This window comes from Oryza sativa, chromosome 8, assembly GCF_034140825.1.
Source record: "Oryza sativa Japonica Group chromosome 8, ASM3414082v1".
Classification (NCBI taxonomy): domain Eukaryota; kingdom Viridiplantae; phylum Streptophyta; class Magnoliopsida; order Poales; family Poaceae; genus Oryza; species Oryza sativa.
Window position 1 is genome coordinate 8,990,643 of NC_089042.1, and position 52,142 is coordinate 9,042,784.

General features: G+C 41.0%; 3 protein-coding genes and 3 long non-coding RNA genes across 22 annotated transcripts; 4 read left to right on the plus strand and 2 right to left on the minus strand.

Annotated features, from left to right (window-relative positions):
• The first annotated feature begins 4,882 nt into the window (after positions 1-4,882).
• On the plus strand, positions 4,883-18,557 carry LOC4345058 (disease resistance protein RGA4-like). Of its 2 annotated transcripts, none has more exons than XM_026020087.2 (4): positions 4,883-5,554; positions 5,693-6,300; positions 9,713-10,372; positions 16,296-18,557. In XM_026020087.2, exons 1-4 carry the CDS (start codon positions 4,987-4,989, stop codon positions 18,204-18,206), a joined length of 3,747 nt encoding a protein of 1,248 aa, XP_025875872.2. In that variant the 5' UTR covers positions 4,883-4,986; the 3' UTR covers positions 18,207-18,557. The 2 variants fall into 2 exon arrangements, with proteins under 2 accessions (XP_025875872.2, XP_015650657.3); XM_015795171.3 differs by having other exon boundaries at positions 5,696-6,300.
• Positions 18,558-20,766: 2,209 nt separating this feature from the next.
• LOC4345059 (cytochrome b-c1 complex subunit 7-1, mitochondrial) lies at positions 20,767-24,967 on the plus strand. Of its 13 annotated transcripts, none has more exons than XR_010734512.1 (7): positions 20,767-21,353; positions 21,436-21,599; positions 22,862-22,895; positions 23,573-23,698; positions 23,785-23,849; positions 23,991-24,117; positions 24,790-24,967. XR_010734512.1 is itself a non-coding variant. In XM_015795174.3 (5 exons), exons 1-4 carry the CDS (start codon positions 21,257-21,259, stop codon positions 23,659-23,661), a joined length of 384 nt encoding a protein of 127 aa, XP_015650660.1. In that variant the 5' UTR covers positions 20,767-21,256; the 3' UTR covers positions 23,662-23,698; positions 23,991-24,967. The 13 variants fall into 13 exon arrangements, 2 of the variants coding, with proteins under 2 accessions (XP_015650660.1, XP_015650659.1); XR_001548379.3 differs by having other exon boundaries at positions 23,994-24,117; XR_010734513.1 differs by lacking the exon at positions 23,785-23,849 and adding an exon at positions 24,564-24,606.
• Positions 24,968-28,214: 3,247 nt separating this feature from the next.
• LOC136351373 (uncharacterized) lies at positions 28,215-28,988 on the minus strand. The gene is made up of 2 exons (XR_010734436.1): positions 28,685-28,988; positions 28,215-28,552 (listed from the first exon to the last, which is right to left on the minus strand). It is a non-coding gene; the product is annotated as an uncharacterized lncRNA (long non-coding RNA).
• A 2,722-nt stretch (positions 28,989-31,710) lies between these two features.
• LOC4345061 (uncharacterized) lies at positions 31,711-36,322 on the plus strand. 4 transcript variants are annotated; one of them, XM_066303412.1, is made up of 9 exons: positions 31,711-32,316; positions 32,385-32,614; positions 32,705-32,881; positions 33,068-33,279; positions 33,359-33,780; positions 34,058-34,672; positions 35,019-35,084; positions 35,161-35,366; positions 35,454-36,322. In XM_066303412.1, exons 6-9 carry the CDS (start codon positions 34,615-34,617, stop codon positions 35,511-35,513), a joined length of 390 nt encoding a protein of 129 aa, XP_066159509.1. In that variant the 5' UTR covers positions 31,711-32,316; positions 32,385-32,614; positions 32,705-32,881; positions 33,068-33,279; positions 33,359-33,780; positions 34,058-34,614; the 3' UTR covers positions 35,514-36,322. The 4 variants fall into 4 exon arrangements, with proteins under 4 accessions (XP_066159509.1, XP_066159511.1, XP_066159510.1 ...); XM_066303414.1 differs by having other exon boundaries at positions 35,170-35,366; XM_066303413.1 differs by having other exon boundaries at positions 35,022-35,084.
• A 4,074-nt stretch (positions 36,323-40,396) lies between these two features.
• Positions 40,397-42,750, plus strand: LOC136351374 (uncharacterized). The gene is made up of 3 exons (XR_010734438.1): positions 40,397-40,529; positions 40,614-40,689; positions 42,174-42,750. It is a non-coding gene; the product is annotated as an uncharacterized lncRNA (long non-coding RNA).
• LOC112939854 (uncharacterized) lies at positions 40,465-42,492 on the minus strand. The gene is made up of 4 exons (XR_010734437.1): positions 42,357-42,492; positions 41,361-41,462; positions 40,588-40,914; positions 40,465-40,511 (listed from the first exon to the last, which is right to left on the minus strand). It is a non-coding gene; the product is annotated as an uncharacterized lncRNA (long non-coding RNA).
• Positions 42,751-52,142: the final 9,392 nt, after the last annotated feature.

The following is a 52,142-nucleotide window of genomic DNA, read 5'->3' on the forward strand; positions in this document are numbered from 1 at the left end:
AAGGATCTCCCTAGAATTCAAATCCTAGCACTAAGTCTGTTTCCCCTCCTTTTGCGCCAATCCCAGCCGGCCCAACCATCTCCCTTCCCATCCCCTTCTGTTGGGCTGAGCCTACTGGGAAAGCTCGTTGTGCCTCCCTTCTTCTCTCTCCCGCGGCCTCTAGCCTTCCCCTCCTCCTTCTCCACCCGGGCCGCAGCCCAGCTGGCCCAGCCAGACTTGGCCTCCCCAAGCTGCACGCCCGCCAACTGCTCGACAGAATATCGCCAAAGGTACCGCACGCCGCCGCCATCATAGATCCACTGGTCCGAACGCCGCAACATCGCCAGTACACGGAGAGCTGCTGGCATCATCCGCCTGCCCGCCCTGTCGCCGTTGCCAACCACCCCACAACTTCTCCCGCTGATGCCGGCCACGCCCTGCCCTGAGTCGCCGTACCGGCGTGCGCAGACAACGACGCTGGTGACGCCACGTTTGTCCCCGCCTACCTCGCCGTCCGTCCTTGCAGCTCCTGTCTCCGAGCCGACGCGCGCCACATGCGACCACCACGTCACGCCATCCTCACCATGCCGCCGTCGACCGCGAACTGGCCACGCTGCGCTACCCGCAACACTACCCCAACGGCCCAACCGCATCACGACGAGACGTGCGGCCTGCGCGACGCGTCTCGACTCGCCGCGTCAGCACCCCGCTTTGCATATCGCCGAGCCACGCCATTAGGCCGCGCAACGCCGCGCGCACACTTCGGACCATAGGATCGAGCACCGCCGCGACGTCCGAAAATCCGCGCGCGTACACGGTACACGGGAGCGGAGACGGACCGCGCCAGGGAGTCGACGTCCTCCCGGCCACCGGCCGCCCACGCGCGGTCGTCCTTCCCGTCCTCGCCGCCCGTCGCCACCAACACTACTCTACCGCCCCAACCAGTCCGTCGCCCATGCTGTCCTTGCCGCGCGCCCCGCCAGCCGCTGACGCCACGGTCGTCCTCGCCGCGTGCTCCTTGCCCCATGTCATCCTCGGACTGCCAAGGGCCAATGGCGGACTGTCACATCCGATGTTTGTATATTAATTTGGAGTAATAAAAATAGACTAACTACAAAACTAATTAAACAGATGAAGGTTAATTTACGAGACGAATCTATTAAGGCTAATTAATATATAATTAGCACATATTTACTGTAACACCACATTGTCAAATAATGGACTAATTAGTTTTAATATATTCGTCTTACAAATTAGCCTCCATTTGTGTAATTAGTTTATGTTTAATACTCTAAATTAGTGTCCAAACAACCGATATGACAGTCACTAAAGAAAGAGAGTTATAGTCCTGTATCCAAACTACCCCTACTTAGGAAAGAGAGTTCTAGTCCTTTTGGTCTAAAGAAAGTTCGGTCTTCTTAAACTGAGAATGCTGTTCAGCGATCGATCGCCCCGGGACGGGGGCAGCGATCGATTGCCCCGAGACGGGGGCAGCGATCGATCCCCTCCCCTCTCCCTCCCTCCACCTGGTTTCTTTTTTTGGCATCGCATTACTTTTCTATTTTAGTAAATTTATACACCTAAAGTTTATACACCTCAAGTTTACACATCTAAAGTTTAGAGACCAAAAGTTTATATATCCGATTCAAATTTGAATTTGAATTCAAATATTTTATTATATATAGTATTTCTATACATCTAAAGTTATACACCTAAAGTTTATAAGTCAAAAGTTTATATACCCGTTTCAAAATTGAATTTGAATTATATCCGATTCAAATTTGAATTTGAATTCAAATATTTTGGATAAACCTTATCACTAGTTAACTTCATAATGTTGTCCTAATTAACTCTACCTTAGCTGTCCTGAATTGGATCAGATCTGAGGAGTGATGTGTGTGTGTGTGTGTGTGTGAATGTGATGCCAGCTAAACCGGTCGATGAATCGATCAAGGCCGGCCGTAGTGACGGCGAACGGATCAAACGGAACAGGTATGTGAAGCCGTCAGATCTTGCCCATGACGTACATGAACACACGTACGAATATAATGGTTGCACGAGGTCTCGTCTTTTAAAGCTATGGCTCTTCTCTGCTCGCTAATTAAGCAATCGAAGCAGGAGTAATCAACTTGGGTTAATTAATTTAAGTTATACAGCTTCGTAACCTGAAGAACTCTTGTAATTATCCTCATCACCAGGCGACACCGTCCCGACATTTAGTTAATAGATCTGGATTTGCTTGATTACACCGACATTAGATCTGGATTAGTGTATGTGCGTCTATTAAAAATTTGATGAACGGATCAGAGAAGTTTTTTTAAATTTACTTGTTGTTAGGACTAATTAATTGATTGATTAATTAATTAATCAGTGGGTGCTAGGCGATGGACGTGCGTGCAATGCAGATGGTGCCAGCGAGGCAGCTGGGCTTGCTTGCTCGATCAGATCGTTGTCTCTAATTTCGAATAGATGGATTCCCTTGCCACACCGTGGTGTGACAGCTAATGGCCATTTTGTTGTCTTCATGATTTGTTAATTGCAAGTTTGTGTGCTTCTTGTTCTTGCTTACTTAACAGCTCAGATGTTGGTATATTAGCTCACGCTTAATTTCAGTTTTGTCGCATGAGCACATATTAGTAATCCTATATGTATACTTTAAATTTTGGTCAAGTTTTGGATAGATCACAGAAACATCACAGAAAGAGACAAGAGCGATTTTTTTCCAAAGTTCGGATCTTGCGATCCTACTCTCCGTTGAGGAGCTCCAAAGAGCTGGGTCTCGATTAACCCCTTGCCTCACTTGTGCAAAAACCCCAAAGAAAATCCACAGCCTTCAACCCAAACACTCCTAGGCAAATTTCTAGAATTGAGTGACCACCAAGATCCAACTCAACCTACTTCTAGAAATCCACCACAAGTGTAGGTTGCTCTACTTGGAAAACCTCTAGAATCTCAGCACAAGAACTTCATTAACTTACCTCATTCCCTTTCGGAGGAGAGGAGATCCTTCACAAACTTACCCGGGACATCCACAATATGCAACGGATTCTCGCGGGCGACACCTAACCGTCTAGGAGATCATCTCCAAGAGTAATAAGCAACGAGATGACAACCCACGAGATATTCCAAGTGCTCACCCAAGATCCGAGTCTTCACACCTCTCCAAATCTTCTTCTCTCCCTCTCAATCTCTCTTTCTCACAAGTATTAGGCTCTAGATTGAGTGGAGAAGGCAACAAACACTTGGGAGAGACTAGCAACAGCTCTAGGTTTGAAAAGTGAAAGTGGAATGGCCAAGGAATGAGCTGGAAACGAGCTGTATATGTATAACGGCTAGGTGGCGTCATCTAGCCGTTACTCACAATTTTGAACTGGAAACTAGACAGGAAGTTCCGGACCTGGAAGACAGGAAGTTCCGGACTTGCACTTTTGGGCAGAAGGAGTATATGCAAAAAAGACTCCTAGGGAAACTTGACACTTGGTTCATACTAAGAGCACTTGACATATCTCAGAGCATCACCTGGAACCCCTCTTAATAGTATGGTTTTTTTCTAAAAACTCGATTTCAAAAGATAAACTATCCTATGCACTTCTCGAGTTCCGGTCCGCTTTGATTTTGTACTTTTGGGGGGGTCTTCAAGCATCCATCTTCCACACATTTGGACTAATGCACCTGAAAGTTACTCAATGAACTCATTAGTCCCTTAACCACATTTGTCATTAATCACCAAAACCCACTAGGGGAATTAATGCACTTTCAAAATGATGAACGGTTGCTCTGTTTTGTATCTCTTATGTATTGGTTCATAGTTAAGTACTCGCTCAAGTTTTAAGTAAGGAAAGCCAAACATTATCCGAGAACCTGAGAGATGTGAGTTGCACACTGCATGTTCTAAGTCTATGATACGATATCAAGCTCACAAAAGACAAGGATTATACTCGTTCAGGCCCCTCGGAAGGTAATAGCCCACCTAATCCAGTTTATATGCGATTATGAACAGAACAATAGATTTCACAATAGAGAACAACAGAAGCAACGAGTTACCGATTAGACTGTTGTCGAGAACGACTCGACGAGATCAATCGCCGACTTGGCTTCGAGTCCTTCGGATTGCTTCTACCATGGTTGGTGGCAATGCTATGATTCGATGATCCCATACCACCTGGGGCCTTGTATTTATACCCCTAAGTGACTTAGCTTCCAAGTAGAACTCGGAGAGTACCTTACGCGTACGAGATGACATAGTCTGCTTCTCATCTGAATAGGACTCTAAAACCTTCTACTCGGGAGTCGGTTTCCTTATACATTGGCCTAATTCCTTAAGACTAAAGTAACCTTTCCATATACTTGAGAGTATACCGCATTCATATACATCGTAACCTCAAGAATAGGAGGTATGCCTTATCCATAACCCTGACAGTCATTGACTCGTAGCGATTAGGTGCTATGTTGATTGGAGAGGAGCACCCATAATCAAAGTCCGGGGATATAGGTTTGGGCTGAACCTCGTTAAGAAATATTGTGTGCTCCTATATCGTAATATGATATCTTGAGTGATCAATGACTAAAACAATCGAAAAGGTCAAGGTTAGTCCTCGTTCCCATGTATCGAATACCAAGCTTTTATAACAAAAATTGATGGCACTGAGGAGATGGCCTATATTTTAATGGGGATGGATTAAATTTTGGCTCATGCTCCAACGTTCTCTTTCGTTTGGTGGACGATCTGCCCAGACTCATTTTTTATTTTTTTTGACCACATGGGTTACTCGAAGTCTTGGTCTACGTCAATTAATTTGTTAGTCCGTACCTACAACGCAGATCTGAGGAAATGTTTCAATATGGTCCCAAATTAGCTGTTGCGCAGCTGACCTTCCCTTCTAAGTAATCTCTTTCACCCGCATGTACCCAGTGTGCAGTGCACAACTCCTGGCGTTTTCAGCAGTTGCTCCCTTCCCCCTTGTACCTCACAACAGACACATTGAGCGAGCGAGCGAGAGAGCAACAATGGCAGACCTTGTGCTTGGGTTGGCCAAAACGACGGTGGAGGGGACGGTAACCATGGCCAGGTCGGCCATGGAGGAAGAGGAGAAGCTGCACAAGACCGTGCAGCGCGATCTGTTGGTTATCTCGGACGAGTTTGAGATGATGCACTCCTTCCTTAATGATGCCAAGGGCCGCGTCACGGACAACGTGACGAGGACCTTGGTGAGGCAGGTCCGCAACACGGCCCTAGACGTGGAGGATTGCATCGAGACCATTGTTTACCTCGACAGCAAGCCGCACTGGTGGCGCCGCATGATTCTGCCTTGGTGCATGCCGTCTGCGGCACCAGGGAAGGACCTGGACGCTGCCGTTGCTAATATAGAGCAGCTCAAGGCTAGGGTCGAGGCCATGGGTCACCGGAACTTGCGTTACAACCGTATTGGTGACTCCGGTCATAAGCCTGAGGAGCAGGCGCATCAACAAGCTGTTGCCAATGCAATGGCACCGACAGATGCAGCAAAGCAGAGCCGTCAAGTGGATCTTGTCATGTTGATCAACAGGAAGGGGGGCCAAGCACGCCATATGCTAGGTGAACTCCTTTTATGTATATGAAATTTCATTATGTAACTCAATAAGACAATGACAAGTGTTAATTTTGTTCCTTACTTAATACTTCATATATTAGCACCTTTCCCTCGTTCCTATTTTATGGCTCCATCCCTAACAGCAGGCGGGGGCGGCGGCGACGAGGACGATGATGATGACGACGACAACAACAACAACGAGGACGATGATGATAATGGTGATTGTTATCATGATTGTTGTGAAGAGCAGTTGAAGGTGGAGAAAGAAGTACTCCAAGTCATCTCAGTGTGGGGAACAGGAAGCGATCTGGAGATGATGTCCATCAAGAAGGCCTACGACGACACAGAAACCATGAAAAGTTTCAACTGCCGAGCCTGGGTGAAAATGGTGCATCCTTTCCATCCCATTGAGTTCATCCGGAGCTTGCTGGCTCAGTTCCACAAAAATGTTTGTCCAGAACAAGACAACACTGTAAAAATCCTGGACTTGATGGTGGCGACAGACGACGTACTCATTGAGGAGTTCAAGCAGCAATTAAGTCAGAAGTTCCTAGTGGTCTTGGAGGACGTTACCACCATGGTTGACTGGGAGGCCGTAAGGGGCTACCTACCTGACAAGAAAAATGGCAGCTGCATCGTCGTGCACACGCGACACCATGGAATTGCATGCTCCTGCGTCGGGCATCCATACCGAGTATCGGAGCTGGAAAAGTTCTCGGCCGATTATTCAGTCCGTGTCGTTTTCAAGGAGGTACGCAGTAAATCATGATAAATTATTTCGGGAAAAGATTTACTCCCTCCTTTATTATCTTTCATTCTTCCCAATTTTTTATAATATAGAACATAGTCTGCAATCCATATTAATATTTATTATTTCAGTTCTACAATGCAACTTTGGCGCAGAATCCTAAGGCCCACGTAGTAGTATTAGGGAAAGTTCTATCGTAGAGGTGATTGTCACATCTAATGTTATTCACATCATCAACCATTTTATGAGGGGCCAGCTCATACACCACATTGTCTCGAATATACTAGCCCCAATAGGGGGGGTGAATGATACATTATGTCAGTATAAGTCAAATAATCGAAATTAGATAGATTAAAACACACCCCAACCTCAAAATCCAATGGAACACACTTATAACGGTCTATCTGACCTAATAGGGTCAGTCTAACCGCAGGTACTCTCGCGGTCTGACCGTCAGCCTAAAAATAGGCTAACAGTACTTCTGTAAAAACGTGTTTTCTCCAAAACCAACCATTGAATTGAAATTAAATTTTGATAGAATAAACTAGACAAACCAAGATACAACTCCACCGGAGGGATTTGCAAAATAATAAACGGTTTAAGAGGAAACACACTCTAAAGCCAGCTATCTCGGAATTTTAGTAAATCTGAACAAAACCTAAAACTTAAGCAAATTCGAATCTAGCAAGAACCAATCAACGAAATCTTCCAGATATGATTTACAAAATATTAAAAAGGTTTTGGATGGATTAACTTGACCAAAATCGCAGAAAAGTTAATGCCAAAACCAAATATATACATAAAACTTACGAAACCGGTAGAGATCGTCAATGCCTTGATGATTGAATATGTTCTTTATTGCTCAAGTATTGTTCACAAGGTGCAGCCACAACACCACTCACAAGTTTCACACTGTGGAAGCCACGTTAAAAAAATTTGAATAGGGTCTCACTTGCCAATTTGTGCAAAGCAGCTCTTAGACCGGTTAAATCATCTACAAGAATTCTTGAATAACAAGGAAGGAAGACTAACTTATGCACGGGCATCTTGTTTAATATTGCTTAAATTTTTATTACGGATGTTTAAGTGTGGATGATATTTTTTATGTTCTTTGACTCTATTTTAAACATGTTTTCATTAATAACTGGTTTGGGCATATTATCAGAACTGCACATCTTGAATTTATTAAAAAAAATTGTATCACAATAATGGAGTTGGTTCATATTTATTTGTATTTTGTGCGATTCTGTTTTGAAATATTTTTTGGAGTTTCCAAACTTTAAGTAACATCTTTTATTTTGTATGCTATAGATGACTTTAAGTAACATATTTTATTCTATGATATATTAATGAAAGATATTTTCTACTTAAAAATATAGCTAATAGTACTACTTCATCCAACTAAATATAGAGTTATCTTACTTGTACTCCATCTGCCACATAAATAGAAGGAGTCAAATTTTATCCCAGAACAATGGGGGAATTTATATGTAACTGGGACAAAAGTGAATTCTTTTAAAAAATACCACTGCGATAATCTCCAGAGCTCCATATTATTGTTTATATTTCGACAAATATCAATAGTTTAGCTACTGGTTTATTTTCAATATATAATATACATAATCACATGAGACGCCTTTACTAATTTAGAGAATACTTTTATTTCCCCAAACTTATTTATAATAACTAATTTGTTAGAGTATACTTATAGTCATGTCAGTGCGGTGTAAGACATACATCCATCAATTATGTCTAACATGTTGGAATTCCTTAACTATAAGGATATATATATTTATTGTGCATGGTACTAGATTGTTCATTTATTGTCAAAACTATTTGGCAAATATAAAACATACATATCTGATCATAAATCTCATGGTAGATTAATGGGTTGTATTATAGGAAGATCATTGTCGGAAAACATTTTTTTATATTTGTTTTTCACATCTATGTAACATTTATGCTGCTCACTTCTCCAATACCAATTAAATAGTTTTAAAAATTTTCAATAAACACTTTGAGAATCTTAATCTCAAACAAATTAAAACTAAATCAGATCTAATAGAAAAAACAACTAAATTGTGTTGTTTTTATTTCATTAAACATGTATATTTAAATTAGTGTTGTATATTCATAATGTTATATTTGACAACTAAAATATGATGCGAAATTATTTAAAAAATTGTCATAACATTAATTAGTATATGTCAGCCTCATTTGTTAAGATAGAAAGTTTAAAGAGAATTGATTGGATATTTCATATTTATAATATAGATATGGTTTAACCATGTGTATTTGCATACGTTTATAATTATATAGATCTTTAAATATTAAAAAAAATCCTATAGATTTGGTTTAACCATTGATTTTTTTCCAATGGTACTATGTACTTTTTTTTTTGGCTTTATATTTTCTTTATAGTAAGTCCGTGAGTAGGTTTGTTTTTTCTTCGATGAACAGTCGGTAAGCTTCATTGTTTTTTCAAGTTGCTCTTGTAAAACTTGATAGCCTAGCTATAACATGGGTACACATATACAAATTAAGCCATATAAATCATCTGACAACTAAAACTTAATATAGGATTAAGTATTTGTTGTTTTGCTTTTTTTATAAGATTTTTCAGTGCTATCTTAAATTTATTAGAGGCTTTAAGAAATCTAGTAGGAGGTTTCTATAACATGTTTAATACGCTTAAAAGTTGATATTTGTAACTATGTCCTAGAGATTAGCCATTGATGTTTTTATTTAATTACTGTTAGGGCATATGTTATCGAGTTTTTTTTCCTAATATTTAAAATTCTATCTTTTTTGTGTTACTGTGGATATTATGTTTTTTCATATTTGAAGAAAATCACATGCGCGCGTATTTAGCTATGTATGTAAATAAAGTTATATAGGATGATTAGTATTGTCTTATATATAACTTCATATACGTGCATAACTAAACTGTGCCGAAGAAAGTTGAAACTTATTACTCTACTGGGCCGGGCCGGGCCCCTGTGCAAATGGTACTCCCTACAATGCTGGTCGTTCAAGTACGTGGAGAAAATTTTGCTTTCGGTGAAAATTACCAGGATATGATGCCCCAAAATATTAGTTGAAGTAGTCATTTCAACACAGCTACACCATCCACAGAAAGGATATTTTAAGCATAAAATCAGTCCATAATGGTGCCATGCACCTAATTTGAATGCTCTGGCACCTAGAAATTTAACAGGAGCACTAGATGCTGCCACTTTCTGCGCCATTATTACTGCTGATGACGGAGTACAACGTCAACCATTCCGGGACATTTGTTAGCCAGTAAACGACCTCTGTGGGACGGAGAGAAGGGGGCGGGGGGGGGGGGGAGGAGGGTGTTATTTTCCACAAAATCAACCTGACTCGAGCGAACTGCCCTTTTTTTAATTTGCAGGATGCAGCCGGAAAAGTGGAGGGTACCGTGAACGAGGAAACTGCACATGAACGGGAGAAAAGTGGTCCATCATGTTTTGGCCGTGATACAGATCTAAGCTGGTTGCATTCGCTCACGCGTCTAGGCGGTGTGGTCTCAGTGTGGGGGATGTCTGGTGTTGGCAAATCATTTCTCATCCGCCAATTCTTCAATAATTACATGCGCCAATCCTCAAAAAATACAGTGACTAGAAATCCTTATTATGACAAGAAGAAGTTTGGTTGGGTGGATGTACCCCGTCCCCGTCCATTCGATTTAAGGGACTTATCGAAGAGCTTGCATTCGGAATTGAATCCTGCTTTCAAAGACGAGGTGATGTCCACGATCAAAGATCCGATTCAACAGTGCCGTGAATATCTGCAGAGAGAAGAAAACTGGCCCTACCTCATTGTTATCGACGGTTTGCAATCCAAAGAAGAATGGGACTCCATAAGACGTAACATGGATTTCAAATTTAATACCAGTTCCGGCAAATCAAACAGGTCTGGGGAAAAAGTGGGCAACGTTGTCATAATAATTACAAATGAAGAGAGTGTTGCCAATTACTGTGCAACAAAGAACAATAACGTGTGGAACGTCAAAGGTCTAGAAGTTACCGGAGCCATTAAACTCTTCGATCAGGTATATATATATATATATGATAACTCTCAATAAGCATTTCACTGTTCTACAACTAAATTCCATCAAATGAACCAACGCAACGCCTCAAAGAAATTTCACATCTCACGTGCAAGTTTTTCCTTGTTTAATTTAGCCTTTTTTTTTTTGCAAAATACCAGTACAGACACATGCTCACACGCACACACAGTTACCCCTATGAATACATGTGCCTCGCTATCGACGAGTATATCATGTACCACTTAAAGAATAGTGCCGGTTAAAACCTAGAATAAATCTAAGAAAATGCGAGTACATACGACTCAAACTAGGATGGCAGGCTCCACCGCAAGAAAACTAATCAGCTTAGTTACACTCGGTTCGCCTTGTTAATTTAAATTCATTGACCATTAATTACATACATTAGTAATACTAATTTACCAACCCATGCTCTTACAGAGATATTATCTTTCATTTATTCGTATCACAACACAATACTTAGATATTTGTTAATATTTATCTGGTTAAAATATATGTCTCTTCATCCCCATTCATAGTTTTCCCCTTTGCATTGCGCCTCCATGTGCGTATTCGATATGTGTTTAGTTGAAACCTTAGCTTGTGTTGTATCTCTAATATGGAAATCAATATTGTTAATCATTTCTTACATACACGTGTACATGTTCTGCATGGTGACATACCTTATGCATATATATATGTCTTGAGTTTTTTTTTATATTCCCTACGTAAAAAAAGAAGTCTTTTTTAGTTTTGTCCTAAGTCACCTTTTATAAGTTTAGAAAAAATCTATGGCAAAACATATCAATTTTTATAATATCAAATAGGTATATTATAAAAATATATTTCATGATGAAACTAATGATACTTATTGGATATCATAAATATTGATATTTTTTTATAAAGTTGGTCAAACATGAGAAAGTTTGACTAGGACAAAATGACTTGCCTCTTGGGATGGAGGAAGTATATATAACAGTGACAAAATTCGATAATTTAAAAGCATATATAGGACTTTTTCAACAATGATAGAGATAGGTAATTTCTATGCAAATTTAGAGGTTACTTTAGATTTTTCTTTTCATAATGGCATACGTCACTAATTTGGATAAAGATTTACGTGTTATTTTCATAGTGGTAGAGGTGGGGTAATTTAGATGAAGATTTCAAGGGTTACTTTAGTTTATTCTTCATAAGGGAAGATGTGGGTAAGTTTGATATAAATGCATATGGGTTTACTTTAGACTATTTTTTTACAATAGCAAACGTGGGTAATTTTTTTAAAAAACAAAATAATTCCAATGGCTATTATAGTCATTGATGATGAATTGGTGGCCTGATGTTTCTGGATTTTTTTTTTCGATATTTTCTAAGATTCATTTCTTTTTCTAGTGTGTCCTTACGTGGAGGCTCCAAAAAAATTATCTATTATTAAATTCCACACTAGCATATGCCTTGATAGGAATAGGGAAATAGATACACCTCTTTTGATCTTGAACCCTAAGGGCGATCCAGTGTAGATACTATATACACTATAGGAAAAAGGCATTGGTGCCGGTTGGGAACATCACAGGTGCTGGATTTCCCAGCAGGCGGAACCGATTATAGAACTGACACCTATATACAGTAATATATATATATATGCTGGATTTAGCCAAGAACCGTCACCTATAGGGATGAATGAGAAAAAAAAAGGCCCGGCTTGGCAGAGCCGAGCAAAGGCTATAATAAATCAAAGAAACCAAATCAAACGGACCGAGGTCTTCAGCAATCAAACTCAAAATCGACCAAAAACTTTCACGTTGGTCTAGATTTGGAGGTTGGCGATGATGAAGTCGGTCAGGAAGGTGGAGATGGCGTGAATGCCACCGACCTTGGAGGCAACGAGGATGACATAGCGCGGGAGCTCGGCGGGGAAGAAGGCCTTGACGTCGAACTGCCGGTTGAGGCCGAGCTCGGAGCGGGTGCGGACGACCATGTTGGTGTAGCCGAGGAAAAGGAGGCGTCGGAGGATGGTGGAGCCGACGAGGCCGCAGTGGCTGGCCACGAAGACCTTGGCACCCTTGTTGGCGAGGAAGGAGGTGTGTGGACCCGCAAAAAGGAGGAGCAGGGAAGGTAAGAGGAAGGATGGAAAGGGAGAGGAGGAGCATCGATGGGCTTACTGGCGGTAGCGGGGAGCGTGGTGCGACGGAGTCGGCGTGCGGAGCCCGCCGCCTTCCCTCCTGCCGGATTTGGCGGAGTGGAGGGCGACGCCACCGCCGTCGTCGGGTAGGTAGCCTTCCGCCTCCCCTCCCGCCTGATCTGGCGGAGGGGAGGACGCCGTCACCGTTGTCATGCTATCGCGCCGCCATCACTCTCGCATGGATCCCTCGGTCAGGAGAGTGAGAGTGGGAGAGAGGAAGCGCAACAGAGGCAGGTGGGGGGAGACGATGGTAGGTGCAGGTGTGAGGCAACGGTGTGGAGGAGGAGAGAGGAGGGAGGAGGGGACGGGAGTGAGGCAACAGTGTAGAGGATGACGAGTAGATAAGGTTCGGTTCGGCTCGATCGGCTCCTATCGGTTCTTTTAACAGATGTTTGTTTTTCTTAAAAAAAACTGCACCTATAATATAAAGACATTGGTTCTTGAAAAAAGAGACCTACAATATATAATATATTGTAGGTGTCGATTTTTCTAAAAAGAACCGACATGAATACTATGTGTACCGGTTTTTATATAGATCCTACTCCTATCTCTTCACAAAGGTGTCGGTTTTTATCGCTGGCGCTTACATGGGCGGGAAAACACTATAGGTACCGAGTTTAGCTATTCCAGTACGTATAGTGCCAACACTTTTGTGCATTTCTATAGTCTATAGTAGTGTATATATCAAGTAAATTCCATACTTATCCATATCATATGAACATCACTCTAGACACTGCTTTTTCCGATGCATCATCTATATCCATATATAGCCCAAGTAACTAATAGTATTTGCTCAAGTTTCTTCTCTCCACCAACCCTATTTTTTCTCCATCTATATTGCAAAACACCACACCTCGCACAATGCACTACTGGAGAAACCATCTTTCGCGGGTCGGCCAAATTCCACAATAGTCCCGGTTCTTTAAAAAACCGGGGCTAAAAAGCATTTTAGTCCCGGTTTGCTACCCGGGACTAAGGGATTACAAACCGGGCTATAAAGGGTTTGTGTAGCAGTGATACAAAACTTGGTAGAGTGAACTGAATTTTTGCATGTGACACGGTTTCTTCCTCTGTCCACTCTCTCTGTCTCATTTAATACACCACCTATAGCTAAAAAAGAGTCCAGAAAAGCTAGTGGGCATCAACTATACACATAGTATCGATTGACATGGAAGGGAAGTCAATTTCTTTTATGGCGCAGAAGGAAAATGTATACCACCTATGCTTCATCATACTTGTTTTAGAGTCGGGCGTATGAATTAATGAGATAGATAAAATGACCATCTTGCCCTCAATTAATAATCTTCTCCATAGTGTGTTAGCATGAAAAAGAGGTTACTATTTGATAATGCAGTTTATGGTGGGACTGAAAAAAAAAAGCCAAACTTACCTATAAGATGACGAACAAATAAGTATTTTTTTAATATTATGGAAAACATTGAAACAATAATTTTTTAAACTAGAGGGGCCAATATTATGTTAGAGTTTGTATCGAATATATGTACAAAATCGGTTAGACTTGAAATTGTACTAGGTATATGATGAATAGATGGGTGGAATTGTTATAACCGCTTGGTGACTTAATATAGGCGAAAGGTAGTGGCTACTAGCGGCACGGCGTCCAGCCAAGGTCATTGCAACTCTGATACGTTGTAATATGCTGGATCAGGTGGAGCGCCATAATTAGTGCTCCAGGGATGTAGTTTTTGGTTGAACCTCGTAACAAATATAGTGTATCGGTGTCGTCATCGTGTTTGGATCTTCTATAATGTTTCTTTTGCGTTTGATTTTTTATGGTGATTTCAGACCGGTTTCGTAACATATTCAGTGGAATAAAATGAATTCTCTTGGTAAAATAAACAGAGACCATGCTAGGTTGCTTTTAAGTAAAAACAGATACAGTACAATGTTTATGAAGTACATCCTCTGATCCCAATTGTAACTCCATATAACTTTATCTCAAATGTACAATATATAAGTCCATGACAACTCCAATACAGCATTTCACCTCATTAATCTTCCATGTCTGCCCATATTTAAAGGGTTTATTTAAATGCACCCTAATCAATGTAACGAACTTGGTAGCTATTTTAACTATCTAGCCAGTATCTATATTCTATAACTATCTAGCCAGTATCTAACCTTCAACTTTTCTAGCTCTCTCTGGAACCATTTTGATGTGAAATGTTGACATTTTACAGGAAGGTTTAATCAATTCTAATCAAATCCTTTATACACCCCATAATTTTGTGCTACTGTATATGCATTAAAGACTGACATTTTTTTAGAAAAAGGGAGTAAAAGTTTTGTAATAGTACTAGCCTTTGAACCATGCTCTTGTAAAGGGATAGTGATTTTAAGAGCAATAAGTGTTAGAAACTCATGAATAAATATGGGCTCCACACCCAATCAAAAATATTTATCTTTACTCACTCACTCTCTCTCTCTCTCTCTCTCTCTCTCCCCCCTATTTGTTCATATTCTAAAAACAACCCATATTCTTATGTTTTTCCGGTTGTGATAGACTTTATTAGTTTCCAATTAATATGTATGATTTTCCATTATCATCCATAGTTTGTTTCCTTTCCACCGCATCTCCATGCCATGTGTTTAGCTTAAACGTTAGCTTGAGCTATGTTTTTGACATGAAAATCGATATGCTCACCTCTTAATGGTCTATATATAGGGTGAAACACATCATGCTTGTATACCTTGAACTATCTTTTTCTATATTAATAATAGCAAAAGTGGGTAACTAGAACCATACAAAGGAGTACCTTGAGATAGTTTTTATAATGACAAAGGAAGTTAATTATTTGATTCAAATTTAGTGGTTACTTTATAATTTTTAGAAATATTTATGTTTTTTAGTAATGGCGGTGGGGAAATTTAGATTCAAATATAGAGGGTTATTTTAGATTATTTTCCATAGTGACATTGGTGGGTAAGTAGATGAAAGATAGAGGGTTACTTAATGTTATCTTTCATATATGTGTGTGTGTGTCAAAGGTCGATAATTTAGATATAAGATTTAGGATGTTACTTTAAACTATTTTAATAGTGACTGATCATATCGATTGCAGGATATTTTTTTGGTTTTGCTAGCTAGCTGAAAACTGTCATTTTTTTGGCCATTAATTCCGCGCTAAGATTTGCACCGAGATATTTTGCTATCGGATCTAAACCCTCTTTTCACAAGCTAGTCTTACCATCTTATGTTTATGGCAGATTTGTTTATGTTATATTCTAGTTACTATAGTTACATTGTAACTACATTGTTTACAATGTAACTATAGTGTAACTACACTATAACTATATTGTTATATCTATATAAATTAGATATAAAATTGTATATATTATTTTAATACATATATACAAGTTATTATTATTATTATTATTGTATAGTTATAGTGAAATTATATACTATAGTCAGATTTGAAAGTTTATTCTAAAAAAACTTGCGATAGTTTTTTAGCTAATCCCTATTTTTTTGGGAAAAAAAGAAAAATAGATCTAATGATCAATGGTGAATAGAGTCTACCGAATTTATAGCCGGATGTTTCTATTTTTGTGAGAATTACTAGTATTTATATTCTTTTTGTAATGTCTCTCGTGAGAATCAACGTGTAATCTCCAAGGCTCCAATTAGTAATAGTAAAATATTATGATTTGCTTTTTCTAGAGACTATGGTTTTTCTTTTGAAGGCACATTTCTGGGTTATGCTTATATTGTCGTTTGAACAACAGGTAGCAGCTAATCAGCGGCAGCGCTTGTGGCCCTGGGACTGGGAGTCGGAGGAGAATAAGATGTTGGAAATAAAGCATCGGAATGATGAAACAAGGCATATCTTATTGCAGAAATGCGGTGGGCTTCCCAAGGTTATTTGTGCTGTAGCTGAGTCATTGAGCATGGTTGGCGACATAAAAGAAGAGGATAACCTTGTGTCGAAGTTAGCGGCAACACGAAGTCTAGATGACGTGTTTTCCTGGTTGCTTTCCTACTTTCGTTCTTGTCCGGATTCCCTGAAGCCATGTATCTTGTACCTGTCAATCTTCCCTGTGAACCACACCATCCGGCGGAGGCGTTTGGTGAGGCGGTGGATAGCGGAGGGATACTTTAGAGACAACAAAGAAAGCACCGCAGAGGAGAATGGGGAGGGGTCCTTTTCCAAGCTCATCGATCTAAGCATGATCCAGGCGCCAAGAACAAGAGTTGATGGCAGGAGGAGGATGCCCTTGTGCCAAGTCAATGGTTTCGTCCGTGAATACATCGTCTCACAGTTAGTGGAAGAGAATCTTGTCTTTGAACTGGAGGGCCATTGCAGAAAGAACATACAGCGCACAGGACGGCACCTTGCCATAGACAATAGTTGGGACAGAGACAGAAATGTGTTTGAGAGCATCGACCTTTCATTGCTACGGTCTTTGACTGTGTTTGGTAAGTGGGAAACATTCATCATCTCTGACAACATGAAGTTGCTCCGGGTGTTGGATCTGGAGGACGTGTCTTCAGGTGTTACAAATGTTGATGTCGAGAAGATGGTGAAGCTGCTGCCCCGCCTCAAGTTCCTCTCCCTGAGAAGGTGCAAACAAATCACTCGCCTGCCGGATTCCTTGGGAGATCTAAAGCAGCTCCAAACTCTGGATATCAGGCATACATCTGTAATCAAGCTACCAAAGAGCATCATCAAGCTAGAGAAGCTGCAGTACGTTCGTGCTGGTACCGCAAAGCATCAGCAAGCTAGTGAAGCAGCAGAGAACCCTTCTATGGCAGCAGCACCTGCGATGATGAGCAGACCATGTATTGCTACTCCAGGATCCCGCTTCTCAAAGTTGGGCTTGGGCTTACACTGCAGGCATGGCTCTCATAGTGGCGTCAAGGTACCTAGAGGGATTGGGAAGCTTTCCAGCTTGCACACGCTGGGTGTTGTTAACATCCAAGCGTGCGGCGAGGATGGCATTCTGGAGGATCTCAAGAACCTTACCCAACTGCACAAGCTTGGAGTGTCTGGCATTAACCGTAAGAACAGCGAGAAGTTATTTTCAGTCATCTTACGTCTCGCCCATCTGGAATCCTTGTCACTGAAAATGCAGGCCAACCAAGACAATGAAGCTGCTGGTTGCATGGCCGACATCTCGTCGCCCCTGGAGAAGCTACAGAGCCTTAAATTGTACGGGTTAGTTGACAGGTTGCCGTCATGGATCATGCAGATGTGCTTGCAGCTTCCTCGACTTGAGAAATTGGATTTACAGATGAAAACGTTGCCTCAGCAGGAGCTGGATTTTATTCTTACTCTAAAATATCTAAGAAGTCTACGTCTTCGGTTGGCGGAGTTTCAAGATGGTGAACTCCGTTTTGGTTGGACTATTGCTCAGAGGTCTACTAGTTGGATTATCGACATCCTCGAGATTGTGTGCAACTCCAGCTTACAGGCTGTAAAGTTTGGCTCCAAAATACACGTTAAAATCCTGAAGATTCGCTGCTATAGTGTGTCTTCATCACTACAATTCTCTGGTCTAGAGAGCATGGAAACTCTCAAGGAAGTCTGGCTTAGCGGATCTTACGAACTAGGCTTCAAGCAACAGTTGGAAACAGAGCTTAAAGGCAACGAAAACGAACCTATTCTGGAGCTGGAGAAACCATCATCGTCAACCTAATGGGTACTGAGCAGCTCCTGATTGTGTATGCCGCTTCTATCGGTCCGGCCAGGCGTGTTTTGTCCGAGACGTGGTGGGTGCTGTCCGGCCGTTTCCCCCCTTCTTTTGGTCGTCTGCTGCTCTTTTCCAACTTACAGTCATAAGTATGTGTACTCGTGTCTGTTTATTTGGACAACTAGCATGGTGGTTCGTGCAGATTGCGTAGGTAGCATCGTTATATTTTTTTTCTTATATAATAGTTGAAATATTTTTATATTTCATTATTGAAATATAATAAAAATAGCAACACAATTTTGAATTTTGTATTGTATTGATAGTTATTAATTATTTTCTAATTTCAAATTTTACTTATTTCTAAATTGTATTCCTATGTGGACTCTATACTCTTTTCCCAATCATGCTTATTTATAAAATTTAAATTTTAGTCATTTAAAAATTGTATTTCTATATGGACTCTAAATTCTTCTTCTATTTTTTTATTTTTTTAAGTTCTAAATTCCTATATGAATCCTATATTCTTCTTCCAATATTCCTTCTTTTTAATTCCAAAATAAAATATATTCTTATATAGGCTCTATACTCTTCTTCCAATATTACTTATTTTTTAATTTTGAATTTAATTTATTTCTAAATTGTATTTTTATATGGACTATAAACTCTACTTTTTTTCCTTAACTAGAAAAGATGCCCATACGTTGTAACAGGTAGAGCCAATTTAATTTGTACGTACGTGTCGGTGGATAAATAATCACAGCCCATTGTTTCGTTTATTCACTAGCAAATATGCTTGTGCGTTGCACCGGGTGAATATTAAACAAATATGGATGGTTAAGATTGCTTGTGTATTTATAACACATATGCAAAAAATATTAAAGTTATACGTACATACCTCGTAAATATCTCCAAATTATATATATATATATATATATATATATATATATTAGGATATTTTATGTAATTTCCTTATAGATAAGTTTGGGCAAAAGCATGCCGCAAAGGCTTATGGTATCTTAGAGTTTGTTAGAGATAAGAGTCGTGTCTGACAAGGACATAGTGTGTATCTTGGGTATAAATATGACCCGAACCTATGTAATCAAACAACACACGTTCAATACAATCTCGGCGCATCGCCACCCTTTTACTTTCATTTACTTTCGACGAGTTCTTGCTTTTGGGTTGAGCTGCATTGGTTCCGATATTCAACTAGAGGTAAAACTTGTTATGGTGGCTTGCATTGTCGAGATTAGTGCTTCCATCTTTATGATACTCTAATCTTGTTTATGTAATTCGTCGAGTTATCATATATCTTATATAATCTTTAACAATATTGCTATTTAACCTTCAATCGGCCAACATCTATCATTGGAAGGCAGCCGATTAGGTTAAATATCAATGTTGATTTAGATTATATAAAATATCCACCATCCTATGAAACATTCAACAGCTTGGTTGTCTAGATATTAATTGTCCTTCTTTTCATACTTATAGCTGCATCAGTTAGGTTTGATCTTATAAGTCGTGATTAGAATCTCAATCTCTAGCCTGCTTTTTTGGTTACCGATTAGGGTTTCATCGGAGTTTCAGCCGATCTTACCTGATTTAACTACTTTATATCCTATGTGCTTGACTGATATGTTAAATCTGCCATTTATGTTAAGATCTTGTCGCATCTAGGTATATTAAGCTTCCTGTTTGATATGTTTTGTCTACTTTAATATCTTAATATAGAGTGGTATCGAAGTATTAGCCGATACATGCTGAATCTATCTGATCGGCTATGCTATAAATGCTTATAATCTCCTTGTTAATATATATTTCGATCGAAGTGATTTATACTGTCTCGGCATGGCGACCGATCTATCCCAATCACTTGATTTAAGTATATATCGACGGAAGTATTATACATCATTAATATCTTCAGCCGATCGAATAGGTTTAGTCCTTTCTTGCCTATTTATGACTGCCGATCGAATTAAATATGATATCGGCTCAAAGATAAATGATACGTCATCGGCGATAGGCCGATCGGCTATCATTTATGGATTTAACCGATATTTTTCTATCTTTGTTTCTTGTTGATTGCAGGATCAAATCAACTGGCATGCTCATGAACCTAAAGGCAAGATTTTTGGACCTACACTGAAGTTAAGCAGATCTTCCAGGCCTCGTGTTTTTCGCATCAACACTATTTATCTCGGTATTGATATCATAATATGTCATAACTACCAAAAAAACACAAATATATATCGGCACTATAGGTGCCAAAATAGCTAAAACCGATACCTAAACACTAAGTGACTATAAGTGTTGATTCTACAGAATAACTGACACCTATACGATAAGCGCCGATTTTCTAACACCTATAATATAAAATTTATGTCGGATAATTAAAAACTGACATGGTTTTTAATCAACTGCAACTATCAAACGAGCTGAGCCAAGAGAGAGCCGGGGCACGACCCCGCGAGTGGATAAACGCATCCTTATCCACTTGACCCCTCCTCTCACCCGTCCTGCTCTCTCCCTCTTGGTCACTACTCACTCCCTCTCCTCCCCTCTCGTCCCTGCCCCCTCTCCCTATCGTTTCTCCATTGCCACAGCAGAGAAGGTGGCGGTGATGGCATCAGTGGCTCCCGCGGGCCGGATCCGGCGATGGCAGTGGCGTCGGCGGCTCCCGCTGGCGAATCCGGCGGCGGCGGTGTTTCTGGCAGGTGGATCTAGCGGTTCTCTACCCCCTCGTCCTCACCCTCCGTGCCCAAGCTTCTCCCGCGGCTGCAGCGGTGGCATCGGCGCTCCTGCAGGCAGATCCGGCGGAGGTGGCGGCGACGGTGTTTCCAGTGGGTGTATCTAGCGGTCCTCTACCCCCTCCTTCTCTGCCGCAAGCTTCTCTCGCAGATCAGGCGGCGGCGGCGGCTTCTACCTTCGATCCATTGGCGACGGCGATGTCAGCGAGCAGGCGGATCTGGCCGAGGGGACCTGCCCGCCGCCGCCGACGTCCCCTCGGGCGGATCTGCTGGTGTTGTTGATTAGCTTCTGGAAGGTTCTCAAAGATGTTGTCCTGCCTGTCGGCATGGCTGGTGAACCTGCGACGCAACCCGCTGGCCCGTCTCCACATGAACGTCGTCGCCTCCCACCTCCACAAATACGGTTAGCTGCCTCCCTTCGAATTCCGCCGCTAGGGTTAGGGTTAGGGTTTGCCGGGATCTGATCAGGGTTTTGGTGTGGGCAGGGCTCCGGTACGATGATCTGTTCGATGCCTACCAGTACCATGGCCTCGACATCAAGGAGGCCCTGGCGCGGCTGCCGCGGGAGGTGGTGGACGCCCACAACCAGCGGCTCAAGCGCACCATGGACCTCTCCACGAAGCACCAGTACCTCCCCGCCGATGAGCAGGTGAAGAAGATTTCGCATCCTTGATGTTTTTGGTTCAATCCCCACATTTCGTATGTATGTGCGCGACCTGTGGAAGTAGTAGAATTGTTTTTTTTTTTCCATTTGAGTTGTGAATATGGATATGAGTATGGTCAATTATGCTTGCTCCGTGACTCGGTGACCTAGGAATTAGAAGGATTGCTACTTGAGAGACAATTAGTGGATAGAATGGGCGGTGGACAATCAATTTGATGCTTGTGATAGGGAATGAAACTGTTACTAAATGATGCTATGGCACTGTTAGTTTTGTCCTCATGCTGATACATTTGCTCGTGTCTCCTTGTTAGGTCTATTTTGTCGAGATCGTTTGGTCAATTTGCTTCAATTGACCTATTATCCGTTGTAGTTTCCGGGATGTACTTGATTTCTTTGTTCCTATCCTGTGTCCAGAATATAGTGAGCTTCCATTTGAAGCTATAAGACCTGTAATCCTATCTTACTATAAAGTTTTCACCACTAACTTCTTAAGCTTAACATGTAAAGATGCCACATCATCATCACTAACAAGATGCCACATCATCATCCACTAATTAACAAGATACCACGTCATCATTCACTAACAATCATCACATTTAAACATCATGCCAGCATGCTATATCTTTATAGTTTTTATAATTTAAGAGCTTTTCAAATACAAACATGTGAAATTATCATCCAACATAATTCACATAATGTTTCAATGTATATCTTTATTATGTTTTATGATATCCTATATACTTATATAGTTCATCCTCACTTAGTTAATGCTTAAATGATTAATCTATGGTCCAAATTATCTTTCTCTTTTTTTTCTCTAATTAAGTCGTATCATATCAATTGTTTTTAGCTTTTAAATGATTAATCTACGGTCCAAACTATCTCCCTACTTTTCTTCTTCCATAAAATCATACCATCTTACTTTTTACGTTTGAATCACCATTCTACATACTATTTAAATTTGAATTATCATAAACCATATTAATTTACTTAATCTGATGTTATCTAGCTATCTTACACGTTATTTTTTTTATTGTTATCATACTAAATTCCCGCAGCAATGCGTGGGGTTTCACCTAGTTCAATGAATCGTAGAATGCATTAGTATCAGTTCTCCACATTCATCACACTTTGTTTTTTGACATTCTTTTAAGTACGTACCGTCTGATCAGTTATTTAAAAGGACCTCTCTCCATGTCTCATATATTGTGATTTGTGACACCATTAATTTTCATTTTTTTTGGCAGGCGATGCAGACAACATTAAGAGGCTATTTATCTGGTAAATGTCCTTCTGTTATCAGCTTACTTTTCTTGTTACTTGAGCCATGAATCACATTACTTGGGAGTTGGCAGTTGGTACTATACATATTGAGATAAATTGACTGCAGCTTATGACAATGTTTTTTTAGCAGCCACTTTACTTGATCAATTGTTTCTAATATATTGATTTCAAAGATCAAACTTTATGTATTTTTACCAATATACCAAAAAATATCTACATCTATTACTGTATGAAAAAACTTAGATTTGCTGTTTTAAGATTGGCTTTCAGTACATCTACATCTATTCACCGCTGATACTGTGTCATTGGCTGTAGAACCACATCAAATTCTAGTACAAATTTACAACTGATGTTGGTGATTGTCCAGAGAAACAGTCTATTGTTACTGGTACATCAAGCCAGAATGCCAGATGGTGCCACACCAACATCTAGCTTGGAAGATAAATCCGTCAATAAACATTACATATAGTTAGGCTAGATTCAAATATGTTAATGTCATACTCTTCCAATCAGTATAACATGAACTACTACTGAATCAAGATCAATTTCTGTTGCATCCATGTGTGATCACAGAGTTTTAGAAAATATTCAGCACTACAAATGGAAGATGACATTCAGATCTGTTAATTTCTTTGGCTATCTCTGAACCTAACAAGTTATGCTGATTTCAACAGATGCCTACCTATCCAGCCACCGTGTTTGGCGAGAACGACGGCGATGGGATAAGCCTACTACTTTATTTCAAGCTATCTGGCAGTTTTGACAAGGAAATTTCTCCTCAACTAAAACAATCAATCAAGGTATATTCAGGTTGATTGCATTTTCATCTCACCCTTTTTCAGTGCCCCTTGGCCAAATTGCTGATGGCTACTTCGTTATAATACAGAAGCATGGTTTGCTAGCTAGACCTATTGTATATCCTTTGCTGGTATTATATTAGATGATGGAAAGGTGAACTACTACTAAATCAAGATCAATTTCTGTTGCATTCATGTGTGACCACAGATATTCAGTACTACAAATGAATGATGACATTCAGATCTTTTAATTTCTTTGGTTATCTCTGAATCTAACAACTTCTACTGATTTCAGCAGATGCCTACCTATCCAGCCACCTTGTTTGGCGAGAACGACGGAGATGGGGAAGCCTACTGCTTTATTTCAGCTATCTGACAGTTTTGACAAGGAAATTCCTCCTCAACTAAAACAATCTATGAAGGTATATTCAGATTGCTTGCATTTTCTTCTCACCCTTTTTCAGTGCCCCTTGGCCAAACTGCTGATGGCTACTTTGTTATACTACAGAAGATTGGTTTGTTAGACCTACTGTTTATCCTTTGTTGGTATATTAGATTAGATGATGGAAGGGTCTTTCTTAGGCTCGGTACAATGGGACCTGTACTAAGTAAGTTACGATACATGAACTGGCAGAGATGGTACTGTGTTGGCGCTCTATTCAAGTTCCACATACTTTGGTACTTAACCCAGGAAATCAATATAACATGGTGCTTCAAAAAAATTGCAGATTAATCAATATAACATGGTGCTTCAAAAAAATTGCAGATTAGATCAATTCATTAATTTCATGCTACTATGATATGATGTCATATTAACTTTGTTACCTAGAATTTCTTGAATTATATAAATCTAATGATATTGTTATAGCTGTGATTGGAACTCAGAAACTTCAACTACCAAGACAAGAATGGTTAGTAATGTCGCATTCCTCTAAATGTTTTTTTGTTGGGAGTTTATGCAAACTGCTTAGAATATTTGATGTTGTCCTTCCAAATCATTACACAAATGCATCAAAATATGTTCTGTCTTTGTTGATGGTTGCTGATGAACTTATGGCCCTGAGAATACTTACAAATGCATTTTGTATGTTCAGGCATTGTGAATTTGTGATCCCCAATACAATTGAAGTTGTTCACGGAGCTGTTCTTGGCACGATGGCTTCTTTGGTGATGGAGCAGAACTCTTTGAATGTTTTTTTTATCACACCACAATAACAAATTTTATTTGTGGTACCAGTTTTGTTTGTATATATATAGGATAGGATGTGTGCAGCGTTCTTGTTGTGTTTGGATGTAATATGGCGGGGGAGTTCCTATGGTGTTTGAAGAGCGATCTGGGTGGGAATCGGAGTAGGAAAAAAAACCCGCTACGGATGCGATCTCAGAGAAGAAAACCGTGCGGGGGAGTCGGACAAAAAAAAAGCGTGCGCTAAAAATACCGGTGGAGTCGGAAAAAAACCGCACGTTCAAAAACCGTGCAAAAAAAACCGAGCGAAATTTTTGGGGAGTCGGACAAATAAAACCGCACGTTAAAAAACCGTGCGAAAAAAACCGAGCGAAATTTTTGGGGAGTCGGACAAATAAAACCGCACATTAAAAAAACCGGGCACTATTTCCAAATTGGGGGTGACTTACGAAATTTTCTGGCAAACACACGTTAAACTTTTATAATAGGTAAATATAAAGATGTGCTTATCCAAATCACTTATTGTCGATGTTTGATGTCACGATTCCGTTATTAGCATAGTATGGGGATCGTTGGTACTAGGATATATGCGAGACTGAGGTAAAAGAGACAGAGACGAGCATTTTTATATAGGTTTGGGCCCTTGAATTGTCAGGTAATAACCCTACATCCTGTTGGCCAAAGCCGGTATTGCTCTTATTCATCATAATCACACCAGTACAATATTTGGGGTAGCCTATATAACTGTTGTCGACATGGCGGTCTGAAGGTCTGACTCGTAGTTGACAACAGGGTAGTCTTTCTGTCTTTCTCCTCGAGTTTGTGCCCGGCAAGATCAGAGACAGCGCTAGATCCCTACGGCTGGCCTATGTAGGTGCCAGATAGGGTCGATCCAAGCGTATCTCTGATGTCGATATCCGGCGGTTTGTCTTGGCGTATGTTGGCTTTAATGTCGATCTGGTGTCTTGATCTATCTTCCGTGTCATCTATGGTGGGTGTGTTGATTGTTCCCTCTCCTCCTATCTTGTGTCTTGATCTATGTTCCGTGTCATCTATGGTGGGTGTGTTGATTGTTCCCTCTCCTCCTAGGGGGTCTTATATTTATACCCATAGGTGTCCCCTTGTCCAAGTAGAACTAGGGAAACCAATATGGATACAATCCGAGTAGTCCTTGTCGTTTCCATGTAGAACTCTAGTCGTCTTTCCTTATCCGGAACTCCTCCAATATCCGCAGGTTGTTTCCGTATAGGACATAGTAAGTGGTGGGTCCTGCCGAGATTTAGTCGACTACTATTAGGTATGTGGTATCCATAACCCTAACACTTATTACCAAATAAAAGACTATTTGTGTGCAAATCTTTTTTTATACATGTTCTTAGTGACTCAAAAGCAAATGCTGTAAAAATAAAGTACAATAAAAAAACCAAATAGTCGAATTCAAATTTAAGTTCTAAAATTTAAAATTTGGCTTATAGGAATAAGCATAAGCCAAACAATGAGACCTTTAAACACGAGTTCGATTTGTCGTCAAGCTTAATCTCAAGTCGGGCAAGAATTGATGACGGACAAAATCAGCAACTTCGATTATCCTTTATTTCAGTTGGCATGTTCTTTTCGAAAGTAAAACTAATTCTTGTGGATTATTGTAACTGTATCCCTAATTCTAGTACATACGAGTATGTAATAGTATGTGTGGAGATTGACTTGAAATCATGCACATCATGCACATGTTCCAGGAATCACGTCGTGTAATACGAATAGAATCAGATGATTTGGGCAATGACGTACATGATATCCACATGGACTCTGCGAGTTTCATTTGCTTGGTATCCGTATCACACAGACTCTCTTTCGCAGTTCACTCGCAAGTCATGACTTTGCAATGAATGTTGCACACGACGGGAATCGGATACACACGACGTACCATAGTTTTGACAACATCTTCAATTTTAAATCGTGACAACATCTTCAATTTTAAATCGCGGGCAAGGGCAGTGCAGCCCCAATCGGACATGCAGCAAGGGCAAATCGCGTGTGCGAGGACGTTGCGGGCCCAATCGCAGTGGCGCGAGCGCATGTGGAAAATGGATTCAGGTGGGGCCCAATTGCCGCGCGTGAAAAGGTGCAGGCCCAATTAATTTGATAGTGGGGTACTCTAACGTTACAAATAAAAGAAAGAATTTGACAGAACATAAAATTAAAACCGATTCAAATAAGGTTGGCATACCAAAATTCTGACGAAAACATCTTCAATTTTTTATAATAGCAGAGATTTTGGCTTTCAGTTTGTTCTAAATTCATATATGTACTCTACACTCTTCTTTCAATATTCCTATTTTTTAATTCCAAATTTCCGTTATTTCTAATTGTATTTCTATATTTTTTAACTCCGAATTTCAGTTTTTTCTAAATAATAATCTATATGGGCTATAGAATCTTCTTCCAATATTTCTTATTTTTTAATTCTAATTTTAGTTATTTTAAATTGTATTTCTATGGGGACTCTAACTTCTACTTTTAGTTTTCTTTTTTTAATTCCAAAGTTTAATTAGCTCTAAATTGTATACTTGTATGAACTCTGATCTCCTCTTTCTATACTCCCTATTTTTAATTCCGAATTTTTGTTATTTTTAAATTGTATTTATATAAGGACTCTACTTTTCTATTTTTCTTTTTCCCTAATTAATGTGAAAATTTTTTGGCCGTGAGAGTGAATGCGGAGGCTTCTTTTTCTACTTTTAAATTGTATTTCTATATAGACTTTGTTTTTCTTTTTCTCCTATTAATATAAGAATTTCTAGGCTATAAGAGCGAACGTGGAAACTCCTTTTTTCTATTACTTTAATAAGTTAATAGATTATTGTATTTCAGAATGGAAGATTGATACTTGCTACAATTTGTTGCTTGGGTGCAGTTATTGGGCAATTAATGCCGATTTTTTTTAATCTAAACACATGCAGCCCTTTTATTACGTATTTGAGTACACCAGATTCACTAGTAATTTGCCCGTGCTAACGCTACGGTGACATTTAATAACGTAATTCAAGCAACCTGCTAACACTATGGTGACATTTAATAACACAATTCAAACAACCAAAAATATATACAAGACTATATTGCATAGTTATAAGATCAAGCAAAAATTAAAAAAACTATCACTATATAAATAAGTCAATCTGTTCTGTACAATCTGTTGTACGCACATAAACAAGTCCAAAGTAGGTAGTTCTGTACAATATATAAATACTATGCAGGTAATAACTATCACTATCTTTGACCAGTAGTGAAACACATATTGTTTGCTACAGATCAATAACAAGGCAACATATTGCATACACACCATCACAGTTCGATTATCATCGATCCATTAAAGCAGTCATGGTCAGTGCAAGGCTAGTTTTCTGTAACTCAAGACATTTTGATCTTCAGAATATGTTTGCACGGCCTCATAAATAAAGGAGAAGGCATATTCACAAATCTTGAAATACAAAGGAGGTAAACGAAATTTAATTTGTTCTATGACAATAATCTGAAATCTATAACACTCTAAGTATGACATCCAACAATTATACGAGTAGATAGTCACAACTTAAACCTTGAAGCCGAAACCCTTCATTTTGCTTGTCATCGTCCAATGATATGAAGAGATTCCTTTTGCTTGTCATCTTATCCTGCGAAGGAAGTGAAAAACATGTTTGCTCCATTGTACCCGATGCACAGAGAACAATTTTGGATCATAGCAACTACAGTTATGTTTGCTCCAAGTTTATCCTTGTCAATGCAAACATAGTGTATTTACTTACCAACAAAGATTGTTTCTTCTTTGATTTCATATTGACAAACAGATCCCTTGAAAGCTTGCTATTTGAAGAGGATATATGCCTCGGTCCATTCTTAAACAGTGAATAAATCGTAAGGGTAGCATATATAAAAGGCTATAAATTTGTCATAATTTTATTCTTTTGTCTCTATATGATTCATGAATTTGAAGATATGATTATCCATTGCACTATCCAATACTCTGTGAATCGCATTTGACGATCCAATACTCATGTGTTCCCAGTTGAGTAAACACATGATAGTTCTGTATATACAGGCATGTTAGGCCTCAATGCATGGTAGGTCTGAAATTAGTATAACGGCAGAAAAAATGACAAAACATTAGTTTGACAATTAGCCTATAAAGACGACTTCTCTAACCCAACAATTAAGAGTTACTACAAAGCTTTTGTTGAGGTAAATATCCTCTGCATGAAATGACTGACAAGTAGTACTTGCATTATACACATAACATAATTTGAACATAATTCCGTTCCACAGCCAAGATGTGGAGGCTGCATCAGGCTCTCCTTCGCCGCATCTCGCCGCTTAAGCATCCAGCGGGCTGGCCTGCTAGGGGGATCAGATGCTACTACGCCACCGAGCCGAAGGGCAGGAAGCCAAAGACGGCTCCTTTGCAGGTAATCTATCATGGCAAATCCCTCCCTTTTGAGTAATGAATGCAGGTCATTGCCGAAATACGTGTCTCTTACCTTGAGAGTTTTGGCGACGAGTTGTATATTTGTACGAAATATTTCCGTCAGGATATAGACAGTGAGAACAACGGACTGAACACATTATTTACCACTGCAGCTCAACAGCATAATAAGAATTTCTCATAAGCAAGCTATCGTTTTGTCTGAATTACTACTTTCTTATACATATTCCATAGAGATGCTTTGATTTTCAGTGGATTTTAACTTTTTTTTAATCGTCCCAACTACACTTGTGGGAAATAACAAACTTGCATTATGTAAAAGTTTGACAATCGGAATATACTGAAAGGCACCCATTCTTTGGGGTTTCAAGAAATCCATGTCATCAGACGGATATAGTAAGAAACATCCATACTGAAATTTGCAGTCAAGGGGCATGGTGGATAGGTTCCGTTTGCGTGCCAAAGGTGGTGATGGCGGCAATGGCTGCACCAGTCTTCCTCGCTCCAGGTCAGGATCGCCAAGGCAAGCCTGATGGTTTAACGACTCCCCTGCTGCACAGCCCATGGAATTGTCACATGGTGCTAGCAGTAATCTTTTTGTGTATTTGTTTGTGGTGTAATAATGCCTGGTCGTGATCAACATTAGCCTAGCTCTTAGTGAAAAGGAGTAAGATCTAGGCTAACTTCCTTCCCCCATCTCACAGATTGCTAATTGCTTACAAAATAAAAATCAGCAGCAGCACCTAAGTAGAGTAAACTATCAGATGCCCTATTTTTCCACATAATGCATAACATTAAATTTATTTCTTTCTGAATAGTCTCCATATCACAATGAATGCATTGGACAATATGTCGGTATTTAATCAATCTAAATATCAGTTGGCCCTAACACATTGGCCTAACTTAACACTTACCTATGATGAGATCGGATGACGAGTGATTGACGACGACCTGATGGCTGCGCGGTGGAGACAGGACGGCAAGCGATCCGATGGCGGAACGCGGTCAGCGCGAGGGTGCGCCGGCGGCATCTATCTGAGGTGGGAATCGACGGCGGCGCGATGGCGACCGGATGGAGAACGGACGGCGATGGGATCGAGAAATCCGGATGGACAACGGACGGCGATGGAGAGAGGGGCGGAGCGCGGCGGGGAGAGAGGGGCGGCTGGGGTCGGCGGCGACGTGAATCGCGGCGGGGGCGGCGTGATGGTGGAGATCGGTGGCGGGCTGGCGGCGCGTGAGAGGGAGAGAAGAGAGATTAGGGCTGGGGAGGCGTGGGCTGGGATGGGGGAGGGGGTGCGGTTGAGAGGTGCGAGGTGGAGAGGATCTGAGCGTTGGATTTTACACAGATATGATCCGAACCGTTCCACGAGGAATGAAAAACTAAGCGATGAGTGAAACTATTTGTTTAACTATAAGGTAGATAATTCTATTTCTAAACATGTACATGCACAGGACAACGTCAATTTCTCAATCTAATGCAGTAATGCCTAACAAAATAAATGGACCTTTTGCAACCTTGTTTCTAGCAATAACATCCACAAGTTAGTAGCACGGTAATGTAAACTCATTTATTTGTGAAATAATAGCAATTTTTTAGGTCTATTAGCTTGCTATATTCAGATTATACTTAAAAAAAAGTGTAACAATGATTTGTAAAAGCAAAATAACATATTTTGAACCATACTTAATAAATATGTCAAACATTAATACAAAGTAACAAAACTCAATCCAATGGCCTATTATTTTGTTGGACATTATGTTATGGAACAACGCATGCACTTGAGCATCTTGTCTACGGATTGAATTATGGATTTGGCGTGCTTATATTTGGAATTAAACTGATACATGTGCTTACATGTAAAAAAATCGGCAATTAATGTCTCCATTTTACTATGACTGTAATCTTGTTTGTCCAATGTCAGATCATTCGGTGCTCAAAGACGCTTGGCCTCGAGGGCTACAGGAGGTGGGGCCAGTAACGGAAATTTTAGTACGACGCAAAATAGGGTAGTGCAAATTTGGCTGTAGATACACTAATGCATAAATGATTTTTATAGACAAGACCTTTTGTAGATGGTAGACAGAACTGGTCATGTTTACAAAAAATCGACCTCCCATTTTTACATACGGCTTCTTAAAAGGACCACACGTAAAAATTGATTCTCGCATTCTGTTCGCATGCAAAAATAAACCTATTTTTATATGCAGAACCTTAACGATCTGCCTAAAGTCAAGTTACCTCTTCTTTTCCCTCCTCAAACACTTCAAAATTTTTCATTCTTATCCTCTCTCACTTACTCTCCTCATTATTTCAACCTTATTAATCCTCTCCCCTCTCTCTCTCAGCTCATCTCCTATCACACTGAGAGGGCGGTGCCACGGCTTTAGTGACTCACCGCATGGTGGCGGCAGCAGGAGGCACCTCGGCGGACGCCATGATCGACGGGAAGCACCTTGGGCGCGGGGTGGCGGCGAGTACCTCGGCGGAAGGCGGCGGCCGGATCTGCCTTCGCTGGCCCCGCAACGGCCGGATCCGCAAGCACCGGCCCCGCGACCGCCGACGACTTCATCGGGCGCTCGAGTAGCAGCGGGCGTGGCGGGCGGTGCCTCGGGCGCAGGGCAGCGTTGAGCGGCTCGGCGGACGATGGTGACCAGATCCGCCTTCGCCATGCCCGCGACGACCAGATCCGCAGGCGCCGGCTTGATCCGCCGGCGTCGGCGCTGCGACCACCGGACCCGCATCGCTGCCGCCGTGATTATAGGCTGGGTTTTGTTTTTTTTATTTTATTTTTCCTGGATTTTTATTTTTACGTGCGGATGCGCTACCTTTACATATAAATCAGATTTTTGCAGATCATTTGGGTCAGCCTTCCACACTTAAAAATAGGTTTTGGGCCGGCTGGAAATTTTTTTTTTACGAGTGGTATTACAATGGATATCTGCATCTTCAGATAGGTAGAAACTAAATGAATATTGTGTGCGCAAGAACAGCAGTTAAATATATTAACCGCCGACTGTTACAGTTGGCACCGCAAGATCGAGGAGTTGACGACAGTAGCCTCCTCGACATCAACGTGAAGGTCATGTGGTAACCTCAATAAATGAGAATTGGTTGGCGGCGCCAAAAAAAGATGCAACTCGCAACAGGCACAGCATTGGGGAGCATGCATGCGCTCTGCGTCAACGGATGCGGCATCCTTGTTGCTGTGTTTCCCTGCCATATCTCAACTCCTAATTGGTTGGGGCTTTTCTGGTAGGCCTCCATTGTACTCCTTTTTACGTCTACCGTGTTAACGGCCGTTCTGTGTCACATCAGAATTAAGGTGGAAACAACGCAATTTAGGACATTAACAGAAAAATGGTGGCAAACCTTTAATTGGTGGCGGGAAGAAATAACTGAGTTCGGAGACCTTGATGAATCCAAGGATCAATCTTGGATGATACATCGGCGCCAACATTCAGAAACTATGATGAATCCAAGGATCCAACCGATGGCCTAGGAAGAAATCAATTAGAAGATGTAAGATCTATTTGTTCTCCTTTACACTTGTTAAATTATTTGCATCTAAGTTGAATTGTCTAATTGGACAACTCTCATAATTCCAATCAAGTGTATGTGCATCGGAACCACTGAAATGGCAATTTTATTAATATTCTTTTTATTGTTTTCATTTTTATGGGTAATATTACCACCCAATAAAATTAGGATCAAGGAAAAAATGAAACTTCTGATGCAACCAAATCTATGGAAGACAAGGTGCCAAAGGTCGGAATGAAATTTAACTCTGAACAAGAAGCTTATGACTTCTATAATGCTTATGCTGGTGAAAAAGGTTTCAACATTAGAAGAAGCAGCTATCGATCATGTGGGAAATACCAAAATTATTAAAAACAAGACATTTTGTTGTTCTTATCAAGGTATTTTCTTCATTTTTTAGTAGTTACATTAACGTTCAATCAGAGTTATTTTATTTCAGTTAGTTCATTGAAATAATAGGTACTAGAGGTATTGATAAAAGAGCAGAAGCTGCAGGCTATGGTGATAGTTTTAGTAAGCCAGAAACTCAATGCAAGTGTCAAGCATGTATGAAGATAAGTCTCATAGATGGATTATATTCTGTCTACCACTTTGTGCCTGAACATAGTCATAATCTTGCAACAAAAAGCCAGGCTCATCAGTTAAGATCACAAAGGAAGATAAATGAAGCTCAGGTTGCAAGTGTTGAAGTCGCAAAATCTGTAGGCATTTCTACTAAAGAAGCCATTGATTTGATGGCAAAACAAGCATGTGGATTTGAGAATCTCGGCTTTACTAGTGTTGACATGAAGAACAAGTTATACTCAAAGAGATCACTGCAGACAAAACAAGGTGATGCAGGAGGAGTTTTGGAATATATGGAGAAGAAAGCATCAGAAGATGTAAGTTTTTCTATTCTATTCAAGTTGACGAGGATGATTTAATAACAAACATTTTCTGGGCCGACTCTAAAATGGTTTCTGACTATGAAGATTTTGGTGATGTTGTTTGCTTTGACACAAAATATAGAAAATTGGATGATGGACGTCCTTTTGGTTTGCTAGCTTGTAGGAGTGAATAATCATAAGAAGACTACTGTTTTTGGTGCTGCGCTTCTATAGGATGAGGCTGCTAATAGTTTTGTTTGGTTATTTAATACTTTTCTAAATGTTATGTCAGGGAAGAAGCAAAAACAATTTTGACAAATGAAGATGCAGCCATGGCTAAAGCAATCAAAATAGTATTTCAAGGAACTCATCATCGGATATCTGTGTGGCATATGAATCAGAATGCTGACTTCCAGAACTGCATATATGACGGTGGGGGCTTCCCCTACCGTGGTTCTTTCAAAAAAAAAGAAGAGGAAGAAGAATTTATATATGTATGGAACCAACTACTTGACAAATATGAGCTGCAGCAAAATACATGGTTGCGACGGCTTTTTGATAAAAGGCACCAATGGGCACTAGTATATGGGCGAAACACATTTTCTGCTGATACGAGTACCACACAAAGAAATGAAAGCTTGAATAATCAATTAAAAGGTTACATTAGTGTAAAGTATGACATGCTTACTTTTTTTGAGCACTTTGACAGATTGGTGGGAGATAAGAGAAATGAGGAGGTGATTTCAAAGCAACACATACTACACCAAAGCTAAAGGCAGAGTTGAGAATACTGAGAGATATGGCAGAAGTTTATACTCTAGCAGTCTTAAGATATTTGCGGAAGAAGTAATGCAGTCTTTGAATTGTGACATATTCTACTGCGGTGATGTTGATGCAGAAAATAAAGGTTAGTGGAAAGAATCATGAACATGTTAAATTCTCACCGTTGGAATCTACTGTTAAGTGCAGTTGCAAGAAGTTTGAATTCGTCGGCATCCTGTGCTCTCATGCATTGAAAATACTTGACATCAACAATATCAAATCAGTTTCGCAATAGTATATATTAAAAAGATGGACAATTGATGCAAAAGTACTACGTGTAAGTGGAAGTAGCAATATGCATGATGATCCTAGAATTAAGTTATCAGATCGGTACTCCTCATTGTGCAAAATGTTTGTTAAAATAGCTTGTCGAGTTGCAAAATCTGAAGAAACATACTCCATGTCAACTAATTGTGCTGAAAAATTGGCAGAAGATATAGAGAACTTCTTGAAAATTAGAGGTGATCCAGATTTAGACAGCTCCCCTTCCCCACAAGGTTTGTTTTTTCTATACAATAATTATTAGTCATATGACAATATGAATTATCCAAGTCTAAACTTTCTCTATTTTAGTTGCAAAAGGAAATCAGATCATGGCTAGTAAACCAAAAGGCATTGAGCTCAAGAGAAAGGAAATTTGTGGTTCAGCTAGACCTATTGGTGGCTTAGAGAAATCATCTCAGAACGGGAAAAAGAAGAAGAATGATGACTCCCCAGCCGAGGTAGTAGAACTTCAACCTGTGACAGAGATGCAGCCACAGCCATATGCTACAGTACTGGTATATTGCTCACATAATTTATCTCCAAAATTTTATGCTCTTGGGTTTCATGACTGACCTTTCTTACGCTTATTTTTCTTGTCCTAGGGTAATCTAGAGGTTCCCAATGACCAAGCATTTTTACATGTATCACAGTCAGCGTTCTAATTAGCGGGCTATAGCGGTTTTGCCGAGCAACAGCTAGGAGAAGTCAATTTTGCAGCTAAGCTTCGCGGGCCGCTATTAGCTGTATTTAGCCCGACATAGCCGCTAAACGGGCTGAATGAGCGGTCGCTAAATGGGCTAAAAATGAAGCCTGCTTCTCTAACTCTAACCCTAACTCTCTCTCTCTCTCTCTCTCTCTCTCCCGATCTCGCCTAAGAGGAGAAGAACCGGCGGCGGAGGCAACTGCGCGGCGACGGAAGCGAGCAACGGCGGCCGCCGGTCCCCATCCCTGCTCCTCCGTCCTCCCCTCATGCAGCGACAGTGGATCTAACCCGCGGCGGCGGTGGCGGCTTTCGTGCTGCTGCTCCCCTGCTGCCGGCGGCGGCCACGGTTGCTGCTACTCCCCTGCGCCGGCGCAGCGGTGGCTGCTGCTCCCATGCGACGTCGGCTACCGCGGCTGGTGCTCCCCTGCGGTGCCGGCGGCTGCAGCTGCTGCTTCTGCTCCCTTGTGGCACTGGTTGCGGTCGCTGCTCCCCAACAGAGCCGGTGGCTGCTGCTGCTCGTTCTTCTCCGAGCAGCAGCGATGGCTCTCTATTCCCTGAGAAGCGGCAGCAGCTCCTTCTTCCCCAATCGAGCAACACCACTCTGCTCTAATGACAGATAAGATTATTTCTCAAATCGCAATGCACTTTATTTATTTCTCAAATCGCAATGCACTTTATCTGGACTTGGAAAGAACGAGAGCAATTTTGTTGTCGTTGTTGTTCGTCACTTTATCAGGCTTAATATGAATAATCTAAATTGTTGATGAATTGTTATGTGTATCTGTGAAATAATGTGTCAAAATTTAGTCTACATGCTGTCAAAATTTTCAACTTTTTTTTAAACCGCTAAATGGCTTAGCTGCCGCTATAGCCCGCTATAGCTTCTCTTAGCTGTTGGAGAGTCCAACCACTAAGAGGCTTAGCCCGCTATTTAGAACCTTGATCACAGTACTATGCTGCTTTGGATGCATCAACTTCAAATCCTATTCGTGTCTCAAATGACTCTAGAAAATCAAGGGTTGCACCAGCAAGGGAGGTCAATTCAACAATTTGACACTCATTTATACAATCTGTTCAATTAATCTAGTTACAGTATCTTGTCTCAATGTAGTATTCATTTCTATTTTGCACAGAAACATTTTATTTTCAATTTACTGAAATATACACTTCAGTGATCTAGTTTACTTATAGTTCACATGTGGAGCCCCACTATTGTTCTACTCGTTTGCAGTATGCAACTTTTCCAAAAGTAATGTGTTTTTTGGTTAGATCTACAATAGGTGACATGCAAATGAGCATTGAAATATGCAGAAATCCTCTTCAGCCCAAATAAAATACTACTATCTGAAACATCCATAGCATTCGCAGGTTGTAACAAAATGAATAGATCTAGAGAAAAAATAGGCATGCAACAACAAAGGATGGATTCCTTACCGAATATCCAAGCTCATGCACTTGATGCAGCTAGATCACAAGCAGTGGTATGCTCGCGTGTGGCGACGCTTGTGCTCCTCCTGTTGACCACAAGCAGCGGAATCCAGCGGTGTGACCGCGCGCGGCGCTTGTTTTCGCCACAAGCAGCTCAATGAGGCTTGGTTGATGGAGAAGGTTGGGAATTTTTTATTCGTTTTGCTTATACTAGCTCAGGTGCTAAGGCCCTGTTTAGATTTCAATTTTTTCTTCAAACTTTCAACTTTTCCGTTACATCGAACTTTCATACACACAAACTTTCAACTTTTCCGTCACACCGTTTCAATTTCTTTAAACTTCCAATTTTATCGTGAAACTAAACAAAGCCTAAATAGACTAGAGAAAAGCCGAGTAGAATTATTAGAGAGAGAAAAGTGAGACTTAACGCTGTTTGCGTGGAAAACGAAAGGGTCATTAACGCCGTAAATATTAAAAAGGAGCGCAAGGCATAGAGGCCCACCAGAAAAACTCCAACCAATTAGGACCTGACATATGGCGGAACAGGAAAGGAAACACAACACAGTAACAGGGAAGCCGCATCAAAAAAACAAGCGCACGAAATGAGCTTTAAAATTCATATCAAGTATGCATATCATGGCATTGGCGCGTATGTAGGGGGTAGTCCTGGTGGGCTCGGGACTACCCCAGAATTTGGCCCAGGGAGCCCCACCCCCCGAATTTGGAAGGGGTCTGTACAACAGACATTTCCATGCGCAGTGACCATAGATAACAGAATTTTGGTAGAGATAACCTAACATCATAATAAAAGCTATATATAAGGTGCTGGGGCTCGCCAATGCTGTGTGTCCTGCATATAGTCCAATGGAATAATTAAGTGGGTCAGTAATGATCGGTATGTAAATAAACAAGATGATATCATGTTAACTATGAAGTCACCGAAACCTGATACATAACACTATAACAATAGTAATTATACATGGTTGTGCAAAATAACGGTTGCACAAAAGTGATGATACATGGAACTGATCTGAGAACAACATGTCGATCCAAAGTAGATGAAGTAGTTGTGCCATGAAATCAATAGGATCGACGAAAGAGATAGCCAAGTTGCACAGCTGATGAACTAAGCTGGTGGAGAACATTTCTGGAAACATAGAGCAAGTATGAGAATACAAGCATGCCATTACAAATTATATCTCCTTTCTCGATAATCCTAAACTGGCAAAACACAACTCGAATATTGTACGAACAGTAAATAGAAATTCTATTAGTGGTCCATGATACAGGTTATAGGCAAGCTAAAAAAAATGCCAACCTGAAGTGGGCATCCCAAAGTGCGTTCTGTTTAGTTTAGGACTTCAGGGAGCAGGATAAAATTAAACTCATGAGCTTCTGAACTAAAGAATTTTTTTTTTCATTTTCATAGAATGTAAAGAGGATCGAGAAACAATCGTCCAAAAGGTGCTTTCACGAAAGCCGGTCTACGGGGGTAAAGTTCTGAGTTGTTTAGATGTTTACAGGAAATCCATGAGAAAAACTACTACAGCTTTGTATCAAGCAATCAGGTTCCAGTCATTGGTAATGTCAGGGAGCTTGTACGTTGTCACACTCCCCGCTCCCCAAAGGTGCCTATAGGATGGTCTCGCATTGCTGTTGAAATTTGGAAAGGGTGCTGGAAATGGTGGGTAGCAATCAAACAGCTAGAAAGGCATTCATTAGAAGGAAACATGTTATAAATCAACTATAGCTAAAAAATGTTATGCATAACTAATTTGTATCTTGGTTAATAAAAAAAAATCACATGCTGTAAAATGTGAGGCAAGATAAATAAGACATGACACTAGCTTTCCTTTTTGAAACTGGATAAATCTAAAAGAAATAGAAGTCTAAAATATTGATGTCGAGAGAGATGCAAGAAGAAATAAACCTGATCCTTGATTTGATAACGTGTTGGGTACATCTGGACAACTACGAAATTTGTAGCATAGGAATAAAATGACCTATTCGAGTGGAAAGTGCTCAAACAGCTTTAGTTAAGTGGCCTATCACAAGCATTAAAAAATTACACTTTCATGTAAAAGCATATGTTTAATTGTTTAAAACTGTCAAACAGCTTCATAATTAATTCCATAACAGGCCATAACTTTGATCCAAATTATGACACAACCAAGAACACATATAGTGAAACTAGAAAAGGACAGTCTAATTTGGTTGCAGTACCTCTCGGCCAATTTCGCTAGCCGAGATAATGGACCTGAAGGTGCTACATCCTCATCATCTTCCTTCTCTTATATAAAAGCAGTACAAATGAGGCATGACACAAATCATCTTTTATTAACATTTCTGAGGATCATGAAGAAATAAAGTTCATAAACAATTTTCAGATAAGTAAATAATTGTCATTATCTAAAGCATGGCATTGCGTGCTTAACAATCACATATTTATGCAAACATTTTTGATAGAATGAAACATAACTTTCATTCTTTTTTTCAGGAAAACATAACTTCCATTCTTCAGGGGCAAGCAAATAGACAGGGTACCTCAATTAGGGAAAAATAAATAAATAAACTGTAACTGTGAATTGGAGGAAAAGAATCACAGGGTTTTCTAACATCTGCTTCTAATGTGTATTCCAAATCACAAAAATGTCCGGAAGTATTTGGCCTAAACGAAATGCATGAATATTAGTGCTATGTACAGATGAATCTGATCTAAGTTCATCAGCAAGCACCAATTAGCCCAACAGGATCCGGAAATGACTATAGGATGGATATATGCTTGATTTCACAGAAAGAAAGGGCTGATAAATTAGTTCTCTACTCACATATCTGTCTGCATGATACTAATGAATACACAATGTGAATATAGCAGGGCTAATGATCCAGTCCCCTTTTTTTTTTCAAAATCAATTATTAGAAGATAGAATCAGATTATGAGATTGTGACCTCTAAATAACAAATACTGGTACCTTCCTGCAAGAGTCACACTTATGTGTCATTTTTTTATGAATAAAACTATAATCTCGCAGATGCTATCAGTCACTTTGGCCCTCCTGATCCTGCACACAAGAATAAAAAGTCAGAGAAAGAGGAGTTTTTTTACCTACTAGAGAGTTTTAAGAAAGGACAGAAACATATATATACTTCCAATGCAAACCATGGAGCACCTGAACATTGGAAAGCTGTTTGAATCACAGGATTCTTTTAGGATTTCTATTGTTGATACCTTGACAAAAAGCCATCAAACTAATTGAGTGCTAAATTAAGGTGACTCAAACTTGAGGAAGTGGCTAATGTTGGAAAAAAAACAAATAATCCAAAAGCAAGCTACTGCTACCATGGACTGTGTATTAACATCAAATTGAAATATTAAAATAATATTTATTGCAGTGACTGAACTCTTCTCCTTATGCACACACATGAAAATGATATGATAGAAGAATGCATAGACTCGTCAGGAGCCTCATCAGCTTCCTGCGCACCCAACCCTCTCTCTTGCCCTACTCACATTCAGCTGTCCTTCAAGCTGCGGGGCGATGAAACGGTGAGCAGAACACGATTAAGCTGTAGATCGGGGAGAAAAAGAATGGATGAAGCCTTACCAGATCTGGTTTGTCACCATTAACAGCGACGAAAGGAAGAAAACCCCCATGGGACTGGGAGCGAGATGAAGCAAGCACAGCTGCACAGGTGTAACACCCCAGGTAAGATAACTCAATAACGATATAGCACACACAATCGAAACCATGCTAGCTCCACAAATTCCATGTGAAAATAAGGACCAGAACTTTAAATGACCTTTACAAATTCTACGTAAAACTTATGCTAAGCAGAAACATGGTCTAAAACTAAATTTCAATAGTGTGCAATAATAATGTGTAGTCCAAGGGTGCTACTCCCACCCCATGCCGATCAATGTCATTAGGTACCTAAAAACCAAATCAAACATAAGAGTGAGTAAAGAATACTTAATAAGTACAATATTGAACTAGTAAAACATACACAGGATTAATGCAATAAGAAACCAATATGAAAGGTTGGAGTTACTTTATTCTAAAACAAAGAAGTCAAAAGATAGTAGTTCCCTCCTGGGCAGGTATGAATATCTTCTTAGCATTGCCGGTAAACCGAGAAAGCGTGATCAATGCTTCTCAAGGATCATGAATAAAGATCTAAATTGCACTCCCATGACTACGCATGGTACTTGAATAACGTAAAAAAAATATCCGGAATAATGAAACATGGATAACGTCGTGAACTTGAACGTGAAGTGAAACATGAATATGTAGCATAATACCAAAACCACACAATTAAAGATAGTAAGTTTTCGAATAATAAGTGGGTAAGTGAACCAAATAAGAAACATAGTTTATACATCACATAAGTCCGTCTTGTACTTGTCTTAACTCCTTCGATAATCCGACTCAACTCCTTCGATAATCCGATTCAACAACTCCAACGTTGGAACCCTCCAGACCTATGGAGCAAAACTACGCATAAACCACTATATCCAACTAATAATAGTTACAAGGAATATTTACTAAAATCGATAACTTAGAACATATAAACTTTTTACCGATTTGTATTAAATAACCTATAGCAGTTCCATTACTGTTTTATGCGTAACCCGCAAACCGTCTAACGGAATCTAGCAAATAATACAACTTCGGACATCTAGGCAAAATTGTATACAACTTTCATGTTGGGCGAAAAATCAGATTATGCCTCTGTAAATCCCAGATTTAGGAAAACGAATTGCTGTCCTGATTTCCGGACCCGGTCAACAGTATTGTTTCTGTTGTTTCTCCTAAACCGTTTATCGGAATCAAGTGAAACCAGCGGCGTTGGAAAGATATCGACGGTGGATACAAACTTTATTTAGGACAACTAATCTGAATCCCGATGATTTAATACCAGATTTAAAAATACGGTTTCAGCCTAGCGTTCGATAAAATAAATTCGAGCTATCGGAAACGGATCGTCCTATAATTAAATTATAAACAACTAGGGACTAGAACAGATTACCTAGCGGTACTAATTTATAAGAAAAATAAAGAATTTGAAAATATCCACCAAATTCCCCAAATTTCCTTTCTTCTAACTTTTCCCCTTCTCTCGATCCTAAATTCCCCAAATTTCCCTTCTTCTAACTTTTCCCCTTCTCTCGATCCTTCCTGTTCTTCTACAGCAACAAGCAGCAGCAACAGTCAGCAGCAGCAGCAACCCTAGCAGCAGCAGTCGCATGGTACTAGTAGCAGCAGCAGCAAGCAAAAATCAGACCGCGGCAGCAACAGCCAGCCGCAGATCACAGCAGCCGCAGCAACAAGCCATCAAATCGGAAACGATAGAAGGAGCAGCAGCAGGAACTCACCGGGAAGAAGCAAAACGGAAAGGAAACACCGATTTTGTGATGGATGACGACGGCTGTGGCCTCCCGCTATGGCCGTGGTGGCGGTGCAAAGACGGCGGCGGCAACCGGAACAACGGTGGCGGCGGCCAGACCGCAGGAGCGGTTAGGGCTGGCTGTAGCGATCCCCCTGCTGTTGGGACCACCTATATATTTGTCGATAAATTTTCTCCTAAAAATTTGACAGATGTAATTATAGTACAATCGTAGTGTAATTATATTGTAACTTATATTTAATTACACTGTAACTCACATATAACTACAGTGTAACTTGTATGTAAGTTTCACTATTACAAGATTTGCTTTGGTGAGGAAGAAAAAAAATCAGAGCACACACATATGTGAAAGGATTTGTCTACACGACCTCTATTTTACCAAAAAAACATGTTACGGAGAGATTTTTGAAAGTTACATTATAGTTACAGTGTAATTACATGTAAGTCACAATGTAATTACACTACGATTGTACTGTAATTACATCTGTCAAATTTTTGGGGAAAAATTTATTGACAAATATATAGCAAAATTGCTGTTTTTTTTCTTTTTTTTTCGTTTTTGTTTTGGTTGGTTATATAAAGAGACTGAAAAGATCTAACGGCCCACATTGTTTTTAATCCCTGGGACTTCGTTCGGACTCCGATTACTAAAAACTTATAATCTATTTTGTACTACTCGGCGAGCTCTACGCATCCACGGTTTCTGATCGCCTATTCGAACAACGGTTTAAAAACTGAAATTTTGCACGTTTGTGCTAATATTCCCCCAAATATACTAATTCGAAACTCGGGGCATTACATTCTTCCCCCTTCAATCGAATTCGCCCAACCATACTCTAGAACACCGGGTATTACAACAGGAGAGGTCAGCGGTGGCGGAGAGACCAAAGGAAGGGAATGGAGTGAGGAGGATGCTGGTTATTATGAGGAGGAAGGGATGCTATGGCCTGTATGGGAGATGGTTGCAGCTTGTATAGTCTTATGGGGAGGATGTAGCGACGGTGCTCGCATGGGAGTAGGCAGAGGCGGTGAAATGCCGTCGGCCTGCCCAAATCTGGCACCCCCGATCGGACGCGCGAACTCATGAGTGCTGCACAGCCGTCACACATTACCGCCGTTGTCGGATGACGTGGCCGCCAGCCCGCCACAGCACTAGCAGCATCCTCAACCCCGAAGCATCCTCAGACCCCTATGCCACCACAAGGAGAGGGAGAAGAAGGGGGAGGGGGCGCCGGCGCGAGGGGGAGGCGGAGACGCGGACTCATCATGCACCTCAGTCTGGTACTCGAACTCCTCGCTGGCCGCCTCCTCCTCCCCGGTGGGCTTCTCGGTGATGGCGGCGTCGCACCTGACCCCGACCAATCTCCCCTTCCCCTTCCTCCTCCCGGCCTCCCACCTCACCCCTCTCACCGACGCCGCTGCTCCCCTACCCTACACCGCAACCGCACTCCGCGGCGTGGGACTTCGCGTCGCCGTGGGGCTCGGTCGTAGCGCCGCCACCGACGACGCCCCTAGGGTCCTGTTCAGCGCTGGCAGTCAGAGGGAGGAGGGGACACGAGCAGTCAGATCCGCGTGCCCCGACCATATGGGGGCCGGATCCAGATGCCGACGGTCGCCAGCGATGACTGCAGCGGCAGTGTAGGTGGAGAAGACGGCGCTAGGGCAAGGCGGAGGCGTAGGCGTAGGCAGTGGCGCTTGGCGGAAGAGGGAGAGGGAGAGGGAGAGGGCGAGACAAAGAGGTAGGAGGAGACGGGCGGCGGTGGCTAGGGTTTTGGGGGGATGGTTAGTGGGTGTTTTTTTGTAAAAAAGCCCCTATACTTCAACATTTTAGAGCGCCATCCCTTCATGATTTTTCTCTTCTTCGCATGGAATATTAGGTTTTTATAAGAGCCTCAATGTAAAATTTCACCTCACAGGTACTATTCCATATGGATCTCAATCGAATTACGCACAAAGTGAATGGCTTCTTCGCAAAAAAAACCACCCCGCGCGCACTGCTCCTATCCTACGTGGCATCGCCCAGCGTCCGCCCAGAGAGCGCCGCTTTTATTTATCGAATATGCAAACGCAGTTTAATTAGTGACAGAGTATTCATCCTTTTGCAGCTCCATTGTCACAGGGAATCTCAAATGCTTGTCTAGCGAGGCTGCTCCTCCTTTATGTACCTGCCGATAGAGTTTGCAGATATGTGTAGAAACTGCCATAATTTTCATCTGATAAACGAGATCAAGAAAATGCCATTGCAGATATGCGAACGCGATGCCGGTTCCACCTATCGAGACTCCTGCTCCGAGCACGTCGTCGTAAGAGCTTCCGGGCTACCTCCACCCCCACCACCTCAAGGAAGAGGACAAGGTGGACAACGAAACAGAAGAGGAGATGCATTACGCCGGATGGGAGGACGACGACGCCGCTGCTCCCCAAGCACCAGCTACCGCAGCTCCAGCCCTCGCCCGCGCCCCGCCACCACCGCTCAGCGCCCGTCCTCCGGCCATCGCCTGCCCGCCGCCAAAGATAGCCAAAGGGGAACAGAAAGGGGAGACCGGGAGAGAGAGATAAAGAGAGATAAAGGATAGAGAGAAAGAAAGAAGAAGACAGAGGATGACATGTGGGCCCCACATGTCAGTGGGTCCCACAAAAATATTTTGTGTGAACAATAAATGGGTTCTACATATATTTTTAAAATTTTAATGCCACATAAGCGCCACGTGGAACGTAGACCAGGTCAATATCGCCATGTAGACGCCACGTCAGCAAAACTGCTCTCAAAACCACCGAGGGAGTCAAATTGCGCCGGTTTTAATAGTTAGAGGGTCGAAATATCTGGTAATGTGGTTCAGAGATACAAATCAGATTTGGTCACTATTTAAGGGAGTCAAAGTAAACTTATTTCTTTGATAAATGAGGGAGTTAAAATAGGCTTATACCAGCCATACAAGGCACGACCCAATGGGAGAGGGATGTCAAATATACTTATTCCAATCATATAATATACGGCCTAAAGAAATATAATTTTTCAAGGAGGAGCACAATAGACTTTTGTGTCTTTAGGCCGGCCTGGCACGGTCCGAGCCTTATTGAGTCGTGTCTGGACCGATGGTGTAGTAAGGAGGCAGACATGGCCCAACACGACGTGTAGGTTGGGTCGTGCCGACCCGATTAATCTTGGGCCGAGCTGACACATTTGACTAACCATATATACTATTATCTATACATTTATCGATAAATAGATAATAATATAATAATAGAGTAACTTACATGTAACTACAATGTGGTAACTAATATATAACTAATATATAACTTTCATCTAATTTTAAAACCATTAGATTTGCTTTAATATTTGTGCAAGCGGAGAAGAAAAAAATTACAACGTGCACATTTTCGAGAGTTACATGCAAGTTATAATGTAACTATATTACAATTACACTATATTTATATCTATCAAATTTCTGAGATAAAATTTGTTGACAAATTATATCAAAACTGATTATAAGTTACTCGTGACAATGTGGATAATTCTTGAACGTTGTATCATATTTATTAAAAAGGGGTATAGCATGTGGTTTTGGTATAACCAGTGCGCAAAATCTAAACAGAAATAATTTTTTATTTTATATAGAAGTAACCTTGTGTTTTTTGATAATGAAATATTCGTTTGATGTAGAAGTAACTTTATTTAGACATAAATAACCTAGTGCTCATTATATCTCACCACGAAGCGTTCTAATATGTACGACATATTAAGTGCTGAGAAACACCCAGGGGTTTTTCGGCTAGCTCCACAAGGTACTGGGCTAGACGATCTGGGTTCGAAGCCTCACCCCTTCTAATTATTTGATATTAGGTACTTCCCTAATATTCGAGTCAACATATTAAGTGCTAGTTAAGTGTTCTAATATGTACGACATTGACCTTTTTTAAATCATATATTGATTTCTTTTATCAGATTTTACAGCTTGCTTACACAGATGTGGCAGTACTTGCTTTAGTGAGCATGTTTTTAGCCTCTTGTAAGTTGTAACTACTGCTCTACAAGTCTTGCTGCACATTAGTTCACTAGAAGACATTCTTTTAGTTCTTCAGGGAAGATAGCTGTAATTTTTTTTTTCATTTTTAGGCATATCAGCTCAGTGTGGAAAAACATTGGATTGCAAGAGAGGGAATGGTGCTTTAATATGAGTAACAGCACAAAGGCAAAGAGAAGGATCAAATGCTAAAGGAAAGAGATGTTGCATTTCAGGAGTCTCATATGTGACGCACTGAGTTAGGGAAGGCTAGAGGAGCAATCGAATGCAATAAGCAGCTATCACACCAGAGCAGATGAAAAGGTAAGAGTACATATGTTCATTGCTCTTCACTATAGTTGTAGTTTTCTGAAATTTACTCAGACAAAACTATCAGTTTGCTGCAACATTAGTGATCTATTTTCGTTTGCTACAATAATAGGAAATTATTACAAACTATAATTTTTACGTGATATGCTGCTATAGTTGTCACATATATGTATTGTAGCAGCATATCATGTAAAAGTTGCAGTTTTGTGATAATTTCTCACGCTATTGTTATAACAAACCGAAATATATCACTAATGTTGCAGCAAACTGATAGCTTTGTCACTATAGTTGCAGTTTTCTGACATTTATTTAGCTATATAACTCAAATAAAAGATAGCGGTGCTTTCACAAACTATGTATGATAAACAGTTTTAGTTGATACCAGCTGCCAAATTTATATTGTTCAACATAGGGATACTTTTTTCAGATGCATTTATTGACTTCAAATTCTGGAACTATATATGGTAAAAGAATTTCAGTGTCATGTTGCTACCTGCCAAATTGACATTATTCATGTAGACAGGGGTTATAATTTTGGTTCAGGTTCATAGGTATGCATTATGCAATTGTATAAGTGATTTAGTAGGATTCGTTGTCATGGTTATTGATGCCTCAACTGATCATTTATTTGCCAATGGTTGCCTCTATACTCGATTCTCATCGTGGTGATACATGAAAGATGTTTGGAGTAGTGCGATTCTTTTCTAACGGTATAATTGTTGGAGGTTAGGAATATTCTTTAGTTGGTTAATACACCTTCTTCTGTCTTCCTCCTACTATGAATATGGGAAATGCTAGAATGACTTACATTGTGAAACGAAGGGAGTATTTTTTATGGGAAAATTGTAACCATGCTATTATAATTTTGTAAAATTTGAGATATGCCATCCTGACCCACATGTCATTGACTCATGTGGATCCTACATGTCATTGAGATACCGATGGCATATCTCAAAATTTCAAAAATTATAATGGCGTGGTTCCAAATTACCCATTTTTTATTGGGTATTGATCATCTTTCAACTAGGTAGACGAATTCCAATTCTCGAGCTAAAGCGAGAGAGAAGGGTCGTTCATTGTGTGAAAGATTTATGAGCTCGACGGCCACCACCTGCCAGTCCGTTGCCTCTAGTCTCGCCAAACACCCACTACCGCCCACTGATATGTCGCATATAGTGGACGATGACAGTAGGGGGAAGGTAGGGAGATGGCATGGGTATGAAGGGGTTTCAGGCGTGCGCTGCCGTTGGCTCCAGAGGCTGCGGCCTCCGCTTGGGAGGCGATGGATCTGGGGCTCGCCCACGCTGCTGCATGATCGACGGGGGGCAGAGATGGACGTACGGGACTAGAGCTGAGAGCGGGGGAGGAAGAAGCCGACGGCGAGGAAGGGGATAGCAAGGAGGATGAGCCGATGAGGCCTCGGTGGCAGCCGGTGGCGCGGTTTTAGTGTCGGAGGCTGAGTTCCAAGAGGTGAACTTGCCAGAAGGTGGGCCGAGGTGAGGGAGCGGTGGGAGTGGGCGGAGCTTTGGAGACCCCGGACGGAGATACGTCCCTGACGTTGCCACAAGGGGAGGGAGAAGAACCAAGGAGGGGAGCACTAGCCTCGGCTCAGACGCCGCCGCGAAGGGAAGAGGATACCAGCGCCATCGCGAGGGGAGGATGAAGGAGGAAGAGGGGGACCGGGGGACCGGCAAGGCGACGTCGATGGGGGAGGGCAAACGGCGGCGGAGACAGGCTCGCGCCAGCGGTCGCGGGTGAGGCGTGGTGGGGAGGAGATGGGAGGCAGCCAAGGTTAGGGTTGGGGACTTTGGAGTAGATATGGTTATTTTCGAAAAAAGCCCTTATAATTTTATTGTTTACAGCCCTTTAGAAGCGAATTTTATCTTCTCGTTGTATTTCTCTAAAAGATGAGGGGTTTTTCGGAACAAAAATAACAGTGTGTTAGGCTATCCCAGGATGTATGCGATATTTTGTGCAAACACGAGGAGCTTTTTGCAAAATAGCCATTCGACGAAACCGGAACCAACCTGCAGTGGAGACCGACACACGTGCACACTCCACATCACCCAAAAACCAGATCTACACTCCACACCACCCAAAAACCCGCGGGAGTGCGAGGAGCCGTGGGCAGAAAGGAGCGACGTGTAAATCGCCGTGGTAGCCTAAAAAAAAATTAAAAATCGGAGAAAAAGGGGATATGGTTATGGTTGTTCCTGACGCACGACGCGGGCAACGAGCTAATCTCGGACCAAAGCGTGAGCTCATGCGCTTATTCTGGAAACAGAACATGCAGATAACTAACTAACAAACAGTGGCACCCAAGATTATTGCTAACATTGCAAAATGGAATTGACCGATGCATAGTGGCGGAGGACGGGAAGATAATGTGCTGAAGTAAAATAGAATTAACCATGTCTCGCCTTCCTAGCTGCTACGGCATTGCCTCTGCCTCAGCCATCCACTAATCATCCTAGCCTGGGCATATGACCTCCTGTGGGAAGGGGGAGACCGCCGTCGGGGGAGAGTGCAGGAGGAGGTGCAACTGAGGTGCTACAACCTAGCGATGAATTAGGAAGAACAGAGAAGAATAGAGAAGCAGAGTGAGTTAGAAGAAGTTAAGAGAAAAGAGGGGAGAGTTCAGACTTCAGAGTCTGGATTTCATTTCTTTCATAGCTTGTCGGATACGATACAGTGGCAGGAGTTATATACACCTGCTCCACACACACCTGCTATCTGAGCCCCACACAACTCACATTTCTCGAATCTGTCTTTCTCACCTGAAAGCGTATTGCCTTATACCGCTTCCTCCGCTTGTCTCCAACACCTGTGCTCTGCACGGCATTGGTCGTGACAATGTCGGCTGCCGCCCGCTTGAATTGGAGCTTGTCACCAAGTTGACAGCCTTTGGAAAACAAGAGGAAATCACTTCGTAATTAATCTTCCCAAGTGGCCATAGTTGCTGGTAAAGAACCCCATCTAATCTGGATTTGAACGATGGTTGCATTCCCTTTTATAACCATCCGACGATTAAGTATTTCAATGGGCATTAATCCACCACATCCAATTCCAATGAAGCAGGCAACTGAGTAAACACTGGGGAATGATCAGGAATAGTGATTCAGCTGCAAGACATAAGAAACTTGGGTGATAATGCTTCACTATTTAGACTCCGATAACTTAAGTTTGTATCCCACTGAGCCAATTTTCTCCAGAATCTCATAAGGTCCATAGTGCTTCATAGCCAAGTTAGCACAAGGACGGGTGGCTATAGAACGCTGCACATACGGTTCAAACATCAAATAAACATGATCACCCACCATAAATGAGCGCACGATCCTTTAGAATCAGCAACCTGTTTCATGTGATTCTGAGCTCGAGCCAAGTGATGTTGAAGCACGTTGGAATAAAATGCTCTGGACTTCAGCAGCTTCATTTGAATCTGCCTGCACTTGGTCATCACTGGTCATTGAAAATGCTAGCAATATACCATAATAGGGGTTTGAACCATACGGAGCCTTATGTGGTGACCACTGTAAAGACTAATGTAATGATGCATTGTACCAAAACTGAGCTAGACGTAACCAAGCACATCACTGAGAAGGTATCCAAGATTGTGTTGATGAAAGCTCAGAGGCAGCTTTGCGAATGGTGAGGACCTTTTTCTTAGTGATATTATACTCTCTAATAGTATTACTGGAACATGTTGTGAACACAAGGTTTATGGGACAAACCTATAGAGAGGTATTCGCACTCTGATGACGAGGACGGACAACTTTTAGCGCAAAGCGACCAAGATGGACAGAATCAGGCTAGAACTAGGCAAACAATAGATGTGATATTGAAAAAGCGATTCAATTGGCTAATTATGTTGGAAGTATATTGTGTGCTCAATTGAACCAGCCTTAGCTTGGCCCTTATAAAAAGGTTGGTCTTGCCTCCTATAGCACCTGCTCCATGTCTAACTTGGGTTAGAGACCAATTAGAACTGGAAAATACCTCCCCAAGCAAAGAAACCCGAGATCCGGCGAAATTCATCCTGAACTCGGACTTAATTAGCTGGTCTGACCGGCCACAAGCCATCCGTCAGACTGGCTCCACATAGCCGGTCAGACCAGTGCGGTGAAGGAAATCTGGTCCTTTCTAAACTTTGGTAATTTTTTTTCTATTTAGATGTTAATACCATGTTTCAATTTGCACCAGTCGCAACACCTCTTGCAGAACGTTGCATATTATCCACTTTGGAAGTCTTGGCCTCTTGGGATGAGTTGTGCCCATACTCTGTGATGGTTCTAAAACTGAATACAAATAATAATTTCAACTGACTTAAGAACTCACCCTTAAGGCAGAGCCTTATTGTCAAGGGACTAATCTCGATGTTGAGGGCAACTATTTTCTAATGCATCTAGTATTGAATCCACTCAAGAAAACATCATCTTTACCATACACCATGCAATGGAACTCAGTCTCTGCAAATCAGGAGATTTAGTCATTGCATTTTGGGGAACAAATTTTGTTGTCAAGATATATACAATTAGTGCTGGGTCATTACCAGGATGGGCATTTGTGGGGGATAAAATTCATTAGGATAAAATCCTATGGCGTTGAGTCCTACATATTACTCCATCCGTTTCATATTATAAGATTTTCTAGCATTGCCGATATTCATATAGATGTCTAGTACTAGAAAGTCTTATACTATCTCCGTTTCAGCTTATAAGACTTTTTAGCATTGCGCACATTCATATAGATGTTAATGAATCTAGACACACATATATTAACATATATATTAATATGAGTAATGCTAAAAAGTCTTATAATACGAAACAGAGGAAGCACATCGTTTGGGTTGAATAATGATGTTGCCTTTTGTTTTGGGTGATTCTTCCACGAGGCTGTTGTGCAGCACACTCTTATATACTTTAGAAAAAAGTCCACTTTCCTGCCTCAAACTACTCAGATAGTCCACTTTGCCCCCTAAATAATTTCTACTCATTTAACTCCCTAAACTGTTAATATTGGTTTATTTTTTTTTAATAATGAAAATGGATTGCATCTCTGTCTTCTATTATAAGACACACAGCCATAATTAATATTGGTTTACTTAACCCCTAACCTGGTTTTAATTGGCAGTTTTGTGACGTGGAGGGTGATTTTCATCAAACAGGTCACGTGCGCCACTTATGTGGCTGCAGGACAGTAGGACACAAAGCCGCTGGGGAACTGTTTGGAGAGGACTTATGGCTCCTATTCCATGAGCCACGACCAGAGATCTTCTTTGCTTGTCTTCTATTCCGTCTCATCTTGCCTCCTTTCTTCTTCGGCACGCGGCAGGCAAGTGCCTGCGTGACCTCGTCGATGCCGCCGGCGGATGCTGCCACAGGGACGAAGGCAAAAGGACCAATGATGATAGCAGCAAGAGC

Coding starts and splice junctions, on each gene's coding strand:
- LOC4345058 (XM_026020087.2), top strand. CDS start 4,987: ATGGCAGACCTTGTGCTTGGGTTGGCCAAAACGACGGTGGAGGGGACG. Junction 5,555..5,692: donor CCAAGCACGCCATATGCTAG/GTGAACTCCTTT, acceptor CATCCCTAACAG/CAGGCGGGGGCGGCGGCGAC. Junction 6,301..9,712: donor TCCGTGTCGTTTTCAAGGAG/GTACGCAGTAAA, acceptor TTTAATTTGCAG/GATGCAGCCGGAAAAGTGGA.
- LOC4345059 (XM_015795174.3), top strand. CDS start 21,257: ATGTTGTCCTGCCTGTCGGCATGGCTGGTGAACCTGCGACGCAACCCG. Junction 21,354..21,435: donor CTCCCACCTCCACAAATACG/GTTAGCTGCCTC, acceptor TGGTGTGGGCAG/GGCTCCGGTACGATGATCTG. Junction 22,896..23,572: donor ATTAAGAGGCTATTTATCTG/GTAAATGTCCTT, acceptor TGATTTCAACAG/ATGCCTACCTATCCAGCCAC.
- LOC4345061 (XM_066303412.1), top strand. CDS start 34,615: ATGCAGTCTTTGAATTGTGACATATTCTACTGCGGTGATGTTGATGCA. Junction 35,085..35,160: donor CAGCTCCCCTTCCCCACAAG/GTTTGTTTTTTC, acceptor TCTCTATTTTAG/TTGCAAAAGGAAATCAGATC. Junction 35,367..35,453: donor AGCCATATGCTACAGTACTG/GTATATTGCTCA, acceptor TTCTTGTCCTAG/GGTAATCTAGAGGTTCCCAA.